The sequence below is a fragment of the Euphorbia lathyris genome, chromosome 8 (genome assembly GCF_963576675.1).
Source record: "Euphorbia lathyris chromosome 8, ddEupLath1.1, whole genome shotgun sequence".
In the NCBI taxonomy this organism is placed as follows: domain Eukaryota; kingdom Viridiplantae; phylum Streptophyta; class Magnoliopsida; order Malpighiales; family Euphorbiaceae; genus Euphorbia; species Euphorbia lathyris.
In genome coordinates, this window is record NC_088917.1 from 22,395,710 (window position 1) to 22,467,798 (window position 72,089).

The 72,089-nt window shown below is 36.1% G+C and overlaps 4 protein-coding genes across 11 annotated transcripts; 2 read left to right on the forward strand and 2 right to left on the reverse strand.

Moving 5' to 3' along the window:
* Positions 1-6,050: 6,050 nt before the first annotated feature.
* Positions 6,051-14,502, forward strand: LOC136204161 (protein phosphatase 2C and cyclic nucleotide-binding/kinase domain-containing protein). The gene is made up of 16 exons (XM_065995358.1): positions 6,051-6,363; positions 6,601-7,747; positions 8,967-9,098; positions 9,191-9,421; positions 9,512-9,637; positions 10,046-10,108; positions 10,201-10,283; positions 10,667-10,898; positions 10,977-11,293; positions 11,489-11,579; positions 11,646-11,712; positions 11,849-12,126; positions 12,233-12,298; positions 12,443-12,564; positions 13,627-13,783; positions 13,882-14,502. The coding sequence occupies exons 2-16, from the start codon at positions 6,668-6,670 to the stop codon at positions 14,125-14,127; spliced, it is 3,291 nt and encodes a 1,096-aa protein (XP_065851430.1). The 5' UTR covers positions 6,051-6,363; positions 6,601-6,667; the 3' UTR covers positions 14,128-14,502.
* An 8,644-nt stretch (positions 14,503-23,146) lies between these two features.
* Positions 23,147-29,408, forward strand: LOC136203204 (polyprotein of EF-Ts, chloroplastic). 3 transcript variants are annotated; one of them, XM_065994301.1, is made up of 5 exons: positions 23,147-23,475; positions 24,390-26,093; positions 26,458-26,709; positions 27,046-27,757; positions 28,514-29,408. In XM_065994301.1, exons 2-5 carry the CDS (start codon positions 24,452-24,454, stop codon positions 29,148-29,150), a joined length of 3,243 nt encoding a protein of 1,080 aa, XP_065850373.1. In that variant the 5' UTR covers positions 23,147-23,475; positions 24,390-24,451; the 3' UTR covers positions 29,151-29,408. The 3 variants fall into 3 exon arrangements, with proteins under 3 accessions (XP_065850373.1, XP_065850372.1, XP_065850371.1); XM_065994300.1 differs by having other exon boundaries at positions 23,148-23,475; positions 24,296-26,132; XM_065994299.1 differs by having other exon boundaries at positions 23,148-23,475; positions 24,390-26,132.
* Positions 29,409-34,555: 5,147 nt separating this feature from the next.
* On the reverse strand, positions 34,556-36,450 carry LOC136202057 (E3 ubiquitin-protein ligase ATL42-like). The gene has a single exon (XM_065992507.1). It carries the CDS (start codon positions 36,137-36,139, stop codon positions 35,090-35,092), a length of 1,050 nt encoding a protein of 349 aa, XP_065848579.1. The 5' UTR covers positions 36,140-36,450; the 3' UTR covers positions 34,556-35,089.
* Positions 36,451-54,979: 18,529 nt separating this feature from the next.
* Positions 54,980-59,475, reverse strand: LOC136202443 (ninja-family protein mc410). Of its 6 annotated transcripts, none has more exons than XM_065993066.1 (4): positions 59,320-59,450; positions 58,254-58,296; positions 57,177-58,187; positions 54,980-55,703 (listed from the first exon to the last, which is right to left on the reverse strand). In XM_065993066.1, exons 3-4 carry the CDS (start codon positions 58,180-58,182, stop codon positions 55,225-55,227), a joined length of 1,485 nt encoding a protein of 494 aa, XP_065849138.1. In that variant the 5' UTR covers positions 58,183-58,187; positions 58,254-58,296; positions 59,320-59,450; the 3' UTR covers positions 54,980-55,224. The 6 variants fall into 6 exon arrangements, with proteins under 6 accessions (XP_065849138.1, XP_065849139.1, XP_065849137.1 ...); XM_065993067.1 differs by having other exon boundaries at positions 58,254-58,321; positions 59,320-59,407; XM_065993065.1 differs by lacking the exon at positions 58,254-58,296 and having other exon boundaries at positions 59,320-59,475.
* Between the last annotated feature and the right edge of the window lie 12,614 nt (positions 59,476-72,089).

Consider the following 72,089-nt stretch of genomic DNA (forward strand, 5'->3'; position numbering starts at 1 on the left):
CCTAAACCCATTAAAAATTAAACCAACCCCATTCAATTTAAGAAGTTAATAACTCACCTGTGAAGAATAATCCAATGCACGCAACTTCTTTTGTCCCACAAACAAACCTGACCAAGAAAAACAAAGGAAACGATGGCTACAATTTACAAATAACAACCTGAATAATTCAAGAGGAGTAATTAATAACAACGTACCAAATTATCCAACTCAGAAAGGATGGTAGTGGAGAGAAAGAAGGGTGAGGGAACGAGAACAGATGAGAGAAAAGAGTGGGTTTTTGTGCAAAGAGAATATAGAAAGTCTACAAAGGGGGGGGATTATTAATTTAACCACCAATGGAATTCCATTGGTGTGTTGTCAGTTGGAAAATATATGTTGAGGTCCTTGGTAAATATTATGATCTTTCTATTTCACGCCTGATGCCGATTGAGGTCGTCTAGGGTCGGGTGTGACATGTGTAAACACATTCACTGGTATTATCTTCAGCGAATTCTAATCCGCTGTTATTCCGCTAGTGTATTTATAAATCACCAACAATATTTAATTTCGCTGCTGTTGCATTGGTGATTACCAACGGATTGGGTTCGGCTACAATTCCACTAGCGATCCGCAACGGAACTTAATTCCGCTGGTAAATCACTGTTTTCTAGTAGTGTAAGTTGTTGTTGTATCCCGACAGATAATAATAGAACTAAACCTGTATGAAATTTTTCGCAGAGAAAGTGAATGAAAATGAAATAAATTTTAGATTAAAGATGAAAAATTATTAATGATTACAACCAATTCAAAAACCTATAAAGAGCTTAAAAATTGACAAGGACAAAAGTAAAAAAGATTCACCTTTAAAGCTTTATCGACTCAAGCAAGCAACCGTCGTCTTGAATTGGATGTTGAACCTTCATCGTCAATGTATCAATGGAGGATGGAAGCTTTTGTATATGGAAATAAAAAATGACAAAGTTTCAAATTGCTCTCAGGGGGAAAGAGAAACTTAACAAATGAATATTGGATGTATTGGAATGACAAATCCAAAGTCTTTAAATAGAAAAATATAGATCCTACTCAATAGCTATAAAATATTCTCAACATCTATAAAATATTTCATAGGATTACATATTGAAAATTTGAAGAAGGGGTCAAATGGGTGATCTTCGACGCTGGCCAAAGGAGCAACCACTGGGAATTTTTAGCCCCCCCAGCTCGGTGAGCAAGAGGCTATGTATTCTTCTCGTCTGTCTTCTTGGCCAGCTCGACGAGCTGACCGACAACGACAACTAAGTGAGTGTGACTTGTCTGGTCTTGGTCAAAATTGTTCCTGATGCTGAATCCCTTAAAAATCTGCCAAGTTAACTCACAAAATCTCATTAAATTATTATACCCATCAGTTAATTAACTTACCAAAATCTCATTAGTAAGTCAAATTCATAAATTGGACATAATAAAAACTCTAATTCAAATATGACAATCTTTTTTTTTATTGAAAATAACACAATAATTAATAGAAATTAAATAAATGCTATAAATGTAATTAAAAACTAAAAGTTGATAAAACAAAGATAATAACGATTTAAATTAAACAAAATGATAATAAATGATACGAAATAATCTCAAAAACCGTAATAAAAGATAGGGATAAAACATCCTTATCACATACCTTTATCTGTTTAAATATATAAATTAAATAACAAAAAAAAAAAAAACAAATCACAAATCACAAATTTAAAAGGACATTGATTCCCCACTCCGTCAAAATTTAGTCCTCATTGGTAGGTGATCTGTAAATTCCACTGTAAACCCTCATCGAGGTCTGTGGTTTGCCCTGACCTTGGGAGTGGGTAGACCTACCCTTACCTAAACTTTATCCTACAAAAAAAAAGGACATTGATAAATTGCCCTGACCTTGGGAGTGGATAGACCTACCCTTACCTAAACTTTTCATTACCAAAAAAAAAGAACATTGATAACGAATTTAACAAAATCATTCGCAAACAAATTTAACAACAACACCAAAAAAAAACCCTCAAATACTTAAAGTGCTAAATAACATAATATATAATTTAATAGCAAATGCAAATCATTAAATAATTAAGATAAAAAGCATCATTAGGCCCCTGATCTTTTATTAAACATTTGATCATTTATTTGGATATATTAAGCTCATGATCATTTATTTTTGGTCTCATTAAGCTCTTTATGACCAAATTAGTAAATTATGAACATCTAATTCCGTTAAAAAATACTTTATTAACTTCATTTGTATTTGAAATTATTAAAAAATATATTTTTTTACAGTTTTTCTATAACTACATTACACATCCAAATTGCTTTCAGACATTGAAAAAAAATATAAATTTCGAATGCAAGTGCACTGAATTACAGTATGTTAACAAATTTTTATGTTCAAAATTACTTTTTTTTTGTCATCAAGGGCTTAATGAGATAAAAAATAAATGATCAGGGACTTAATGTATCCAAATAAAAAATCAAAGGCTTAATAAACCGAAAAATGAAAAATCATGGACCTAATAATGCTTTTTGCCAATAATTAATATCGAAATTCTTTATTTCTTCCCTTTATTTTTGTATGCATGCATTAACCTTCAAAAGAATAATAAAAAAAGAAATTAGTAAATACAGTAAAACCTCTATAAATTAATACTCGATAAATTAATAAACTCTTTAAAATAATAATTTCTTCTGGTCCCGACTTGGGCCAGTTCAAAAAATGATCAATTTTAATAAATTAATAAGATAATAATTTTCTAGAACAACCCCTTACAAATACATTGTATTATTACCTCTATAAATTAATAATTTCTCAAATACATATGCGAAATATATATAGATATACATACTTGGGATAATTTAGCAAAATATAAATCTATAGTATTTTGTTTTTTCTTGAAATTTAAATCTAGTTGAATTTCATCTCTAACTATTCTCAGTGCATTCAAAATTTCCGGTATATCCTTGTCAAATTTTAACAAAAAATTGTAAAGAGTGGATGATGATATAATTGCTTCATTTCTTGTGACTGATTTTAAAGGTACTAAATCATCTTCAGCTTCATCCTCAATTGAATTTTGCATAACGTTTGATACAATTTCTTCTAAAATTTGGACTTGTGAGCATTCATTGTTTTCACCTAGATAATCCAATATTTGATTGACATTCATTTGATTGCGGTAACCAAGCTAGCCAATCATTCTCTCAAGTTCATGAATGTCTTCTTCCGTGATTCCTTCCTCTAAATTCGTTGTGACATATTCATCCCTTGTACGAATTTTACAATGTTTGAAATAATTAATAATTTAAAATTTATTTTTAAAAAATTTAAAATCACTCTATAAATTAATAATTATTAATTTATCGATTAATTAATATCTCTCTAAATTAATAAAATTTCATAGTCCCAACATTATTAATTTATAGAGGTTTTACTGTACGCGGCGGATAACGTGTAACCGATAGATGTATTTCCATTCTCGTCTCATACCCATTACATAATTTTTCTTTTTACTTCTATTCCCGTCCCAAATCCTTTTATACCGTGTTCAGTAATCTTAGATCGAAATCGAATAATACCGAGTACCCACGAAACTCGTACACGTTACCGTCATTATATACAAGTGCTATTATTTTATTATAAAAAAATGAGTGGCTAAAATTAAGAATAATTGGAAGAAGAGTGTAAAAAGAAAACGTGAGCAGCTACATGTAAAATGTGGCAAATGTGAGACCATAGAGCTTAAGAAAGCAGTACAAATGAAATTAAATGAAATAATGCAAAAACCCAAAAAAGGGAATGAATGGAAATTGAAGAAAAGTGTGTGAAGACAAGCGAGTGGACCACTATGCCAGCCAACATGGAGGAGACCTTCTTGCTGGTTCTGCATTCATGGCGCCATTAACTTGAATCATTGTTTAGAGATATAGACTATAGTTTTGGGTCCTTTTCTTATTTTAATTCTCTTTCTAAATTATTTCATACATCATTTAGTTCACTCATAATCATTATTCGCCCGCGGTTTCTGGACATAGGTAAAACAGTGTTGCTCAGAGTTGAAGGATGAAAGGCTAAAAAAATGACATTTTTATAAAAAATTATAAAATTAAATCTCAAACGATACAACGACAATAATCATAAGTCTAAACAATTATAGTACATATTTACAAAAGTATATACATTTTTTATTTTCATATGAAATTGAATATTTTTATTAGACCGCTTATTAATAGTCTGATTGGTTCACATGTTCTAGTTTGCTGTTTGTTGTTCCGCGTTAGTTATTTGTCATTTGGTGTTATTGATAGATAGTAAATGTTGATTGATTTTTCTGTTTTGCATCCCATACCCGTCCCATTTAATTCACGGGTACACGCGGATACCATTATTCGTTAAGAATCAATAAATAAAACAAAAAATATTATACAAATTTAACAAAGTATAAATTTAATAAATCATCCATCTAAAAATTGAACAAATTGAACCTTAATCAATAAAAATAAAATAGCTTAGTGACATCGCTTAATGGTCAAAGAACAATGGTTGGTATTCAAATCGCACATCTTACATCTAAAACACAATAATATTTTTTAATATATAAAAACGTTATGACGGGTAACGGGGTACCGAGTACCCTAGGGGGTCTTCCCATACCCGTCCCATTACCCTAACGGGTAATGGTTTTGATCTCATACCCGTCCGACACCCTTTTATACAAGGTACGGGTAGTCCCATTAGAGTCGGGTAGTGTTGGGTACCGGCGGGTAGAGTACCCGTTGCCATCCCTACTTCTGAGATAGCAACTCCCTTCTCGAGTTTCCATAGATTGGCCATGTGATTCCCCATCGTTGGAAAATTGATGATTTTACCCGTTAGAAATATGCCCACCATATTCTCTTCGGTTTCAGCAAGATCTAATTCATCATGTTGATATTGGCCAAATCGTCCACGAACCTAACCATAAACCCTTAAACCTTTGATATAACAGAAGAAAGATAAAAAAACACGATCATACATGAAATAAAAACCTTCAAGCCCACACAACAATAACAAGAGCAAAAAATAAAGAAACAATTAACAAAGAAACACACTCTCCCATGAAGATGGGGAGACATACACATTAATAAGCGGAGAGACTTTACTTATTATTATAGTATTAATTCATTTGGACTCATGACAAGTGGGCCCACTATAAATTATGATATTCAGATAAACCTCGCCCAGAATAAAGAAGAAAGAGGAACCTTTAAGTAGGGTTCGGGTACATCTTTCGATCGTTCCAATATGCCTGAAGGTGATTAGTCAAAATGTATATTAAAGGACACATGGACCAATCAGAATGATGGACTCCAACATTAGAAGCTGTCATGTGTTTAGGATATCACTTTTTGTTATCTATAAATACTTGAACCACGACAGAGTTGAGGTAACTGATTCTAACCACTTTAAATATTTTCTTTCCAAGTCTTTGGTATTCTCTCAGTTTATCAACTGACTTTACTATCAGAGAGGGTTTGTCGTTCTCCGACCCCTTTTCTGACGGTTCTTGTGTTTATAAGTGACCGGAATCTTGATCGTGAAAGCAAGTTACGAAACGACGGTAACACTATATACATGACACATCTAAAAAAACTACTTTTGAAAATTATTATTAATGTAAATTTTATTTTAAACAAATAATGTAAATTTTAAATGCAAATAAATATTGCCTAAATTTTTTCTTTCAATTTTACCTTTCATAGAAAAACTTAAAATAAAATTTTATCATTTTTTAAGTAAAAATTAATGAGATTTCCCACAAAGCTTAGGATAACATTGACCTTCATCTAACATTAACTATATAATATGATTTTCCATCAACAAAAAAAAAAAAAAAAAAAACTATATACTGTATATGAAAAAACAAAATAACGAAAAAGGTAAGTGTATAAATGTGAATGGGAAAAGTGAGATTAGAAAGGGTCCATAGATAAAGCTGAGTGAGAGATACTGACCTCTCCCTGACCGTCCACACATGCACTGCTACGTTCTATCTTCCATATCCAACTCCTACTTTCCATATAGCCTAATCCCTTCATTCTCTCTATCTTACGCTCTTCGCGCTCTCTCGCGCGCATTACGCACTTTCCTCTTCTGAATTCCACTCCGCTAATTTACGCTGCGTAATCTCAGCTTCTTAACTGTAACCCCCTCCGAGTTTTCAAATTTCAGAAAGGAAAAAAAAAATCACAGACGCACACAGAAGGGAAGAAGAAAGGACACGGAATCGCTGACCTCTCTGATCATGTCTCCTTGCCTGCTTCAAACAAATCAGTTACCTCATCTTTTTTAATCATTTCTTATTTGACTTTTTCAGAGTGAGTGTTCACATCTCTTTTACTACGTTCTTCTTCATTATATTAATGATAGGCATGATCAATAATGGTGAAATGATGATAGTGATAATATTGGATTCTCTTTTGCTTTTGAAATAAATAAATTGGGTTCTTGACCTGTAACGGTTTTTCGTTAATAGTAGATCTTATGTAGGAATCGTTTTGTAATGAATGCGGGGATATTTTTTTCTTAATTACCGAATTTTTTGGTGTTGACAGAGTTTTGAAGCAGGGAAGGAGACTGTGAGTTGAGATTTGAAACAATTATTCCATGAGTTTTCACTAAATGGGGTGTGTATACTCGCGAGCCTGTATTGGCGAGGTGTGTGCGCCGAGGGAACAAAGAATCAAGCAGCAGCATCAACAACAGATCCTGCAACAGACTAGAGGTCATGCCAGAGGAGCTGGGGGTCATGCCAGAGGAGCTGAGTTCCCTGTTTATAGTCCGCAATTGTCTTCTCCGGATTCGGAAGGGCGTGATCAAATTAATCAGTTAAACTCTTCCGCAGAACCGGAATTGGGGATTGCTAGGTTAGCTAGGGTTTCCTCTCAGTTCCTTCCGCCAAGTGGTTCGAGGAACGTTAAGGTTCCAGCGGCTAATTACGAATTGAGATACTCATATCTATCTCAGCGTGGTTTCTATCCGGATGCACTCGATAAGGCGAATCAGGATAGTTTCTGTATCCACACACCGTTTGGGACGAGTGCAAATGATAATTTTTTTGGGGTATTTGATGGGCATGGAGAATTTGGGGCTCAGTGCTCGCAGTTCGTGAAGCGAAAGTTGTGTGAGAATTTGCTGAGAAATAGTAAATTTAATGTGGATGCAGTGGAGGCTTGTCATTCGGCGTTTTTGACTACTAATTCGCAGTTGCATGCCGATAGCTTGGACGATAGCATGAGCGGGACGACAGCGATAACAGTGTTAGTCAGGGGAAAGACACTATACGTGGCTAATACTGGGGATTCGAGAGCGGTTCTAGCAGAGAGGAGAGGGAAGGAGATTGCAGCTATTGATCTATCAAATGATCAGACTCCATTTCGAGCAGATGAAATTGAGAGGGTTAAGCTTTGTGGAGCTAGAGTGCTCACTTTGGATCAGATTGAGGGGTTAAAAAATCCTGATGTGCAGTGTTGGGGAACTGAGGAGCAGGATGATGGCGATCCTCCAAGATTGTGGGTCCCAAATGGGATGTATCCAGGAACTGCTTTTACGAGGAGTATTGGAGATTCTATTGCTGAGACAATTGGAGTGGTTGCAAATCCTGAAATTGCTGTTCTTGAGCTTACCCCTCAGCATCCTTTCTTCGTGATTGCTAGTGATGGGGTTTTTGAGTTCCTCTCAAGCCAAACTGTGGTTGAGATGGTAAGGTATCTTCATTCTCTCTTCTCTGAGCAACATTTTGTCATTGAATGCTTTTCAGTTGAAATTGAAGGTTTATGACTGCTTATTTGCTCTATTACTGAAACATGCTTGCTGTTAGCAACTAAACAACTTATATTAGTAAGTCTGATGGAAAGGATTTCATGCTGTGGGTACTAAAACAGGCTGAATTTTCAGTGAAGTTGAGAAGTTAAAATGCAAAATTAAGTGAGATAAAGACAAATGCTCACAAAGAAAGAATCTTATAATATTCTAGATGTTGAGCAATACCATAATTGGATAGGTGTGAATTTGAAAAGAAAGGACTACACACTAGATATATTTTGTATAAATTGAGTAGATATATGGATGCTGATTTTAGTATTTGGTTAGAATCAACATGAATTATCTATTAAAAATCTGTAGTTAGAACTTTTTAAAAAGTTGTATTAACTCCTATCTGAGCACTCTCTAAAAGTCGTCGTTTTTGTTTTGATTATTATTACTACACTTGGATAAGCGGATATTATGTGACAATGAGAATACGTAATTTTAATTGGAAAAGTACATGGAAATATGTGAATTTATTTCTGTGCCTACTATTTTGTGTAAAATAGTACCTAATACTTTGCTTGCCAGTGGTTATAAACTTATGCATATGGGCCAATTTTGGACTTCCTTGTCAGTTAGCAATAAAATCCAAAGTTGCACTAAATAAGAAATCAATTTACACTCCTTCAATAACGTGGATCATATATCTGCATGCTGGCATTTAAGACATCAACTGAGTTTTGCTTCCTCTGCTCTTTGCAAGGAAAATTTCATGACAAAACTAAATTACTATCTTATACTACGATCAGGCCATACTTGCCTGTTTGATAAAAGTGTCCGATATGTTGTTATATACATCTCTTAAGCAAATCATGTATGCCGTTTTTTTCTCCTTATTCTTTTCAATTCTTAGAGGGCGAGCCTTGGCGCAACGGTAAACGTTGTTGTCGTGTGACCAAGAGGTCACGGGTTCGAGTCTTAGGAGCGGCCTCTTGCCAAATAAATTGGCAGGGGAAGGCTTGCCCCCAGTACACCCTTGTGGTGGGACCCCTCCCCGGACCCTCGCTCAGCGGGGATGCGTAGTGCGACCGGGCCGCCCTTTTTATTCTTTTCAATTCTTCTGTTCTTGTTTGTAATATCAGCTTTACTTATTTTGCTTCAAAATAAACAGGTTGCTAAATATGGAGATCCACGAGATGCTTGTGCTGCAATTGTAGCTGAATCATATAGACTTTGGCTACAGTATGAAACTCGTACTGATGACATCACTGTGATAGTTGTGCATATTGATGGGCTAACCAATGTAAGTGAACTCCCTATTTGTATATAACCTTTGGTTTATCCGGTTTTCTTTACTGAGAGGTTGTTTGAATTCTCGTCTTTCTTCTCTCTCAGGATGTTGTTGGTGAGTCGACAAGTCCGGGGACTGTTCTAACAGCACCTACTCCCCAAGTTGTAGAGGTGACTGGGAAAGAATCTCCTTCAACCTTTAGCTGGAACTCTCAGAACCAGCGTGTAAGGCATGATTTATCTCGGGCACGACTTCGTGCCATTGAGAGTTCACTAGAGAATGGGAAAGTTTGGATTCCTCCATCTCCAGCACATAGGAAAACTTGGGAAGAAGAAGTAAATAATCTATATATTTATGCCTGATTTTCTGTTTGATCTAGTAGGTTGCAGAAATATATACTAAATCGCATACACTTTTGTTGACAGGCACAGATTGAGAGGGCCTTGCAAGACCACTTCCTATTCAAGAAGCTTACTGATTCTCAGTGTCAAGTTCTATTGGACTGTATGCAAAGAGTTGAAGTCCAGCCCGGAGAAGTTGTAGTTAAACAGGTTAATTCTCTCTGTTATTCCTGTTTGGTCAGCTGGGGTACATGGTCTGTTAAGATTTTTTAACTGATCAAAGTTCAGGGGAGGCTCACGAAAAAAGATCATTGACTATGCTCAAGTTTGTTCGGTTCAAGACATGTTTACTTAAAAGAAAGATAATCTAAACCAACCAAGTAGTTGACTAATGTTCTGAAATATATACATGAAGCAGAAGCACTTCAATTAGTCAACCAATGAATTAGAAATTTTCAACTGAAATTGAGAGATGATCGCAAATTTGCAAACTTTGATCCATGTTCATGCATATGCACCTATAGTAGAGAATTGCTGTCAGCAATATATGTAAAGTATGAAGTAAAACTGTGGTTTTAATCATCAAGAATAGAAATGTGATGATAATTCTGAATGCAGGGTGGTGAAGGCGATTGCTTTTATGTTGTTGGTAGTGGAGAGTTTGAGGTGTATGCTACCCAGGTTGCTTTATTATTTTGTTTTCTTTTTAAAGTCATATTTGTCTCTTTCTTTGAGAATTACTGTTTGATTGTGAAGCAATTATCCGACTGCAGGAAGAAGTAAATGGAGAGGTGCCCAAAGTTTTGCAGCGATATACAGCAGATAAGTTATCGTCCTTCGGAGAGCTAGCACTGATGTGGGTTATATTCCAATTCTTTGATATAAATGTGTATTTGTATTTGCTATTAGTTCACACTATCTCTTTGTTTAAAATTCGAATATGATATTACCAATTGTGGAGTAATTGATCATAAACCTAGAAAATAATTCAATAAATGACTGCAAACACCTCCTGATCATAACTCTTCCCATGTTGTTTGTGCAAGTTAAAGATCACATTCTCCTTTGTGCTAATAGTTCCATAATGTCCATGTCTCTAATAGTTTGATAAATGACTTCAAGCACATGTTGACTCCTTCAATGTCCTTGCATATGAAGTTTATTCTAATTATTTGTTTGATTTGAGTTTACCTTTTTTCATTCTGTTAATGATTTTCTTTTGCATGTCTTGCAATGTAGGTACAATAAGCCACTCCAGGCCTCTGTTCGTGCTGTCACTGGTGGAACATTATGGGCTTTAAAGAGAGAAGATTTTCGTGGGATTTTGATGTCAGAATTTTCTAATTTGTTATCCCTGAAGCTGCTACGCAGTGTGGATCTTCTTTCCAGATTGACAATACTGCAGCTGAGTCGCATTGCAGATTCTCTTGCTGAAGTTTCCTTCTTAGATGGGCAGACAATAGTTAATGGGGTAAAGTCATTTCCTCCAAAAACATATGAATCGATTATCTTTCTTCTCTCTTAATATTCCTTCAATATAATCTAGCAGAATGAGGCCCCCCCTGCATTATACATTATTCAGAGGGGACGGGTGAGACTTACTTTTGATGCAGACGTATTCAGCAATACAAATGTTGGAAGTTTGAATATTGAGAACCAGAATGAGGACAATAGTTACTTGAGTGGTAAAAGACTCTCATTGGAAAAGACAGAGGGAGACTATTTTGGTGAATGGGCACTTCTTGGTGAAGATGTTGGTTCACTGAGTGCAGTTGCTGTGGGTGATTGCACATGTTCCATCTTGACAAAGGAAAAATTTGATTCAGTCGTTGGCCCTTTGACAAAGCTTTCACATGATGCAGAAAAGTATGTTGTCATTTCAATTAAGAAATATTTTATTGGATGTTTTTATTTCCCATACTCTGTGGGTGATGTAGGATTTTTATTTATTTACTTATTATTAGTGTTACATATTTTTTGGGGTTAAATTTATTGGATTTGTTAAATCTTTGTTTCAAAAGTATTTTATATTCCTAATATCTTCCGAATAAAATCATATAGGTCAAGGTGTTCTTCTGCAGATTTTTCCAAGGAATCCATTGGAAATGCTGATACTATTTTAGCTCTTCCTAAAGTTCGCCTCTGTGATTTGGTAGGTGGTGTTCTGTCCTGTTGTATCAGATTTTTCTTGCATGATCTAATGCTATTTGTTGTACAGGAGTGGAAGACTTGTTTGTATAGCACCGACTGCAGTGAGATTGGGCTCGTACTTTTGAAGGACTCAGGTTAATCTCCCTTTACACCTAAATTTGTCTTAGTATGCAGATATGTATGTATGAACATGTGCTCTCATATATACTTGTGATATGAAAGTTATGGCAATCACACTAAATATTTTATTGTGAATCTCTTGGCTGTCAGCAAATTTGTATAGTTTGAAAAGATTTTCGAAGGAGAAGATAAAAAAACTGGGAAAGGAGGCTCAAGTTTTGAAAGAGAAGAATCTAATGAAGAGCATGAGCCCTTCAGCTTGTGTGCCCCAGGTTCTTTGTACTTGTGCAGATAGAATGCATGCGGGGATATTGTTGAATGTGTGCTTAGCTTGTCCGTTGGCTTCAATACTTCACACAGCGCTTGATGAACCATCTGCACGGTTTTGCGCTGCTTCTGTTGTTATTGCGTTGGAGGATCTACACCAGGTCTGTTGCATGGAATTGTTTTTTCTTTTTCTCCTTTCAATTTCTCTGTTTTCCTGTTATGATTCTATAATCTTTTTACCATTCATTTTCTTTACTTGATTTTCAGAATGGTATTCTCTACAGAGGTGTGTCTCCTGATGTCTTAATGTTGGACCAAACAGGACATTTACAGGTTGGTTCTATATATTATTTTGCTGTCAGATATCTAAACCACTCTCATGCAGGTCTTGAAGTGTATAACCTGTCCTTTGTACAAAAATAGTGTGGCGTATGCTCAAGTTATTATTTTATTTTTTTCCGTTTTGTTTTATTGTAGCTAGTGGACTTCAGATTTGCGAAAAAGTTGTCAGGTGACAGAACGTTTACGATTTGTGGGATGGCAGATTCTTTGTCTCCAGAGATTGTGCAGGGTAAAGGTCATGGTCTTCCTGCTGATTGGTAAGAGGCTATTATGTTCATTCTATTACTTGAGAAAGTGTTTACTGCTTTGAAAAAAAGTCTCCTTTATTAATTGGTGAATCCTCTTCCTTCCTCGTTTGTTTAACGAAGTTACTTGTTTCGCTGTATAAATTAAAAGTTGTGAAGTAAGAAGGCCATTTAGCAGCAGAGTGCATATTTTAATTTGGGAGGTCTCAGTGCATAACCTGCCTATTTTATTGCCAGTATTTTGGTCCTTTGACGTGATTGCATCCATTTTTGTCCCCACACTTTGCATTAGTCTGCAATTAGTTATTCCACCTATATTTGCAGCATTTTCTCCTTGGTCATCTTGATTTATGGTTTTGAAAATACAAGGAGGGGAGAGAGAGGGAGAGAGAAGTCGAGGGTCTTAGAAATATAGATAGAGATGACCTTAACATAAGTGAAATACGGGGATTAAACTGAGGAGTTTTAATGGTAAGGACAATGTTGTGAATCACTAACTTCATCGGATTGTATTTGGGCAAATGAATTTATATAGATAGAACTGTACGAATTTGAATTTGGTAGTATTTTGGGGAGGAGCATTTGAATTTGAATTTGAATTTGATTTAGAAAATTGATCCTCTTTACCAATATTTCCGAGTTTATTACTGCCAATTGGATATCATCCTTGTTCATTTTGTGATACTGATACTTCATTTACCATGTGATTGACAATTTAAATCGCGTAAAATAAGCACATTATCTTCTGAAATGATGAGGAATGGATATTTGAATTGAGGGCTGTATTGCTTGATTCTTGCAAATTATACATGTACAAATTCAACATTATGCCGAGCCAAGAACTTTTTACAATATATAGAAGACCTATTTCAAATATGATTATGTTCCATTTTAAGAGCGGTTGGGATTTGAGAAAAGAAAATGAAGGAATCATGGCGGTTTTATGACAAACAATTATCCATGACATCAATGTATTCCTCGTAATTAGATTTTATCGTTATTTCCTTGACTGTAGAACTGTTGAAATTTCTAGAACCGCCATAGAAACAAATTTTAATGGTAAAAATTATCTAGGTGGGCATTGGGAGTCTTGATCTACTTCATGTTGAAAGGTGAAATGCCATTTGGTTCGTGGAGACAAAGTGAACTTGACACATACGCGAAGATTGCGAAAGGACAGATAACCATTCCCCCTACATTCAGCCCTGAAGCTGCTGATCTCATCACAAAGGTTTTGTTGAGTTCATTTAGGCCGATTATTTTTCCTGATTTTGAGAAACCTTCTTTTTCCCTTAATAATATATTCTCTTTTATGAGTAACATGTTCAGTTACTTGAAGTGGACGAAGATTTCAGACTTGGAGGCCTGGGTTCTGATTCTGTTAAAAGTCATCGATGGTTTGAAGGTGTTGACTGGAATGGAATCAGAGACGGAAGCTCTCCTGTTCCTCATGAAATAACCAATCGTGTTACCCAAAGTTACGAAATTCATTCCGAGGATTTTAGTGATCGTCTTCCCTCTCCATCCCAAGACACAAATGAACTGGATGCCCCTGAGTGGCTGGACGATTGGTAGAAGAATCGATACGAGGATTTTAACTTTTTTGTTTGGAGTAGAGTTATCTTCTTCCTGGAAGATGATGTCATATTTGCTTGAACATAATCAGAGCGTGGAACCTGAAAAATCTGCGGATAAATGAAGAGGAAGCTGCGGGTTTGAACCTGACCGGGAACCTTTATTTTTACTGTCATAAAGAATATGATTGCATAGGTGGATTACTTGTATGGGTAGCTGTACTAACCAATTCTACAGAGAAAGAGGTCAGTCAATTGATTCTTAATTATATTTTGAATCCTTTTTTTGGGTGTATGTCCCACTTCTGTAAATACGTATATAATATGTAAATGAGTTTCTTCTGCTCTGGAAATGAAATTCTAGCATTCAAAATCGTGTCATATTATTTATACCTTTTATATGATATAAAGGTAAGAAAAATGATAATCATAGCAGTCGTGTCGTGTTAGTTAAGCATTGCCCGTGGTTGAATTTGCTTATGGTAGTGATTGGTCAATTCAATGTGCATTCTTTGCTTTTTACAAGATTAGATTGAATCTATGTTTGGTTCTCTTTTATGGTTCCTTGTTTGTTTTTTTTTTCAATTTATACAATAGAATAGAAGTTTTTGATTAGAATTGAGAAACATTTAGGTGCTGTTTGGTTCGCGGAATGGAATGGAATAGAATAGAATAGAATGAGTATTCCAAAGGAATAGAATAGCAAAGAATGAAATAGAATGGAATAAAATGGAATGGAATAACTATTCCTATGTTTGATTGATGGAATAAAATGGAATGGAATAGATAATTTTTTTATTCAAAAGACAACATTACCCTCAAATGTAATTTATTATTTCTTTCAAATTAAAACCAGAAAAACGTGAAAAAACGCAAAAAAAAAAAAAAAAAAACTTGAAAATTTGAAAATCACTAAAAGTACAAAAAAAAAAGAAAAACATGAAAAACGCGGAACACGAAAAGCGTGCAAAAACGTTAAAAACACGAAAATGTGAAAAATGCGCTTATAACATTTTTTAATATTTTCATGTTTTTGCATGTTTTTTTTATGTTTTTTCGTGTTTTCCAAGTTTTCTTGTTTTTCGCGTTTGTTCATATTTTCTTATTTTTCACATTTTGTCATGTTTTCGTGTTATTCACGTTATTGTGTTTTTTTAAATTTTTTTCGTTTTTTTCGCGTTTTCACGTTTTAGTTTTTCGGTTTTTCCTTTTTTCGTGTTTTTGTATTTTTCACATTTTGTTACTTTTTCGTGTTATTTATGTTTTTCGTATTTTTTTACGGTTTCGTGTTTTGTTTGCGTTTTTCGCGTTTTTCACGTATTGTCATGCATTTGTGTTTTAGCATTTTTCGTATTTTTCAAGCTTTTGTATATTTCGTGTTTTGTCACTTTTTTGCTTATTGTTTTGTGTTTTTCGTGTGTTTGTTTTTTTTGTTGTTTTCATGTTTCATATTTTTTGTATTTTCATTTTTTAACGTTTTCCTCATTTTTCACCTTTTTTTATGATATAAATTAGGGATTCGCCAAAATTTATAGGATTTGAGAAATTGGCTAGAGAGAAGGTTGATGATTTAATGGAGGGTAATTTTATAAATTATAAAAATACAATATTAGGAATATGTTATTCTTTGGATAAATTGAAGAATAGCTATTCCATGAAAACAATGAATAGGGATTCCATGGAATAGCTATTCCATCAAAAGAATTGAACCAAAGGTGGGAGTAGCTATTCCTAAAGAATAACTATTCTATTCCCATTTTATTCCGCGAACTAAACGAGCCCTTAGTGATAGTTATTTGAAAAGAAATTAGTTAAAATCTATCGGTTAACGACTAACAACAATAAGAAGTAAACATAGACAGCTGAAGTAAACATGAACATTTGAACCAAACGATGCGACATGTTGAAGGGAGTAATCTCAGAATTTTGGTGGCTTGAACTCGTAAACCAGAGTTATCTTCTATTTTAGCCCCACAGAATTTTGGTGGCTTGAACTCGTAGTTGTGATTTGCTAAACACTTGCACATTTTCAGTTTCTAAAGATGGAAAGAGAAACATCTCATAAATTATTCTTGTGCGATGTGAAAAAGTGAAAGCAAATTTCCTTTAACAAGGATTTTTTTTTTGTTTTTTTTTTCATTTTATAGTTCCTCAGTGTGTATTGTTATTTTTGGCCATTGTTTGGATGTGATTCATATAGGGATGTAAACGAGGTAGGATTACATTCCCCATTCCCACTCTCTAGCTTATCGGGGATTCCCTGAAACCTTAACGGGGAAATTTTGTACTAGTTTGTTAGAGATTCTGACAGTAGAAGATTAGGGTAGAAACTGATCTTAGAAGAACAAAAGAATAGAAAAAAGAGAGAACATGGAATGAAAAACAAATAATTATAAGAAGAAAACAGATTTTCATTAATAATTATTGTCATGTCAATACACTACTGAGGAAGAGACTAAATAGGGGAAAACTACTTTGCTGACGTGGCATCAGGTGTTTAGCAACATGAATGCGCATTACGTGGTCCTCCCAAGTGGCATTCAGAGCTGACATTCTCTTCCATGGAATTTGTAGTTGGAAAACAATGAACTTAAATGGGCTCTGTAATTGAAACCAACCATCCTTATTGAGCTATTTTTCTCCAAAACCCATAATTTGATTACTAAATTGCCAACATTTTGCGCTCCAAATCATTGCCAAATTGTTGTTGCACGCCTTATGGTGCCAAAATGATCAACTGTAGTTCTAACTAATATCAACTGTTGTTGTAACATTTAGTGGTTGAGTGACACACACTGAAACTTCCCATGTTGTTGTAACATGTTGTTGCCACACATTGAAACTTCCTATGATTGCCCATTGCGTGATCCTCCCAAGTGGCATCCAGAGTTAACATTCTCTTCCATAGAATTTGTAGCTGGAACACAGTGAACTTAAATGGGTTCTGTAACTGAAACCAACCATCCGTATTGAGCCATTTTTTCCCAAAAACCCATAATTTGATTACTAAATTGCCAACATTTTGCGCTCCAAGTCATTATTGCATGTCTTGTGGTGCCAAAATGATCAACTGTTGTTGTAACATCTAGTAGCTGAGTGTCTGGGGAATTTTATTTATCATCATTTGATGTTGAAGAAACCCAAGTTTATCAATTATTCTCAGATGCTGAAAGGTTGCTTGCTTGGCAAATAGGAGAACCAAATGAAGTTTCCCATCCATTACCAATTCATTTTGATGAATTAGAATATAATAGGCTAGAATAGAGTTTCGATTACTTGGATTTAAGCCATTTATAAGGTTGAAACAATTAATTCCTTTCTCTAACTTATCAACCCAATTACTCAAATGATGGGAAGGAAATAAGAGTTTCCATCTATGATTTTGACCCTTGAATAAAACATTGTCAAAACTTTGGATGAACGATTCTGCCCAATTGCATTTAGAACTACTTGAGACATGACACTCCAGGGAAGCCATTGAGAGCATTTTGGAAGCGAACTTTGCCAAATCTCTGACTTTCATGTATTGAAGAACCTTTAGTTGTTCCAGCCAAGCATATCTCATTTCCTATAATATTAATGAGCAATAGTAAGCACTGACCTCTGAATATAGCTTTGGGGATAGTATATTGGTTAGAAGTGACAATAACCCCAAGATTAGGATCCTTAGGAGCTTGTACAATATTGCAAAATACAAGATCAAAATTCATCTTTAACAACTGCCTTGATTGGAATCCAAAAGGAATTTGGGAATGATGGTTTTTAACAAGGAGAACGAAGTAATAAAAGGTTTTAAGTTGGGGGGTATAAACTGAATTGATAGTGTTGCCTTCCCTCAACTGTTTTTTCCTCTAACATAATTTCAGAAGCCCTTCATAATAGCCATAGTATACTAACATTTCATCATAATAGTTATAGGGCACTCACATTCCATCATTAACCAGAAGGTGCCTATTGTTTCAGAATTCAGAATACTAGTCTTCTTTGGCAACTCAACTTTCACCACTTTGCCTTCTATAATTGTTATACTTTCACCCAATGTTGGTTCCGCACCAATTAAAGATAAAATACCGCTACCCACATTAACAACAACACAACTAAAACAACCTACCCAATTATGCAAAACAACAATGTAATAGGCACATGTCCTCACATAATTCTGTAGCATATGCTGATGATGTAACATTTGCCCATAACAATGAACATACATTTTCATATGCCATACCCCACCGGTAATATGATGCACATCTAAAACTGCATCAGATTCATCAAGTCTTTTATCTAGAATCTCTATAAACCTAGCCACCCTAACACGTAGACTACTATCTTTGGACCACTCACTTCCTCCTCCTAATAGTTTCTCCAATGACATTACTTCTCCCTTTAAAACATTCTTGTCCTTAAGATTAAAGAATTCATAGCCAAATTAGGAAGGCAGTGAAAATAGGACAAGATCACAACAAAAATTAGAAAAAGAATTCATAGCCAAATTGCAGCCAATGCTAAGATTAAAAGGTTTGGTTTCTTTCAAAGGAATGAATATAGCCTCATGATTCACAATTTTTTTTAACTTGAGTACCAAACAGATCAATATGATGTTTGTTTCAGGAGTTTTGGGTCTAAGGTGTAACGGTTATTGGGAATATAAAGGTTGGGTTAGGTTTTTGAGTTGTTATAGGTGTTAGGTAGATTTCGGTAAAGGTGTTGGTATGTGAAAGGTGAGCTTGAGAACTAGGGGAGATCTAAATGTAGGATTGAGCTTAGGAGCTTCAATCACATCATTGAGAGGGATGTCCTAAAAGTTAGCTAGCTTAAAAAGATCTATGTATGGGTATGGCCTTTATTCAAATTGATTTTCAGGTTTCAACATGTTAATTAAATAAGAGTCAGTATTTTCTACGTTTACCTTCTCTGTTTGAAGCTCAAGAACCTCCATAGTAGTTGTTTGCTTTTGTTGATGTAGCAGCTCAACGATCTCTATAGTTTTTCCTTACAATTTGAAATCTGCCACCTCCAATTTCTGCTCAGACTTTTCATCGAACACTTAGGGTGCAACTGAAAAAAGATCTGTAACTCTTTGAAACTCTCAAATCGATTGAACTAAGTTTGATAATGATTTGCAGACTTGTTCATCTTTCTCTTGTTGCTTATTGCGAAGCAGTTCCCATTGTTCATCAAACCGTTGCTGCTGCTCGTGAAACTCCCTGCGGCACCGTTCCATTTGCTGTCCAACGTCTTCTATGGTCGGAGGAAAGCTTTCTCTAATACCGATGTCATGATTAGAGATTCCAACAGTAGAAGATTATGGTAGAAACTGATCGTAGAAAAAGAAAAAGAATAGAAAAGACGAGAGAACATGGAATTAGTGAAAAGATAGAAGAGAGAAGAAAAAGAAGAAAGGGGGAAAATAAATTTTCACTAATAATTCTTGTCATGTCGATACATTGCTGAGGAAGAGACTAAACAGGGGGAAACTACCATGCTGACGTGGCAACATGTACAAAACCTATAGCTGTAATATTACAATTGTTTAACTAATCCCCTAACAGAATACGAAAAGCAATAAACAAATAATAAAGCCATAATACAAGCCAAATAACTACTAATTAATCTCTAGTTAATTCTCCTTATAACTCATACTTGGTATCGTGACACCGTCTCCACGGGGATCCCCATTTCCCGTTTAACTATAATTTTTAAATATATAAATTTGTTATTCTCCATCTTCTTGGCATTTTGACATAGTATAACGACAAATAATAACATTAAATTTCAGTTGAATGATGTAAGGAAATAATAAAATTGACCTAATCTAATAACTCTAAAAAGACAAAAAAAAATATATACATATAAAATAATAAATAAATGTTAAACTGGGAATTAATTGGAGAATCCAGGGAAATTCCCTTGGGAACATATTGAGTACGGGTACATGGATCATTGTGGGGCGATAAATCCTATCACTGTCTCCAATTGCGGAGGACAACAATCCTCATCCCATCCTGTAGAGATTCTAATCAGGAATTTTATATCTCCATCCAAGAAAGCAAGAGAAAAACTTTAATGAGTTAAACATTTTCACCTTTTTAACACTCCAATTTGAAGTGTCAACAAACTTAATATCCCTTGGACCTTATTAACCATCGTAAATCTTTTTTCTCAAATATAATATTATCACAAAACCTTATTTTATTAACTCTTCTCAACTCCTCTCTCATTGAAATTGTTAAAATTTTGAATTTAATCCAGTTGGGTTCAAATTTGAGCCCAAAAACATTTAAAGGATGTAAATTCTTCATTCACATAAATTAAACTTTTTATCTAAAGGAGGCAAGGTATTTCTCTCATGAAACAACAATTTTAATATAGAAATAAAAGTAAAATATCTATAACATTGGTAGCTAAAAGCAAATTCATTTCTACTGTGATAAATGATATAATTTAAAGTTAACAAGATGTGTCAATTATAAATATTATTAATAAAAATCTCTCCATAATCATAAATTTTATTACTTTACTATCTATATGCGTCATATCATTATTTATCAGTAATATGTTTTTTGAAATTACAAAAAAAATGTATTTTTTTTGTACCAATTGATATCCAATTATTGTAGAACACGATAACATAATATCTATATTTTTAATGATGCTTGAAATTGCTCTAATTTGCCTACGTTATGAGTATTTTTGTATCTTATCCTTTTAAGGGTAAATTTCATCAATGATGTACAATCTTTGTCACATTTCACACTTTGATTTATAACCTTCAATTTGTCTCACTAATATGTACAAACGTATAGGTGACCTCTCACTTTGATGTATGACTGGCTAAAATGACTAGTCAACCCAAAATAAACGTGTCACCTTATAATTTTTTTTATCTTACCCATTTATAAAAGGGAATCCATCTTTCCATTTCTCTCTCTATCTTCCTTTTTTTCAGCAAATCTTTTGTCAAAGTGCTAGTTGCCACTTTTAAAATTTATAACTTAGGAAGACATTTGGTGAAATCGAGCAAGATAATTATGTAGTGGTTCTATGTTCCACTCGAGGACATTATGTAGATCTGTGCACTTATTTATCCAAGAAACGTATGAAAAGGGTTTCCCAAGATTCGCATGTTGAGGCTTTATACGAGCTACCCTGATGACAAGTATGCTAAAAAATCCTTTTGTGTTTCTTGCGATGATCATCATGCATGTGATGTATGGTATCACCAGTGACACTCTGAACAAGGATCATAGGCTTAAATTTATGCTTTTTATCAACTTGTTCAGGTGATATTGTCTTATCTCTAATCAAGTAAGCACACTTGCTAGTTTTTATGTTGGAATTATACTTGAGTTTCTGCCGTTTGGACTTGTGTTTCACGTAAATTGTGCAACATAGTAATGAGTATTGCATTGTACAGTAGTATTTCGAGTCATGTCAATTCTATCAGATGATGTGACATATTGAAGTAAAAAAATGTGTCTAATATGATCTCAAATGAGTGTTAAAGTGAAAAGAATTTATTTAACATTGTCATACGAATACGTTACAATGACATAAATATAAACAACATCTGTCATCTGATAATTTAAGTACTTATAATTGGTTTAACAACTTATTTAATAAAAACGTGATTTGATATTCTCTCACATGACACATATCACTAAATTTATTATCATCTCAATGTTCATAATTTGACAGAAATAAATAAATAAACTATTGTCGTACCTATATTATAATGACAGATTCAAATACAAAAACTGTCATTTCAGCTATATAAAAGCCAGTTTTTCACTTAACACAGTGACATATTAAATAAAGGAATTGTCATTACAAAATCTATGAAGGGACATGTCGTATTAAATGTCAGTCATTGTATCATAAGACATACGACATAACGCAAATATGCGCGTGTCATGTGAGGCTATTAGGGATGACACACTGCGACCATCATCTGAAGTACCATCATACGGTAGCGAGCTTCGTGACAGTTTTATTTTCTTCGGGACAACAGTTTTAAACAGTCATCTGAAAGGGTTATCGACTTAGTGTAAATTTAATCTCAACGTTTTAAGAGTAGTGCAAATTTAGCCTTAACGTATTTCATACGTGTAAATTTAACCCCTAACGTTTTCAAGCAATTTTAGCCATACGTTACCGAAAATTAAAAAAAATTGGTTTAAAAGGTATTTAATTGACACTTTAGGCATTCCAAATAGCAATTATGTCTAAGATATTTAGTATATTACTAACAAAATTACAAAAATTCTGTTATAATGTTAAAGACTAAGTCTGCTACATATAAGTTAATCAATTTTTTTTTGTCAAACTGTCTAAAATATTTATTGTGTTATTAATATAGTTAAAAAGAATCAACAAAACATGTACGAAACTGCTTCAATTTATCGACAAACTTGTTTGGAAGGTCCGATGTGATAGTTAAATAACAATCAAACTAGTCTTTTTTAATTTTTTTTTTATAATACATGGTTAAAATTGATATTGTTTAGAAATATTAGGATTAAATTTGCGTAATTTCATAGGTTAGGGTTAAATTTGACACTTATCATAATTTACCATTAATGAGTAAAAATAAATTAGTAGTTTAAATAGATTTGTACCATTTGGCTCCCTAAACTAAGGTTTCAAAGTTAATTATGATTTTAAACTATTCAAATCATCAATTACGTCTCTAAACTAATAAAAAATCCTCAATTGAGTCCCATTGAGATCTTATCGAAAATAATTCGGTTGAACAGTTTCAGACCCTCCTCCCCAAACTCATTTTGAACTGACACACTACATTCTATATCAAATAGTTACGGTTTTTGATTTTAGGATACAATGTGGATCCTAATTGATTTTGAAGATTTAGTTTGAGGATAATGCGTATATTAAATAAAAAAAAAAAATAAGAAAGAAAGAAGGAGCAATAAATTATTTATCTTTTTACTATTTTATTTTATCTTATTTTCAAGAGTTTGGAGTGGATTTAGAGATGATATATAACAAAAAATGTCAAGCTCCTACACAAAAACCTTATCGCGAATTTCTTACTTTGAACTGTGCTTTGTCTCTCAAAATTTCAGCTCTAGATAAGAATGGTTATTGCGCAGACTGGCTAGCTCCAAGGGACTCAGGTCTTTGGAAGCTTACCAAGACTTCAATTTCCCTCCATTTACTGCTCTCTGCTGGTTTCAGCAGCACTACCACTGCGTGTATTTATTCTCTTGTTTTTCTGGCCTCTCTGCGACCAAAACACAAACACTTTCATCCTATATTACTCGCAACTTTGGTCTTTCCGGCGCCGACGCCACTGCTCCTTTTAGGCGCTGTTCTTGAAGATCAATTGAAGGTTCGTTTCTCCTTTTATTTTACTGTGTTAAAACGGCGGCATGAATAATCCAAATGAAGGATGAAGTGTTGAAATTCAGCATTTAAGCCATTCTTCGTACTCATGTCCCCAAAAAAATTGGAAAGAAATTATTAACAATTCCTTAATTTTATCTTTTCTTTTAGAATGGATGCACATTTGATTCATGCTGAGCTGAGTTGATATTAGTTTTTTTAGTGGTAGGTAATTGTGTTTAACATGTGATTTACTTAATTTTCAAGGTAGCTAACTTTAATTGTAAAGCCACTCTTCCTAGTGCCTAATGTTGTTCACCTCTAATTTTCAGAGTTTTAATTGCAGATGCTTAGATTAATTATACTAATTAGGGAGAATTGTCTTGGTGCTAATCTGTGTTTTTATTTACAATGAGATGAATTTATGGAATGAATTTGTATTTCTGATTGTGAGAAATTGAATTTCTGCATAAGATTTGAGATGTCATTTGTGAATGTGTATTATTTAGTTGAAGTTAATGTATTTATAGGAGTAAAAATATTTAGGTGTTTTTTGAATCACCAAATACTCGCATTGGATTGCACCAGAACAGAATCTCTGTACTTGATTGTATCAAATTTTGGGAATAATCCAATTCCAGAGATTTAATTCTTCCAATCAATCCAATTCTTGAGAATGAATTTTACAAATTTCCGAATTTTAATCCAATGTTGGAGATTTGTAAATCCCTAAATTGGACCTAACTGTGCCCAACCCTGCAAAAGTATTCCTTCTTCATCTGATTTGCTTATTTATTTCGTAATAACTTTTACGTTTTCTTGACCAGATTTTAGCATAGTGGCTGCCTCCCATTTCATATAATTTGAAAAACTTAAGAGGAAACTTATCTGGTCTACTCATTGTGTCTGTGCTGTGAGCAGGAGAATCTTGGAAGGAAGAGTTTGTCTCAACTGTAGTCTCGGCTTTACAAATCAATTGAAAAATGACAACTATAGTCCCATGTTCTAGTAGCTCTGTGTCTCTGATTCCTGGAACTGCCTTCACAATAAAGAAGAACAGTTATCTCACAAGATGCAGTTTTCCAAAGAAATCTCGGAAACATATATTATCATCACAAAGATTTGTATTACCACTTCCAACTTCCATTGGATTTTTTCCAAAATGCAGAACTGATTGTGCTCGGCATCATAAATCTATAGTGCATACTGTATCGGCCACAGGGACTGAAGTTGATGTAGTGGTAGATGAGTCAGAATCAACTGTTGCAGAAGAAGTATCTTCAGACATTCCAGCAGATGCAGCTGAAACAAGTGAAAGTTCCTCCACAGCATCTAATACTGATCGTGCTGTGCCCCAATCAAAACGTTCAAGACCTAGTAGGAAAAGTGAAATGCCGCCAGTAAAAAATGAGGAACTCATTCCAGGTGCTACATTTACTGGGAAAGTAAGGTCGATCCAGCCATTTGGTGCTTTTGTTGATTTTGGAGCTTTTACAGATGGTCTGGTACATGTTTCCAGGTTAAGTGATAGCTTTGTTAAGGATGTTGGAGATGTTGTATCTCTTGGACAAGAGGTGAAAGTAAGATTGGTCGAAGCCAACACTGAAACAGGGCGTATTTCTCTTACAATGCGTGAAAATGATACCACCAGTAAAGATGCTCCTGCTACTGCAGGTGGTGACAAGCCAAGGCCTGGTCGGAGGAACACACAAAAACCGGGCCAGAGAAGACAAGATATAAAAACCTCAAAGTTTGTTAGAGGGCAGGAACTACAGGGTACAATCAAGAATTTGACCCGGTCTGGCTGTTTCATTTCTCTCCCCGAGGGGGAGGAAGGCTTCCTTCCCCATTCAGAAGAAGCCGACGATGGACTGGGAAGCATGATGGGAGCATCATCTCTAGAGATTGGCCAGGAAGTTAGTGTCCGTGTATTGCGCTTTGCAAGGGGACAGGTAACCTTGACAATGAAGAAAGAAGGAGATAATAATAATTTGGATGAGGAGCTTAGCCAAGGGGTTATCCATGCTGCAACAAATCCCTTTATGCTGGCCTTCCGTAAGAACAAGGAAATATCTGCTTTTCTGGATGAGCGGGAGAAAGTGGTGAAAGAAAGTTTGGAAGCAGAGACCTCAGTTAAAGTGGAAGGACAGGTCAACCCGGTTGAAACGGTGTCTGATATACCAGAAGTTCAGGATCAGCCTGCAAGCAGCGATGAGGTTTCAGCCAGTGTCTCTTCAACAGTGGTTGAAGCAGTAGAGGAGGAGATGTCTTCAGAAGAAGTGGCTGGGGGATCCAGTATTCCTGGTGAGGATGAGAAGTCAGAAAGCACAGAGTCTTACTCATCACAAATTGAAGGTGCAGTTCAAACTGTACAGGAAGAAGCAGCAAAAAGTTCTGAAATTTCAGATCCTGAAAAAGGTGCTTCTGATAAGATAATTGAAGAGGCTCCTTCAGCCGATGAGATAGAAAGTGATGGAAAATCAGACTCATCTGCAGAAATATCCAATCAAGTTTCATCTCCTGTGAGTCCTATTGATGAAGGTGTAGAGAGCAAGCTTGGTGATGCCACACCAGGAGACAAGGAAACAATAACTCCTGAGGAAAATGGCAGTATTACTGGTTCTGGTGAGCAAGCCGATCTTCCTCCTCCCCCGGATACTGAAGGTGACCAGTTGGCCGCAACATAAATTTGTAGGCTAATTTTTATTATTAACAAACATGTTGTTCTTCCAAGTTTCTACAACTTAATAAGAACTAAGATTTGGTCTTCCAGAAAAATTTAAGATAAGTTAAATTTTCTCTCAAGCAAACAACATTTTTTCCTTAGAACAGAATTAGAAAGTCCAGAGCAGTTCAGGCAACAGCAAAACAATTAGCTGTATTTGCAGGTCTTTGATGTTCTCATGTTGTTTAACGTGTTTTTTCTTTATATTATTATTCTTATTATTTAAGTATTATTGTTTTCTTAAAATTTTGATTCTATGAATAGATGGGGAAGAAAGTATTGACAATTCTGATCCATCTGAATCCACTGGTGTGGCTGAAAGTACGTCTCTTGATACTGGTGTAGTTGAGAACCAAGTTGAAAGTGCCGTAAATGAATTACAGATTGAAGCATCTGTTGCTGAGGCCGAAATTCCTTCCGCCTTGCAAGTTGAAAATGAAAAAGTAGAGCCTGTACCTGAGAAAAGTGCCACTTCAAGTGAATCAAGTGGACAAAGCAACGATGCTTCCCCCAAAGGTTTCTATCTACACATTCTCCATTATTCTGTCTTGTTAATAGACTCAGATTTTTCATGAGATTTAAATTGCAGTGCAGAGTGCACCATATATTGTGCTTTCCCTACAAATTTTGTAGATCCTTTTAAACCATTTGTAGTTTCAGATGTGTTCTATAATCTTCATAAGAGTTTGGTTAAGTGAACAGTTCCAGCGAATAAAAAAATGTTGAAAATTCTGATCTATTTGGAGATAAGCATGAACGGATATGAGTCTAGTCCCTGGCTTCAGAAAGTAGATATATGCTGTGAAGTTACATCTTCTAGTTGTTTGCTCCTAATTTTTGAATGGATTGCAGCAACGATTTCACCAGCTGTGGTGAAGCAGCTTCGTGAAGAAACAGGAGCAGGAATGATGAATTGCAAAAAGGCCTTATCCGAGTCTGGAGGTGACATTGTTAAAGCTCAGGAGTTCCTCAGGAAGAAGGGGTTAGCCAGTGCAGAAAAGAAAGCTAGCAGAGCCACAGCTGAAGGAAGAATTAGTTCGTACATTCATGACAGCAGGATTGGTGTCCTGGTAGAAGTGAACTGTGAAACAGATTTTGTCTCCCGGGGCGACATTTTCAAGGAGTTGGTTGATGATTTAGCCATGCAAGTGGCTGCATGCCCTCAAGTACAGTATCTTGCCACAGAAGATGTTCCTGAAGAGATGGTGATCAAGGAAAAGGAAATTGAGATGCAGAAGGAAGATCTCTTGTCAAAACCCGAGCAGATTAGATCAAAGATTGTGGACGGAAGAATTGCAAAAAGACTTGCAGAGCTTGCATTGCTGGAACAGCCATACATTAAGAATGACAAGATTGTGATAAAGGACTGGGTGAAACAGACAATTGCAACTATTGGAGAAAATATAAAAGTGAAAAGGTTTGTTCGCTACAATCTAGGTGAAGGCTTGGAAAAGAAAAGTCAAGATTTTGCTGCTGAGGTGGCTGCTCAAACTGCAGCGAAACCAGCTGCAGCACCAGCAAAGGAGGAGTCCGCTTCTGCAGAAGCCAAGGAAACTTCTCCGAAGTAAGTGACCTCTACATTTTGTCCTTTGCATTTTTCTCTGCATGTGTATATGAAATTCAGGAAGTGATTTGTGTAAAACATGTTATTTACAAAATTAGAGTAAAGAGTGCTAGAGAAAGAGGAGAAGAATAGCATAATGGGGAAAGGTTGATAGAAAAGGGTAGTATGATAAAAATGGGATAAGGTTCAAATTTGCCCCTAACATTGTGGTGAAAGTGCAGATATACCTTTAATGTAATGTAAGAAATGGTAAATTTTATCCTTAACATTTCCAATTTGGTGCAATTTTACCTGGACCCAAATGCGGAGGCAGGAGGCATCGGGGTGCCGGCACACCCTCACCCTTCGTGAATCATCCGTCCCTTATAGGGGTGGTTCAGCCCCTGGGCCCCCCTCCATCTTCATCTATGGGGTGCTGATTGCACCCCCAACCAATAAAAGGTTGTGCCTTTTTTCTCTCAAAGCGGTGTCGATTTGGCTTGGGCAGGGGCAATTATTTTTAAGCCAGCCTCTGTGGACTGAGTTTATTTTATACACTCCAAGTTCTTCCACTTTGAGGATAAAATTTTAGCATTTAATAATTTCTTACATTAAGGGTACATTTGCACTTCCCCCAAAACGTTAGGGGTAAATTGGACCTTATCCCATTAAAAATAGCAGATATCTGATAACTGTTATTTTGGTATTCTGACATTTGCTGTATTCTGTATCTAATGTATCTCAAATTTTTGCACGTTGTCCTACACTCTTTTGCAGACCTGCAGCAGCAACAATTTCTGCTGCACTTGTTAAACAACTCAGAGACGAAACCGGAGCTGGGATGATGGACTGCAAGAAAGCTTTGTCTGAAACTGGAGGGGATCTTGAGAAAGCACAAGAATATCTCAGAAAGAAAGGTCTTTCAGCTGCAGACAAGAAATCCAGTCGCCTAGCAGCAGAAGGCAGAATCGGTTCCTATATTCATGATTCCCGCATTGGAGTTCTGATTGAAGTCAACTGTGAAACAGACTTCGTCGGTAGAAGTGAGAATTTCAAGGAATTGGTTGATGATCTAGCAATGCAAGTTGTCGCTAGCCCACTGGTGCAGTTTGTTTCCGTTGAAGATATTCCGGAGAGCATTGTGAAACAGGAGAAAGAACTTGAGATGCAGAGGGAGGACCTGTTGAGCAAGCCAGAGCACATAAGAGAGAAGATTGTTGATGGTCGGATCTCGAAAAGACTTGGAGAGCTTGCTCTTCTAGAGCAACCATTCATTAAAAATGACAGTATTTTGGTGAAAGATCTTGTGAAGCAAACAGTTGCTGCTCTAGGAGAGAACATAAAAGTCCGCCGGTTTGTTCGGTTCACTCTCGGGGAGTCTATTGAAGATGCGAAATCCGAGACTGAAGCATGAGAGAGTGAGGAGGTAGAAGCTGAAACATCAAAGCGGACTCCCTGATTCACTCTGGGGGAGTCTGCTGGAGATGCGAAATCCGAGACTGAAGCATGAGAGAGAGTGAGAGAGTAAAAACTGAAACATCAAAGCGAAACACTGCTTTTTTTTTGGTATAATTTTGTACTTAATTTTGTAGAATCACTGTTAATTTTCTCTCAGAGTTGTTATAAATTGAATTCACAAAGGCCAATGTGGGAACTTTCAGAATTCCTTATTCATTCAGCAATAAGAAATTTAAGCAATAAAAGATTAGAGTTTCATACAAAGATCCAATGGAGTTTTCTTTCAATCAGTGGGTGCTCGAGTTCTCGATCGGTCCCTAACTACCGTCAGGCTATATGTATCATATGTGCTTGCCTGTTTGATAAAGTGGCTGATACGTTGGGTGGATTGGTATTCAAAATCTTTCTGCATTTTACATGTCTTCTTACCACATTGATAAATTGTTATTGGATTCCATAATTAGCTAATATTTGTATCTTATTAGAGCTCAATCAGGGCGGAGGCAGGGGTCCTGCGATACTCGGGTTCCGTCTAAAAGTAAGGTCGTTTCAGTAATTCCAAACTTCGCCCCTGAGCTCAACAAACCTTTATACTACCGGAGAAGCTCATTTCTAAGGTTTTGTTTGTTTGTCGGAAAATATTTTCTTGATTTTCCGGTGTTTGTTTGCTTAGAAAAATAAATCAACTAAATTTTCTAGGTTATTCAAAAGAACAATGTATGAGAAAATTGAGGAAAATGTTTTACTTAACTTTTGAAACTCTATTACATTTATTCTTACGCTTTTAAAAATAGTAGTCATCTATCATTTTCCCCGTGTTTCGGTGTTGTAGCCAAACATCAGAAAATAAGCACACAATTTTTCTTATCTAATATTTTTCAAAATATAATATTTTCCAACAAACAAAACGGACCGGCGCCTAAATTCTAACTATTAATTGTCATCCTTTTATTTTTAATATATTTATCTTTCAGTTTATTATCATTGGGGAAAAAAAATGATATTTTAAGTTATGGACACACAAATGGAAATTGAATTCTGAATTGTATGACATGGTGTATGAATTCAGGAAGCTCAATATGGTGCAAATAATTGAATTTAGCAATAAATGAAAAAGCAAACTTAATTCTATATGTAACTAACATTTTGTTTGGATACTCAAAATCAACATATTTTTTCTGTCTTGAACTCTCCATTTATTTACACCAATTCTATATTAATGTTGACGAAGGATTTTTTTTCCCCTTGATCAATTTTATTTATATTTAATAAAAAATTTGAACGGGTTGATATACTGTTATTTAACTGATATATCAGACATTCTCCAAACATTATTTTATGGGCTCTAAGCAAAATATGAGATAAGAATCTCTTAATAAAAAAAACGTACTTAATTAAAATAGTAATTGTTAAAATTGATTAGTTAATTAACAATAGTAAATATTGTTGTGTGTTAAATATTTTAATTAATAATATAACATGTAATTAATTTTTTTAATAAATAGTTAATTGGAATGCTAAAATAATTTGTAATGTGGAACATGTAGTAAGTATTACAAATTATTAAATATAATATATATTTCATGTAATTAAAATTATCATATAATATAAACAACATTTATCAATAATATTCCTAGTTTTGTCCATAAGAATGAAGATATTATAATACCAACTTTTTTTTCTTTAAAATCTTATCTCCTTAATTTTAGATAAATTAAATTAATGAGGAATGATGGTCCAAAATACACCTACTCCATCTAATTATAAAGTAATAAAAATGCATGAAATAACTTAGAATTTTATGATAATATATAGTCTTTGTGTTCAAATTCAGAATTTTCAACTTATTCATATATAGTTTAGTTTATATCTATTTGAAAATAAACAAATCAATATAGGCTTCTTATATGTCTTACATATGACTCCACATTATGCTATGCTTAATTAGTACGAAATATAATCTTAATTAATATTTTTTTCAAATTAGGTAATCACGAATTGCACTAAATTTAATTTTTAATTAATTAGCTATAATCTAATAATTTAATGTTGACGTAGTTTATCAATGTTGTTAATTTGGAACATCAATTGAATAGGAAAAAGGTCAAAAGAATATTAACTTACTGAACTTATTTATTTGTAATTTATATTTCTATCAAAATGTTCTCCTTTTCTAATTATTAAAATAAATAAATGAGAAAAAAGTATAGAAAAATATTTATGTTTTTACATTATTATAAATTAAATAATGTGGTATTCTTTTATCGTGAAATAAATTTTAAAGGAGCGTTTGATTACTGCTTTTTATGCTCATGTTTGCATTTTTATTTTAAAAGGGAGAGTTTTAGGTGTTTGGTTAGTGATTTCATATTTGCATTTTACACTTGAAAACTGACATTTTACAAAGGGAATCCCTGCTTTTTGGAAAAACAGTTTTTTCCAACATTTAAACAACAAACCGTAATAGCAAACAATAGGTAAAATAAACGGGTTCCAATAAATTAAGAAAAATATATTAACAATAACAATATTTATTCTCATAAAAAACAATAACAATATTTATTTATATGGTATAATGACTTGATGACATATGTGATTGTCACATAAACAAATTCAATTTTTTTTAAAGAAATAAATTCAATTATTATTATTATTATTTTGATTAAAATAAATTCAATTATTAAAGACTTAACTTATGAGAGTATTTTTTATAATAAAAAATAGGGTAAATTCTAAAAAAAAAGTCACTATAATTACATGAATTATCAAACGCATGTCTGTAGTTTTTTTCGATCAAAAGAGGATCGAGGTTCATCGATTTGCTAAAAACGAGGATTTTTTAGTTTGCTACTCTAAAAATAAGCGTTAATGACCTCAAAATGAATATTTCCAAAAATTAAACGTGATACTAAAAGATCGTTAGTAATGTCAAACTAAAATATCCGCAGTTTTAGCAAAGCAAGAATCCCAATCCCCTCTTGATCGAATAAACAGGCATCATTTCAATCACTAGAGTTTTTTTTTTTTTTTTTTTTTTTTTTTTTTAATTTATGCTAAGAAAATACTATGTTTTTTTTAAGAAAAAAAAATGTTATGTTCTTAAAGAAAACATTAATATAGACATTTTTTTTTGTAATAAATAAATTGGTATGATAGACACAACTTTGTTAAAAAAAACCAGTAATTGATTTGATGAGTAGCATCATCAAGGATGGGAATTGGCAACTTTGTAAATAAAGACAAACAAAGCTAACTCAGCACTTACGTCCATCTCCTCCCTAATGACAAACACTAAAACCACTGCTTTTGGCTGTCCTTTTAATATAATTATATTACATTACTTCATAATTAATTAATTTATTATAATTTGATGCAGTAATAGCACCATTTTGGGGTGTGAATGGTGATAATATTCATCCTATATTCAATATTCTGCAAGATGGGAATGTAGGAAAAAATATTCCTATAAATTTAAATCGATTCTCTTCCGATATGAGTGGAGAATGGAGAATGCACTTCCGTCCATAAGAGTGGAGAAACAAAGGGTTGTGGAAAGTTCATTGACTTCCGATTTTGGAGAAGAAATAAAACAGATTAAAATTATGCGGTCGAGTCGCTAAACATATAATTTCCATTGGTCATTTCACTCTATTCAGAATCTATATGAATTTCGTATTAGTGACTATGGGGATCCTAGCATCAACGCTCAAACTCCTTGCAGATGAGATTGTACTTCTCTTTGTCAATAAGAGCTTCATTATCTTCTTGCTTCTCGGCGCCTCTAAGTTACCGTCGATCCTTCGATTTTGGCTCGGTAACTTTCCTTCAACCTTCATGTTGACCGCGATGATGAGATTCACTAGAAACATACTCATACTCATGTTTCTTCGGATCCTCCATTGTTATGCTCTTTAGAAGATGTTCGGGAATGGTGAGATAGGTGATGTCATAGGCTTGGCTCTCTGCTTCTAGTCTAGATTGACCTCTTGAATTTTCTCGGTGAGAATCTAGAGATACATTTCTCCCACGAGGACAACTTTAGACAATATGATGTCTAGTAGAACAAAATATTTCTTGTTGAGCGTTTGTTGACTTCTCTTGTTTCTTTGAGTTCTTCTTTTACATCCATCATTTCAATTGCATGTTCAACTCTGAGTATGTTCATTGATTCAAACACGAATCCCATATTATAAATGAGTTGCTTGGTGTTCTCATTCATAAACTTCCTTTGTTCGGGATCCAACAAGCCCAAACATGCTTCCACATGTTGATACAATTTAGAGGTAATTTGTAAAAGATGGACCAGATTGTCATTTGCATCCATAAGAGTTTCGAATCTTTGTGGCTGGTTGGATGTTGAACGTATTATGGCACTATTCAGCCGAGTTATAGTTTCATTCGTTCGTTCATCCACGTTCACCGTACTAATTTGATGTGGGATAAACTAAGATGAGCTTCATTGGGTCCTTTTGGTGGTTAAGATAAGAGAGAAAAATGACCAAGGAGGGGTCAATGACGACAATCTCACTTTGATGCTTAAGTCAGTAAAGCTAAATGAGGAAAATGATACTGAAAAGTATGTAGCATGAATGTGCAAAAAGAATATTGCTTTTTGTGTAGTGTATACCTTCCTATTTTATAGAGTGATAAAATTACACGTCCTAAATGAACTGGATTTCATGTGACAACTGCCTAATGGAGGAGGTTTGTTGTCAACTTGAAACGTATACAAGCTATAATAATTGTCCGCAATTGAAGGTGTTAGATTGAGTTTGTATGTGCGTGACTGTATGGTTTTCTTTGATTAGTATACGTGATATCACGTTTACTTTTTTTAAGAGAAATTATTATTGGGCTACATGTAATTTAATTATTATACAACGATATCATTTTGATATTTTAGTTTTCTTGAAATTACATATTTGGTATTAAAACCCTGATATTCAGAAAATCCCAACTTAATTTACATTAGATAGGGTGGGATATCAGTTTCTATTGTTGCTTTAATGTTTTAAATTATTATTTAATTACAAATAGTAAAGAAAATTGATAAGCTCCATCATTGGAACCTTTTCTTTTAATAAAGTTTCAAATCTTCATATTTATTCATGGATTTCACCTTCACCACATACATCAATCACTTTCTCCACTTTCTTTGTAATTTCATACATCAATTTGGCACACATTTATTGCTCCATAAATATAAAATTCAAAAAACAAAATAAAATTTGTGAAAGTGCTCTTATTCAATTTACCTTACAATTACTATCTATATAACATTTTTCACAATATAAAACTATTCCATCTAATTAATTTCTATAAAATCAAATATGATTGTATAAAGATTGCAGACACCAATAAAGATGAAAAACTGAAATAACTATGATTAGAAATGTTGAAAATAGTTTCTAGATATTATTATCAACCAACTCGGATCCGATCGGGGAATCTATAAACGGATTAAAGGAGGTTACACAAGATCTACCGACCCCAACTCCAAAAATGCAGCTTTATAACATCAAATGGATCGAATGAGATAAAAAACTGAAGTAACTATGATTAGAAATGTTAAAACAAACCTTACTTGACTGAATGCCCACCATTCTCAATGGTTCCCTAGATATTATCGATCCAATTGGAGGTCGAGGAGCCTAAAAGCATATCAAGTTAGTTCACGGTAGATTGTCCACCCCAGCCCCAAGAAAAAGTGAAAGCTGCTTTAGTCTAATGAGAGAATCATTTTCGCATTTCAACTCCATCTCTTTTAGGATTCTCTCGTTATTTGTCCCAAACTGACATCTCACAAGCTCCTTCCTCCGCGCCTCTATGTGAAATTGTGCCAAATTGTTTGAAATCATGTGAAATTGTAAAAAAAACTAACAGAAATTCAGATATTTACACATTTAAAGTATGTCTAGTATTATGATCCGGACGAGTTCTTCTTTCTCTATTAGCAAACCAAAGGCTTCGTAGTCTTTCCTGCTTGGTGTTCTTCGAAACCGTCCCCAAATTTCCGAATCTCGAAAAACCAGTAATTTCAGACACCGATCTCCTCTCCCCTGAATTCACAATACTCGATCCATTTCCCCCCGAAACCGCCTCAGAATCCGACGTAGAAGGACACGAATTTCGCGCCCCGAACAATCTCTTCATCTCCATTTCCTCCTTAATCTTCACAATTTGTTCCGAAGACGACGAAGAACAAATGAATCTACTGCTCGTAACATCATTAAGCAATTCAGAGCTCAAGAACATAAGATCAGAAGAACTAACACTGCTCCATCTATCATTAAAAACAACATCCGACACAATAATCCTATGATTATACTTATCAAAAACATCATCATCTTGTTCTTTTTCCTCTTCCATTAACGCTTTTTCATCAGTAGTAGCTTTTTCGAGTTTCCGAAAACTGCTAAATCGGGAAGAACTCGGCCGGCTTTCCTCCCTCTGGATGAACAACTCGAGATTCGAATCGGATTGATTTGCTAAGAATCTCATACTATTCGAATTAGTGAAAATTGCCGGATCATCTGCGCTTACTTTCGATCTACAAAGAGGACAACTCGAATGTTTTTCGAGCCATTTATCGACGCAATTAATGTGAAAAGCATGTTTGCATTTCGGCAACAACCTTAAAACCTCAATATCTTCGAATTTGGAGAGACAGACAGCACATTCGAGGCCTTCTTTCGATCCTTTTAATGAAGAGAATCTGAAAAAAGGAAGTGATTGGATAACAGTTTCGTCGATGCCGGAATATCTTGATCCAGATCGGACAAGTACGAAATTATTAGGCGAATCGCCGTCTGAGCCTCTTCTGTGACAGAATTTAGCGTAGACAAGAAGGATGAAAGTGAAGAAAAACATGATGCAGAGAACTCCTATTACGACAGCGAGACTTGGTTGGAAACTTGAGACAGCATCCTGCGAAGGTCCATCCATTTGGTCTGAATTGAAACAGAGATGTTTGTTGCAGAAGTATATGTTTTTTTTTTTTTTTTTGAAAGGTCAAATGAGGGAGGGAGGGAGGGAGGGAGGGGGTAGTTAAAGATGAGATTTGAATTGCATCATCATCATCACCATCCTTTTAATATTTCATTCTTCTTCAAATCTCTTCTGGTTGGTTTGTGAATTTTTTAATTTTTTTGAAATTTGTTGATAGGGTTTCCTTTAGTGTATAAATGGGAATAAAAAAACTTGATTTGATCATTGTTTTCAAATAAAAAATTTGGAATTTGGTTGAGATGTAAAGGTGGAGACGACATAATTTTTAAACAATTTTGGATTTTGATTAGGTATACGTTTCCTTAAGGATCATTTTTTATTTTTATTTTAATATCTTATTATAAAAATCAATATTGACCGGTAGGAGCAAGTTAAGTTTTAACGTCTAAAATAATATAATTTTATCCATAACATTTGAAGCAACTAGTAAATTTACTTTTAACATAGGCAAATTTGGATCAATTTGAGAAATAATTCATCAAATTGTCATTTCCGTCATGAATTTTATCATTTATATTTCATATGTGTGCCATTTTATCATTTATTAGTAACATCTCACAAACATATAAATAGACGTAAGAAAAATTTAAAAAAATAAAAATTAAACTGGACTTTGTACGAATTGAATAAAAAAATTCAAATATTTATCGAATTTAAAAATATTAATATCAAATTCTATTATTAAATCACAAAAAATACGAAATCTTATTTTAAGAAAAAAATTGGTGTGCAACTGATGCATAACTAAGAACAAAATATCTGTGTTTTATAATAATGTCTGAAATTGATCCAATTTGTCAACGTTATGGATAAAATTGTACAATTTTAGACGCTATGAGTAAACTTACTGACTATTAATGTTAGAGGTATTTTTGTATATTAAGATTTTATAATCAGAAACATAATTTAAAACATAAATTTCAATTAACATAAAGTTATTCATTTAGTAGGTGTTTGAAGTTTGCATTTTTAGTAGTTTAGAAATAGTTTTTTTACATGTGTTATGTGACTATTAGAAAGAATAATAACCATATTTCGAATTGTAAAAAAATGCAATTTCAAATATAAATGAAATGACTAACACTTTTTAATTGAATTAGATATTTACATGTAAATAAGTAATATACTATTTTTTTTATAGAAATTGGGACGAGACAGAACTTGGGTGGGGTGAGCACCAATGGCCCAATAACTGACAAACCCGCAATATATTAATAAAAGAAAAAAGTGAGTGTTTGAACAAGAGAAGAGGAAGGAGAACAAACAAAAGGGGGGGGGGAGGAGAAAAGTTTAGGAAAAGTCAAGAAAAACACAAGTGTGAAATACTACAAATATCATCATTGATAAACCTGTGACAAAAAGCAGGAGTTGAAGGCCAACAATTGATCACTGAGGAAGAGACTCCAAACTTTGCCAATGCATCAGCAACTCTATTTCCTTCCCTAAAGATGTGTGAAAAGAGAATGTTCATCCTAGAGCAAATGCTGAGACAATGCAACCACTCTTGTCGAATACTCCAAGGAACATCCATGAAACGATGTCTAAGCAGATTAACTACGTACATTGAGTCTGACTCAACCCAAAGCTGATGCCAATTTTTCTCCCAAGCAAGTTCAATTGCGAAAATAACGGCTCTCAATTCAGCCATATAAGCAAAAGAATGAGGGGTAGAAAAAGCAAAACAACCTTTGGGAAAAGTCTCGATAGTTGCGAAAAATACCTCCCGCTCCAGCCTCGCCAGGTGTGCCAAAAGCAGAGCCGTCCATATTGACTTTAACCCAGCCCAGAGGAGGTTTAAGCCAATGGACCAGAATAATATTGGGAGCAGGAGGCAGCTTAGGAGAAGCTAGAAGACGACATAAGATAACAGCATCTCTCCGCGAAGAGCAATTACATTTATAAGTGGCAAAGGACTCTCGAATCATTCGAAAGAGGGTGAACTTCGAGTGTTGAATAGAAGGAGAAACTTCCTTAAAGATTGCTTCATTCCTGCAATGCCAGATTAACCAGATGCAAGTGACAGCGGCAACACGCCAGATCATCGACACTTGTGAGCCAAAATGAATGCTATGAAGAGTGCTAAAGAAGTGGATGAATTGGGAATAACGAGGCAAAGAGAAGTCAAAATAAATCTCAAGGGCCCTCCAAAGAGAATCTGTAAAAGAACAGCTAACGAATAAGTGATTAATGGACTCAGCATCCCTACCACATAGAACACAACGAGAGGCAATGGAGAATCCTAGACGCTGCAGGAGGTCGTGAGTCGGAACCCGGCCATGCAAAACTCTCTAGAAAGTGAAGGAACGAGAAGGGGGAATGTGAGCATTCCAAACAAATTTATACCAGTCCATCGAGGAGGAACTAGGACTGATAACCAAATAGTACTCTTTGGCAGTGAAAATACCCTTCGTAGAGGGCTGCCAATAGCAGAAATCAATATCATCTCTATCCCGGTGAATAGACCGAATACTGTCTTGAACAACCGAAGGTAGAGTACCTAAGTCAAGCCACTCCGAATTTACCAAAAAATCATCAACAGAATTATAGCGAGAACGCTTATCCTAATGATCAAGACCCAATCTATCCGCCACCGATGGAATGATCCACCCATCTGTCTAGAAATTGAGCGTTGAACACTGGCCAATCCACCAAAAGATCTGGTCCCAAATGGATGAATAAACAAACTTACAAGAAGACCAAATCGAGGAAGGAGCAATGGTAGCTTTAGGAAAACTAGACACAGCCAGAAATCTAGACTTCATTAGAGAAATAGCTAGACTGGTGCCTTGAATTAATTCCGAACACATCTTACCCAATAGAGCCTGGTTAAAGATCCTAAAGTCCTTAATGCCCAAACCTCCACCCTCTAAACTTTTTTAACAAGTCTGCCAGGGAATCGTGATTAGCTTCCTCTGATCAATACAACCCGTCCAAAGGAAATTCCTAACACTTTTATTGAGCTTATTCAACAATCCCACTGGCCACTTATAGATCAAGAATGAGTAAACCAGAGAACCAGTAATAACATACTTAATTAGAGTTAAACGCCCTGCAAAGAAAAGAGAGCTACCTTTCCACTTGCTAAGTTGAGAGAGAAATTTGTCTGCAAGGCTGCTGAGATGACGAACCCTTGGAGCTCCTTTAAATAGAGGGACTCCTAAGTAACTAAAAGGGAGAGACTCCAAACGGATGCCAAGAGAGTGAGCAAGACGAACCCTCCTCGAAGGACTCACTTGAGAACCAAAAAAGACAGCAGATTTGTCCCAACTAACCTGCTGACCGGAGATCTGTCCATAAAGCAGGAAAAAATCCTTGAGTGCATGCAAGTTGCTCAAGGATGCCACTTCAAAAATGAGCATGTCATTAGCAAAAAGAAGATGAGAGGGAAAAGAATTTCCTCCATAATAATACATAGGAGAATAAGTACCCTCCCTCACCATCTTAGCAAGCTAACGAGAGAAAAAATCCTCAGCAATGTCAAACAGAAGAGGAGAGAGGGGGTCCCCTTGTCTAACCCCTCTAGAACAAGAAAAGTAACCCTTTGGAGAACCATTAATCATCACAGAAATACGAGCAGATGCCAGAATGTTTAGGATCCAATACCTGAAAGTGAGAAAAACCAAAGGAATCCAATACAGCCAAGAGAAAGTTCCAATCTAAAGTATCAAAACCCTTACGAATATCAATTTTAAGGTCATGTGTCCATCAAAACGTTTTCTGTCAAGCATATTAACTCCCTCAGAAGCTAAGGCAATGCACTGATGAATGCTTCTACCTTTAAGGAAACCATACTGGTTGAGAGAGACAATCTTTGCTGCAATAACTGCAAGGCGATCTGCAAGAATTTTTGAGATGATTTTGAAACCAAAGTTACTCATCACAATTGGACGAAAATTCTCTATTCTGTCAGCTTCAGCAACTTTAGGAATTAGAGCCATAATACTAGAGTTTAAACCAGACATGATGCAACCATGATCAAAGAAAGCCTTAACCATATTGCAAATATCATTCCCTACAATATCCCAAAAGAAACGATAAAAAGATCCCCCAAAACCATCAAGGCCAGGGGCACTGTCAGGATCCATGGAAAAGACCGTGTCTTTAATAGTTTCAATGGAAGGTTTAGAAATTAATTCCTCATTTTCTAAAGAAGTTACTAAGTTGAGAATTACCTCATTAATTGGAGAAAGATCAATATACTCCTTAAAACTACGAAAGAGATTAGAGAAATACTCAATTATATGATCAGATAATCTTACCGTATGAGACCTATATATTTGAAATAAAAAAATCAAATGTTAAATCACTAAAATCAAAATGATTATAGTTATCATAATGATTTTTGCCTTTTTGATTTTGAAATTTTGGGTAAGAATATTTATTATGCATGAATGTTACATCATAAAGAAAAAAAACAGAATACCCATATGATAAAATTGGGAGTTTTCTTGTGTATCCTGACACCAATAATTTAGTCATGCCATACAATTATTATGCCACTTGAAATCCACTATTGCATTTGGCTCTTTCAATTACTATCAAATGTTGATATTTCAACACTTTTAATGGTGTTCAAGAGCACCAATTTTTTCATTTTGATGTTGAATTAATTGTGATCCTTGATTTAAATTCTAAACTTGTCATTAACATTTTTGGGAATTATAATTTAAATAGACTGATTAACCATTATTTGACTCGTTATTTAAAGTAAAACAAACATTCTAAATATTAATTATGTCTAAAATATTAATTATGATAGTAATATAATCAATTAATTTGATAAAATTTCAAAAACTAAGTGTGTCTTATATAAATTGATCACGAAAACTCTCTTAAAGTGTTTACTATATTATTATATATAATTACAAAAAAAATATATTTTTCAGTTTGTTAAAAAATTAAATATCACGGTTAAATCACAATCAAATTAGTAAATTTAAATTTGTTGTGAAATAAAAATAAAATTAATGTTATTTGATAATATTAGATAAAATTTTACTATTCAAGTGAATATACATTTCTCACACAATGGTGGGCCAATTTATATATATATAGTCCAAAAAACAATAAAATATATATTCCAAATAAAATAGTCGCATGTTTCACGGCTCGAGAATCACCATAAATCACAAAAAGTTATAAAATGGGTAAAATTACAATTATGGCACTCAACATATGCTTTACTTTCTTTCTTTGTCACATTTCACTTTCAAAACCAATTATAAAAGTTTATTTACCATTTATTTACATAAAAATCCTGTATAAAATAAATGATTTCAAAATAAAAAAAGTTTAAAAATAAAAATCGTTTAGAATCATATTTTTTTTATTAAATTGCATTTTCTATTTTTCAAAATTACTATTTTTTATTTTCAGTCTCAAAACAACCATTTTTCTTATATTATGATTCGAAACTAATTGATCTCAAATGACTCAATGTACGAATTTAATTTGCTTAGACATCGTTTCATGGATGTTCCTTGAAGTATTCAACAAGAGTGGTTGCATTGTCTCAGTATTTGTTTTAGGATGAACATTCTCTTTTCACATCTCTTTAGGGAAGGAAATAGAGTTGTTGATGCATTGGCAAAGTTTAGAGTCTCTTCCTCAGTGATCAATTGGTGGCCTTTAGCTCATGCTTTTTGTCACAGGTTTATCAATGATAACATTTGTATTATTTCATATTTACGTTTTTCTTGACTTTTTCTAACTTTTCTCCTCCCCTTCTTTTTGTTTGTTCTCCTTCATCTTCTCTTGTTCAAACACTCATTTTTTTCTTTTATTAATATATTGCATGTTTGACAGTTCTTAGGCCATGGATACTTACCCGGTCCAAATTCTGTCTCGTCTCAATTTCTATTAAAAGAAACTAATTGATCTCAAACCATTCAAAGGATGACATATCAGTGGTAATGCTGACATGTCACCTCATGACTTGGATACCCCAGCACTGTAAAAAGTCTTCCATAAAAATATAAATAGTGATGAAAAAACCTTATGAAAGGAAAAGTTGTGAGTGTTGAAAGATAAAAGTCAAAGGTAAGTTGCATAAGAAAAACAAAAAAAGTCAAGAAGTTCCAACTCAAGGTGATCTCACTGTGCATGGAATACATCAAACCTGAAAGCTACATTTATTTTATTTTTAACCCAATTCATATGCTATTTTTATATATAAAAAAAAAAACTCTTGAATTAAAATAACAACCAATAATGCATATTGCAACAATAAATAATAAATAAAAAAAATTTAATTCATATTGCATATACAATGCTTTCATCAAATCCTGACCAAAACCAATGGCATGCTCATAATCTTATATATATATATTTTTTTTTTATCTTAGATAGAGGTCATAATCTCCAGTTGAATTTTAATAAATTAATTTTGAAATTTGTTTTAAATTATTCTAATTAATTTTTATTTTACTCACCAGTCAGAACAAACTACCCAAATTAGGACGGTTTAAAAATAAAATAATGGATTTTGTGGCCCTTGATGTCACAAAAATTTACGAGTTAATTAATTTAGCTCAAAAGCACATATACAAAATGGTTGGCAAAAAAAAATGAGATCTTTATTTATCATTTTGATTTGGATTGAATCATTTAACTTTTAGTTTAATTTAAGTATCTTGATATTTTATTTTTGTTCATATCATAAAATTTCTATATTTTATTTACATTTTTTAAAATTTGAAAGCAGTTTTTTAATGTGTAATTGATTAGGGGAGGATTTAGAAATTTTTGAGAGGGAGTCTACATCGACGAGAAAAACACAAACGGTTAAAAGAGAGGAGTAGAAGATTTTTTTTTCTTTTAGAATACAGTTTTAATACATTTTGGAAATGATATTTAATATTTATTTATTTATTTGAAAATCTAAGGATATTGAGTGATGAGGGCATCTTATCCCTAGACCCGAGCCCGGTGCAACGAGGAGTCACCCAAGAGGACCCACTCATGGAGAGCGAGGAGCATACCAAAACAGAAAGCACGCGGGGCGTACCCAGTCGAGCGCCAGGCGTGGGTACGGTCGTCTCTGGAGAAAATCCACAACATTTGGGGGCGCGGGGCGCCTCCCTTACCACGCAGGGCATAGATGGCCCTATCAAGCCAGAAATCGTCTAGGAGGTCAAACACGCGGGGCGCACCCCTTGGGCGCCTCGCGTAGATTCCATTCCGCGGAGCCATCAAGATCAGGAGCCCTATGACGCGGGGCGTAATCCGAGGGGCGCCTCGCGTACTGAGTTCGAGCCAGCATCCTCAAGTTCAGGAGCACATCTACGCGGGGCGTAGATCATAGGCGTGTGGCGTATTTGACCTGGAGAATACTTTCCCTCCAAGTTCTCACCTTGAGGGGACCAATTCTGAGACACTCTATTTACTGTTTTGCCATTGTGCCTTTAATTACTAAACTACCGCTTTTCTATTATACCCTTATGACCATGTGTTAGCCAAAACCCTATTCATAGGCTTTTGGGTCTTTTCCCTTGAAATGTTGGAGAGTATTTAAGCTCTCATGTTTGTAAGGTTCTTAACTTTTGATGAATTAAAATTATAGCCTCCTTTGAGAGCTTGGATTTCATATCCATTGGGTTAACTCAACCTTCAAGTTTAGCTTGAGAAGATCGGATTCTTTGTGGGTTTACGATTAAAATCCTCAGTCGATTTCAATCTACATCAGTTGGTATCAGAGCCGAGTCGTTTTCCTTGACCGGAGACTTCTTCTCGGAGATGGTTCAACCACGTATCACCACCGAAGCCATTGGAACCCATGAACAAAGGTTTGAGGCACTAGAATCAAGCATGAAGGAAATGAATGACAAGATGAGTGAGTTGGAAGAAAAACAAGAAGCGGAACGAAGAGAAAGGCGTCTTGATACGGAGAGGCTTATTCTTGAGTTTCGAAATAGCCACATCCAACCCGCCGGAGAGCCTCACCGGAGACAAGAGGAACAAACCCGCCATCTACTTGAACGGCAACCAACACCACCACCACGGATAACCTATGCACCCCAAGCAATGGACCCTCAGGTTCAAGAGGTAAGGCGGACTAATCCCGTAGTCATTAGAAATGTGGATAGTGATAGTGATGGGGATTTGTTTGATGATTATGACATGCCTAGGATTGCTAGGAATATGGGGATTAGGATTGATGATAATGCCATGAATGATAGGCCTAGGCATGATGTGCATGTGAATGATGTTGTTGGTCCCGCGCATGTGCGTGCCGTGAATATGGATATTGTGCATAATGATGTTGTAGGTGGTTATGAAAGGGGGAATGTGGGTTTGAATGACCCGTATGAGGGCCGAGGTAATGAGAGGGGCGGATATAGAGGCGAACCGAATGTGAGAATGGGGTATGGAGGAAATTTTGATAGAGACGACGCCTTTAAGTTGAAAGTGGACTTACCATAATTCGGGGGAGAACTCGACATAGAGGGTTTCCTCGATTGGTTGCTTGAGGTAGAACAGTTCTTTGATTATGCGGGAATACCGAAAGATCGGAAGGTTCGGTTAGTAGCTTACCGGTTGAAAGGAGGAGCTTCGGTTTGGTGGGATAACATGAAGGAGGGAAGGAGAAGAGGAGGAAGGGAACCGATTAGATCTTGGTTAAGGATGAAATCGATGTTACGGGAGAGGTTTCTACCACCCGACTATGAGCAGTACATCTATAGTTCCTATCGGAATTGTTCTCAAGGTGCTAGAAGTGTGCACGAGTACACCTCGGAGTTCTTGCGGCTTTCGGCAAGGGCTAACTTGTCGGAAACCGAAAGCCAAAAGACTTCAAGGTATCTTGAAGGATTAAGGTACAACATCCAAGATCGGATTGGAACGCAAATGGTGATTCGGGTGCAAGATGCCCGTAATTTAGCATTGAAGGCTGAGGCACAGTTGAGCTTGAGGGGGCGAGAAGGCTATAGGAGGGCCGGGGTCGAGAGTACCTATGGAGGGAGAGGAGCTCCCAAGGGGATTGATAAGGGTAAAGGAATCGCAAGCTCAAGCGATTCCAAGGCGCCAAGTGCGGGAAAGGCACCTAGTGGAGATGTGAGGCCTTTTAAGGCGACACAACCCCCTAGGGGCAACAACCCTTATGCTAAACCGGCTCCATTCAAGTGTTTCCGATGCAACGAGCCGGGCCACCGTTCCAACGAGTGCCCCAAGAGAAGAAGTGCCAACATGGTTGAGCGGTATGAAGACGACGAAGACTATGATGACGAGGGGGATGTTTGTTGTGTTCCCGTTGAGGATGAGTATGGGGAAGAGTATGATGGGGGCCACGCCATACACGTAGTGAGAAGGCTCCTAGTCTCAAGTCGAGTAGATTCGGATCAACGACATCAATTGTTCCGAACCCGATGTCTAGTGCAAGGAGTGAAGTGCAATGTGATCATCGATAGCGGGAGCCAAGAGAACATTATTAGTGATACCGCAACCAAGAGATTTGGGTTAGAGCTTGAGGCGCACCCTAGTCCGTATAGTGTGGGTGGATCAAGAATGTCGGAGCACAGAAAGTCACTCAAAGATGTAAGGTCCCTCTTGAGATAGGGGAGTATCGGGATGAGGTTTATTGTGATGTTGTGGAAATGGATGCTTGCCACCTACTATTGGGACGTCCGTGGCAATTTGATAAGGACGCCACCCATGCCGGGAGAAAGAACACCTATCGTTTTATGAAGGACGGCATTAGGTATTTGCTAACACCTCTATTGGGGAAGCCCAAAGACAAAGGGAAGTCTACCTTGATCGTTTGTCCAACTCACAAGGCGTTTATGAACGAGTGTGAGGAAAGCCAAACGGTCTATGTAGTGATGGTGAAGTCGAGCACACCGAAGGGAAGAGTCGGAAGTGAAACTGAAGAGGTTCCGGAGGAAGTGGGAAGGTTACTCAATGAATTCTGTGATGTCTTCCCGGAAGAATTACCGGAGGGGTTACCACCCCTACGGGACATCCAACACCACATTGATCTAGTGCCGGGAGCTAGCTTGCCTAGTCTTCCCCACTACCGGATGAGTCCCAAGGAGAGTGAGGTAATGAAGGAGAAGGTGGACGAATTGATTAAAATGGGTTATGTTAGGGAAAGCATGAGTCCATGTGCGGTGCCGGCTTTGTTGACACCCAAGAAGGATGGGTCGTGGAGGATGTGTGTGGATAGTCGAGCCATCAACAAGATTACCATTCGGTACAAATTCCCGATTCCCCGACTTGATGATATGCTTGATCAGTTGAGTGGTTCCAAGGTTTTTTCGAAGATCGACTTGAGGAGTGGGTACCACCAAATCCGGATCAAGGCGGGAGATGAGTGGAAGATGGCGTTTAAGACGCGTGACAGACTATATGAGTGGTTAGTGATGCCATTCGGGATGACCAATGCACCGAGTACTTTCATGAGATTGATGAACCAAGTGTTGCGTCCGGTGATAGGGAAGTTTGTGGTGGTCTACTTTGATGATATCCTCATCCATAGTAAGACACTAGAAGAGCATGTGGAGCACTTGAGGACCGTGTTAACTTTGCTCCGGGAAAACCAACTCTTTGCCAACACTAAGAAGTGTGACTTTGTGATGGAGAGCTTGGTGTTCCTTGGGTATGTGGTCAGTGGGAGTGGGATTCGAGTGGATGAAGAGAAAGTGAGAGCTATCCGGGAGTGGCCGACTCCGAAGACAGTTGGGGATATTAGGAGTTTCCATGGGTTGGCTACATTCTATAGGCGGTTCATCCGAAATTTCAGCGCTATCGTGGCTCCTATGACCGAATGCTTGAAGAAGGGTAGAGGCTTCAAGTGGGAAGATGAGCAAGAGAACAGTTTTGCCTTGATTAAGGAAAAGCTAAGTACCGCCCCGGTTTTAGCTTTTCCGGACTTCGAGAAGCTCTTTGAGGTGGAGTGTGATGCGAGTGGAGTTGGAGTTAGGGGAGTGTTAATGCAAGAGAAGAGGCCCATAGCGTATTTCAGCGAGAAGTTATGTGACTCAAGGTAGAAATGGGCCACTTATGATAAGGAGTTCTATGCGGTAGTGCGAGCTCTCAAGACGTGGGAGCACTACCTTATTGGGAAGGAGTTCATGTGACTCTCTTTTCAAAGTCCTTTTCATCTTTCCCTCGCGGTACTTGTTCGCTATCGGTCTCTCGCCCGTATTTAGCCTTGGATGGAATTTACCGCCCGATTTGGGCTGCATTCCCAAACAACCCGACTCGCAGACAGCGCCTCGTGGTGCGACAGGGTCCGGGCACGACCCTCAAGTACTTGGGAAGCCAGAAGCAACTCCGGAGCTCCATGCATGCTAGGTGGTCCGCATTCGTGGACAAATTTCCTTACCAACTTCTCCACAAGGCGGGTCAACAGAATAAGGTGGCGGATGCTCTAAGTCGGAGGGTAACCCTTTTGAAGACCGTGGCCTTGGACTTGACAGATTTTGAACACATCAAGGGAGAATACGAAGATGACCCGGACTTTGGTATTGAGTGGGAGAAGTGTAGAAGGGGCACCGAAGAGGGAGGATATCAGCTTGTGGACGGATTTCTCATGAAGGGTAGCCAGCTGTGCCTTCCAAGCACGTCTATACGAGAAAGAGTGATCCGAGAACTACATGGGGGAGTGTTGGGCGGCCACTTTGGTAGAGATAAGACCTTGGAGGCGGTTAGCTCCCGATACTTTTGGCCTTAGATGCGTAAAGATGTGGTGTATATCATCGAGCGATGTGAGAATTGTCAAACCTCCAAGGGGCATACCACCAATGCCGGACTACGTATGCACTTGCCGATTCCGGAAACTATTTGGGAGGATCTCTCGATGGATTTCGTGTTGGGACTGCCAAGGACTCAACGTGGCATGGATTCTATCTTTGTAGTGGTGGATAGATTCTCAAAGATGGCTCATTTCATCCCATGTCGAAAGACTAATGACGCCACCGCCATTGCTAAGCTTTTCTTCCGTGAGGTAGTGAGATTACATGGGGTTCCAAAGAGTATAGTGTCAGATCGGGACACGAAGTTTGTTAGCCACTTTTGGCGAACTCTTTGGGCTATTTTAGGAACTACCTTGAAGTTTAGCACCACAGCTCACCCCCAAACGGATGGGCAAACCGAAGTAGTGAATCGGACTTTGGGGAATTTGTTACGGAGCAAGTGCCGGGATAAGCCCAAGATGTGGGATTATGTGCTCGCCCAAGCCGAATTTGCCTATAACTCCGCCGTGAGTTCAACGACCGGGAAGTCACCCTTCGACGTTGTGTACACCAAAGCCCCGAACCACTCGCTTGACTTGGGGAAGGTTCCGCAGGGGGAGAAGAAGAGTGTGGCGGCTCAGAATTTAGCCAACGACTACCACCAAATGCACCAAGAGGTGCGGGATAGTATTGAGAAGAAGAACACCAAGGACAAATCCAAGGTTGATGAGCACCGAAGAGATGTGCAGTTTGAGGTGGGGGATGAAGTGATGGTGTACTTGGGAAAAGAGCGGCTTAGTCATGCCCCAAGTAGCAAGTTGAGACCGAGAAAATATGGCCCTTACAGGATCACGAAGAAGATCAGTGCCAACGCTTACCAACTAACTCTCCCCAATTGGCTTGGGAAAATGTCGTCTTCTTTCAACGTGCAGGACTTGAGCTTGTGGAAGCCGGAGGGGTCATTGCCAACCAAAGTCACCAAGACGGGACCCGACTCTTTCGAAGAAGGGGAGAATGATGAGGGCATCTTATCCCTAGACCCGAGTCCGGTGCAACGAGGAGTCACCCAAGAGGACCCACTCATGGAGATCGAGGAGCATACCAAAACAGAAAGCACGCGGGGCGTACCCAGCCGAGCGCCAGGCGTGGGTACGGTCGTCTCTGGAGAAAATCCACAACATTTGGGGGCGCGGGGCGCCTCCCTTTCCACGCAGGGCGTAGATGGCCCTATCAAGCCAGAAATCGTCCAAGAGGTCAAACACGCGGGGCGCACCCCTTGGGCGCCTCGCGTAGATTCCATTCCGCGGAGCCATCAAGATCAGGAGCCCTATGACGCGGGGCGTAATCCACGGGGCGCCTCGCGTACTGAGTTCGAGCCAGCATCCTCAAGTTCAGGAGCACATCTACGCGGGGCGTAGATCATAGGCGTGGGGCGTATTTGACCTGGAGAATACTTCCCCTCCAAGTTCTCACCTTGAGGGGACCAATTCTGAGACACTCTATTTACTGTTTTGCCATTGTGCCTTGTTTTAATTACTAAACTACCACTTTCCTATTATACCCTTATGACCATGTGTTAGCCAAAACCCTATTCATAGGCTTTTGGGTCTTTTCCCTTGAAATGTTGGAGAGTATTTAAGCTCTCATGTTTGTAAGGTTCTTAACTTTTGATGAATTAAAATTATAGCCTCCTTTGAGAGCTTGGATTTCATATCCATTGGGTTAACTCAACCTTCAAGTTTAGCTTGAGAAGATCAGATTCTTTGTGGGTTTACGATTAAAATCCTCAGTCGATTTCAATCTACATCATTGAGAAGCTGTTTGAAATAGAATAATTAAGGGGAAAGGAAAATGAAAATAACCTATTACTCCATAATTTAGGGTTATAGATTAAAACTCAAATGAGATTTTTTTTTTCGTAATTTAGGACAGACATTAGTATATAAATAAAATATTATTTATGATATGCTTAATACATTGGAACCCTTGAAATTGGTCCAAAAAAATAATAGTCCATTTTCGATGTGAAGGAGGGCTCTCAGAGCCGCAGAAAAAGAAAAAAAAAATAAAGAAACATATTGCCACTCGGTTGCTTTCTCTAGATGTGTGGAGAATACCATTGGATAACCAAGCTGATAGTTAACGTCTAATTATATATTTTATATTAATTTCTGACATGCGCAAGCATAAACTCATCCATGATGGAATTTTTGACTGTTTAATTCTAGAAGCTATGATATCATGTCATAGAATCAATTGAACTAAAAACGAATTTAAAACTCAATTATATATTCTATATTAACCTGTGACATAAATCATTTTAACCAAGTTAACGAAATACCGATAAAAGTGGCAAGATGACATTTTAACACTGATTAAACCATAGAAGCATAGCTGAGAGGAGGGATGAAATGAAGTGTGTGAGGGTGGTTTTATACAAAATTGTTTGACAATTTATTCTATAATGAATCTGTGGGCAAAAAGAATACGGGAACAGATTATTGAATTACGCTATTATTCCAGCAGCCTCTACAGAAAAAAACTATACCACAGAAAATAATTATAAATTCACACGTACAGAACAAATATTGTAAATTAAATTGGAAATAATAGAATTTAAGGATACAGGTTGTTCTCTCTTTGTTTTGTTTTGTTGTTTTAATAATTTCAGGTATATGCTTGAGATTGACGTGACAAAGCCACGCAACTATTTAAAATCTTATTAGGAATAAAACATGCTCACCCCTTTCAACTTTTTCGAGTTAGGTCCACCCTCATATTTGGCACTCTCCACCTTACTTGGTGATTGATTGATCCATTGACCCTGTACTACTGCGTGTCAGTGCTCAGCTGGACTCTAAATAACCCGATGAATTTTAACAGTAGTTATCTAGCGTTCAAATGAACACTATTGTGGATGTGGAGTCTTTAGTTGATAACTGAGGGAGAATCTTCCGTACTAGCTTTTAGAATATTTTTGTGAGAAAATGACTTTGATTTGAAGAAAATGGCTTTGATTGGTGTGTGTGTGTATATTTGTCGTTAGTGACTTTACTCTTAGGAGTTCTTTTCCTATCCCGCGTGAAAACTTACCAATGTTTTAAAGGGTATATAAAGGGCCAGGACTTACAAGTCTTTGAATTGTGTTTAGTGGGTTTTGGCAAATATAACACACGCGCACGCTCGTTCGTTCACGTGACCCCCCGACCGAACTAGATCTGAATTTTATTTTTAGTTTTCTTCACAATATCCGTTTTACTCCTTTGAAGTTTTCTTCAACAAATTATTTAGTAAAAAACGGATCCTGATTTGTGACACAGTTTTTTTCTTCTCTTCACAAACTTTCTGGGCAATTAATTACTCTTGTTGTTCCAATACTTTCGACTTTGAGTGCACAAGTTCGAAGGTCTCTGTGTTAACCTTGGGGAGGACCGGATTTCAGATTGCACCTCTTTTTGCCGAAATCGCTTTCAAAGCAGTCGCTCCACCACGGCACAGTTCGATTTCTGTTTCAGATTAGTTTTTCTGTAACTCTAATCTTTTCCTACAGTTTCTACCTTCTAAAAGAGGTTGACAGGGGTGGAAACAATTGAATACTTGAAGGTTCCAAAATATCCTTGGTCTCCGGGAATCACCTGTGGTTTAGCCCCTTGTATCCACAACCTTGTCCCCACAAAAGAATTGGTGTTTAGCCCTAATTGAAAATTAAAAGCTGATTAGAATAAAAAGAGTAGAATGAGAATGGTATATTCCAAAAATAATTGCTTATATTTGAGACATGCATTGCACGGTGGCCCTATAGAGAAGGAGAGATGAATGTTTTATTGAGAGATGTTACAAATTGGGAAATCAACCAACCTGTATCTGTAAGCAACATAAAATCCGGCAGTGTTTCCTCAATCTTCACATGCTTACAAAAACCCTTCTAAAGTCAATTATCACAATACTATTCCTACCTATTTCCAAATTCTGTTCTCATTCTTACACGTTTTTATGCTATTTAATAACAACAAATCTCAACAAAAAATAATATTAAATAAAATCCTTATGTTTGCCCAATTCACAATAATTCCTTGTGGTATTTTTTAATTGCAAGTTCCAATTGCTCTTTATTTAGAAACATTGTACATTGTTATAGTCACAGTCAAGTTTGGATCTTGTAAAGACTCGGTTCTGCAAGGGTGGCGCTGATGTTTGAAAGGGAAGAAGCTGATAATAAGGCAATAATGAACTAAATCTCACAACTAAAATAAATAAAAAATGTGTCAAGACAATATTAGTAAAGTACTATGAAGCACCGACTCTTCTGGAGCCGGAGTGGGGGTGTCAAACTCGCCATTCATGGAGACACGGCCGGACTTGCACCCGACATTACAAAAACATATCCCGTCATGGCCAGTTTTTTAAAAAGAAAACAAGAGACTATTCCCCGAAATAAAGAGCCAAGCATAAATTATCTTCTTCCACAATCATTTACAAAAGCAAAGCAAATAGGATAAGAAATTATCTTCCTCCACCACCAATTAGAGCTTTTTCCACGTATTTCTTATCATAAACCAGAGATAGTTGAAGGAAATTAGGGAGACGCAGCAACCAAAGAGAAATGGAGGAAACCCTAATTGTGAAAAATGACATACTTGCACTTATAAATATTTCTAAAATTAGTCTCCAAATTTGTATACTTTTATCACTTTTAAATGTTATATATATAATTATATAAAAATTTATCGTGTCCCATCTCACCCGTATCTCATATTTTTTTAATGTTGTTTGCCGTATCCGCATTCAAGTCGGTACTTCATAAGTAAAATATGTTTTTTAATATATATGGACACATTTTAAAATCATGAACTAAAAAGTAAAATTTAAAGGGTTAATATACATATTTGCCCATGTATTATCACGGAAAAACAGATATGTCTTTATATTACATAAACGCACAAAATTATCCCTGAATTTTCCACAAACATGCAATTATACCATAATTTAACAGACTAACCTTATTTGATATAAGGGTATATTTGTTTTTCCGTGATAATACAGGGACAAAAATATATATTAACTCAAATTTAAACCAAAAAGATGATATGCACGTAATATTGAATGATAATATTACGGTTATTTTGACAGTTTTTTTATTTTTATTTTCTGTTATATCATAATAACCTGGCATGATGCAGCCTTCACATCTATACATGTTATAGGCTGCTATTACTGCCAGGGTTAGTAGGGCTGTAAACCAAGCAGAATTTTGGCCTATTCGTGTTTAACTCATCAGAAAATTGACGAGCTCAAGCTCAACATTCTGTTCATAAGCTGCTTACGAGCTTATTAACGAGTTTGTTCACAAACTTTGCTCGCGAGCAACTCGTTAATTCATTTTATGAACTTCGTTCTCGAACAACTCATTAATTATATTATACAACAACAACAACAAAGCCTTAGTCCCGAAATGATTCGGGGTCGGCTAACATGAACCATCATATAAAACCGTGAAATCAAGTCGTGTCAGCGACACAAATTCGCTCCCTCCACTCCGTCCTATCCACTACCATATTTTCCTCAATTCCCAGTAAACTCATATCACTCTCGATCACCCTCCTTCAAGTTTGCTTAGGTCTTCCCCTAAGCCTCACCACTACATCCCTTTGCCACTCTTCGGTTCTCCTAACCGGCGCATCAAGCGCTCTACGTCTCACATGGCCAAACCACCTTAGTCGGTTTTCTCTCATTTTATTCTCAATAGATGTGACCCCTACTTTTGTCCTAATTATTTCATTACTCACCCGATCCTTTCTCGTATGACCACACATCCATCTCAACATACGCATCTCCGCCACCGACATCTTATGGATGTGGCAGTGTTTCACTGCCCAACACTCCGTACCATATAACAATGCTGGTCTAATTGCCGTCCGGTAGAATTTTCCCTTCAATCTATTAGGCATGCCGGGGTCACAAAGGAAACCCGTAGCACTCTTCCACTTCGACCAACCAGCTTTAATCCTATGAGCAACATCTCCATCTACTTCTCCATCCGTTTGGATAATAGATCCTAAATACCGGAAGCAATCCGAGGCCTGAACAACTCTCCCATCTAGGGTGATTGTCCCGGCCTCCCTACTCCTATTGCCGCTAAACTTACACTCCAAATATTCTGTCTTACTTCGGCTCAACTCAAAGCCTCTAGATTCTAGAGTTTGTCTCCATAGTTCCAACTTACTCTCCACTCCTTTCGTCTCATCAACCAACACAATATCATCTGCAAACAGCATGCACCATGGTATACCATCTTGAAGTGAACTTGTTAGTTCATCCATAATGGAATACTACATACTTTTAAAATCTACAAAATTCATAGGAATACTAAAAAAAAAAAAAAAGGCGGCCCGGTCGCATTACGCGTCCCCGCTGAGCGAGGGTCCGGGGAGGGGTCCCACCACAAGGGTGTATTGGGGGCAAGCCTTCCCTTGCCAATTTAATTGACAAGAGGCCGCTCCTAAGACTCGAACCCGTGACCTCAGGTCACACGGCAACAACGTTTTACCGTTGCGCCAAGGCTCGCCCTCATTCATAGGAATACTATTATTAAAAAAATAATGGAACCAAATTTGCTCACGAGTGTATTTATAAACATTATAATCGAGCTTGCTGATGAGCTTGTTCATAAACCTATAATTGAATCTGTCACGAGCTTTCGAGCCGAGCTTAATCGTGCTCAAGCTCGACGAGCCGAACATCGAACCGCTCATGAATGGCTCGACTCATTTACAACCCTACTCATTAGACCCTTTATCAAAAATCTATAATAACTACCGATAAATTTTGATCACCACTAATAATGCTGAAGGCAAACTCATCTCTAAACTAGCATTTTGTGCGTAAATGGGATGAGAAATTTAATTGCAAGTTAATCTGATTAATTGGTTCGAGATTGATCAAACACTGTTTTAGTGGTCTCTCTCGCAATTAAAATCTACTAGACATATCAGGATTCGATAACTTAGACGACCTGAGGCCCATACCACTCTAAGTCGACCTCGATTGGTAAAAAACTACAAGTTCAAACATAATCTCATAGTTATCAAATGATAAGAGAAGATTAAAATGAAGATAACCATAGCCGGATCATTAGACACAAATCATACGTCATACGAATTTTACAACATTAATGTGAAACACATATATTATGGCTAAAACATATCATTACATTCACCTGCAACATTTGATTGCAGCTATAAGCAGATAAAAGCAAGCCAAAAAAACAGCAGCAAAATGTAAGGATATAGAGGTCATAACCTGGTTTTGCTTGATTAGTTATGGTCCAAGAGTAAAAAACATTGTAACTTTTAGCTAGCTCTGAGCAGAGGCAGCAGGATTGGTATTTGGAAATGAGGCTAAACAACCTCCATTATCCGGGTCGACGTTTTCGTCACTTGCATGCCTAACGAACTCCTCAGGTGACATGTGGGAACCATGGCAAGCACATACGATTTTGATCTGGTTTGTACTGAATTTGTAAGTGACACCGGAAATTGTTCTGCCATTTGGGCCAGAACCGGTGGTAGAAACCCATGGTAAATTCGGATAGGAACCACAACCTCCGAATTTCATATCTGATGCTATACCCGGCTTTATGGCGGAAAAATCAAATGAGGCAACTTCTGTTGTTGATGCATCTTTTGCCCTTAGGTTCATGCTGCTTCCTTTTACATCATCTTCAGTCTGATTAGAGGATCCTTCTTCTGTAACATGCTGTTTTCCGTCACTCTTCACCCGTTCTAATGTCCTTCCGGGTTCTGATGAATTTCGTGAAATGACTTGCGCGGCTGCTACATAAAAGAAGATACAGAATCAAGCAATTCATGAGCCACTGAACTAAAATTGTACTAAAAATATTAGCATTCAATGCAACAATGAAGTATTGAAGATCTACTCTGAGCAAAGAGAAAACAAGTCAGAAAAGAAAAAAACTTCTGCTAGTCGGTCGAGATCAAAGAATTAAGAGATTTGTCCCCGCACTCAAAGGTCTGTAAAGCAATCGAGTGAAACGAGAAGGAAAAGAAAAGCGGATAAGTGAACACTAGTAGGATCCATTCCAATAGTAAATTTCAGGAGAAAACAAATCATCTTGTTTGCAGTATCATAGATGCAAGTGTCATGTAAAGATGATACCAGCTAAATTAAAACATGTTCCATGGCCTGAGAAAATGATACTACTGGAAGGACCGATTACAAGGGCAAGAGCGAAAAATTCCAAGTAGAACTTCAAACCTTCATGAACATATGATTGATAAGATGACAAAGGGAAAGAGGTTTTGGATAAATGCGGAGCAAACGAGGGAACAACACAAGTTTTTATGTGTTTAGAAGCTGAAGCACATGAGACTGGCAATTTTATTACTACTCCAGAGCCGGATCAGTTATGGCCACTCCAGGGGGTTGGATCAAATTTGGAGATTCATACTGAGTGTTTTGCTTCACTGTGGGTCTTACTCCGGGGTCAAATCAAAGGCCTGATAAAATTTGGAGATTTGTACTAAATGTTTCGCATACTCCGGGATTACCCCGGACCTTACTCATGTGAATCAAAATCGTGCACTATACAAGTTAGTTTCTTTCGGTTATTGTTAATATTAGTTTGGAAAGTTACAGCTTAGCCCTTGGAGTTTTAAGTCTAGTTTTTTTTTTTTTTTTTGACAACGAGTTTTAAGTCTAGTTATTTAATGTTTTGGACTATTTTAGTCTTTTATTTTTACTATTTATTTGAGTATCCAATCTCTAAAACATAAGTTGCAACTAGTCTATGAATTACTGTCAGTCAAAATCGATTTTTCTTGAGTGTTTCTCTACGTGTTCTTTGGAGCACTACAACATGAACAATTTAGAATTTAATTCTTGATTATTGGAGATTGGATCTGAATGTTCGCAAATTCGTTTTGTAATGGTTCTTATATGTTCGACCCTAGTATGTTGGGTTTCTCAGGAATCAAATCTAGTTATGGGAAGGCTTAGTTCCTCGTGGGTTCGCATCACAACCAAACCCAGCATGTCTGAGATCTCCTCATAAGACTCCTCCACTAAACAATTTGCAATCCTCAACTAAGAAAGCATCCAGAAAAAAAAAAAAAAAAGCAACATTAAAGGCATTCTAGTTAGGAGCAGGATATGCCAGGATTCTCAGCAAGATACTAATCGGAGCAGCAGAGAAGTGCGTCAACTTGTGAAAGAAGCATATAGTTTCACCAACAAATATTAGATAACCATGCTTTAAAAGATTGAGATGCAAGATAATAACAACTTACAAGGGGTGATTTTCAACCCATCGTTTTGCTTATCCAAGTTGGGTGCACCTCTGCTGGCATAGGCAGGGTGGAACTGTGGAAGATGAGAAACCATGCCCCACGAGTTATCCTTATCCAATGTTGGGAGCTGGATAGGCGAATAGCCAAACATTACCGGCAAATTCCCAGGATTTGAAGATTGTGTGCCCATTCGCTGCTCGCCATTAGAAGTAGGTATCACCTGCATCATTCCTTGCATATGCCCTGAAGTGGCAGGTGCACCGATAGAGCTGGATTCTTTCATAGGAAATGAGTACGGCATATTCATGATATTTGCTGGTCGGACTGAGAATTGAACTCCGTAGTTCAAGTTCCCGTGGGTAACATCCGTTTCCGATGAACCATTAGTCCTCTTTTGTGCTTGCAAGTCTACAGCACTGGAATCAGAGAACCCGCAGACCTCCTTTTGAACATCAGAAGGACCGCCAACACCAATAAAACCACGTTTGGGGCCATCATCAAGATGAGAGACCAACCGTGAAGTTGAACCCTCTACATCAGACTCTGCCACGTCTTCATTTTCAGCGGTAGAGCCATCTTCTGTTGTTATAGAGATATGTGATGCTTTCTTCTCACGGAAATCAGAATGATGAGCATCTAACAATTTCCGTTTGTTACCAACCTCTGGTCTTTTTTCCTCTTCAATATCAGCAGGTCTACTGCTTGAAACCCACAGGCCCCTACCGGTCAAATTTATTGAAGCATCAACATCAGAATTAGCCCTAGAAAGATCATTAAAGAAGTTCTCCTGAGGTTTCACCGAATCACTCATTTGAGACCCAGCACTTGCATCCGGTTTCGGGGTGCCAGCATGAAGGAAGCTTTTAAAATCATCGACCAATTTAGTGCCTCTATCACCTTCCTCGATCCTATTATCCGATGAGCAGCCGTTTTTACCTTTCGATTTAGCAGATGATCCTCCACAACCAAGACCAAGGCTAAGCTCAAGGCCATTTTCATCCTCCATATCACCTATCACCATCAACAGATGTCAATCTGGTGAACGAGATACTTAAACCTTATTTTTGCATAAACTACCTCTACAAGGTGCCGAAGAAAGAGATACACATCTCCAAATAACCTGGAAAAGGGAAGTGTTGATTTTGCTAAAAGAAGTGAAAAGAAAAAAGAAACAATAAAATCAATCCCAACAAGAATGCCATGTTAAAAAAGGAACAAGACGCAACATTTAAATAATTGATGCTACGACAAGATTCAAATAATCACACACTACATCCACTTATCTAAAGTGACTTTAGCTCACTACAAGAAAACATTCTTTTTTTTATCATGTTATTAAATAGGATTTGACAACTGCAATAACTGATTCAAACAAATAATCCCATAACACGATCTACAAAGACAACTCGCATGACACGGCCCGCTTGGTAAGATTATCAATTTTGTTGGATATATATCATATATAATCATGTAGAATATATAGATCACATAACATGATTATGACACAAAAACCCATTTTGACACCCCTAAATTACTGATTAGGATAGCATCAAACAAGTACTACCCTGTTAAATTAAGACATTTGAAGTTGAGAAAACACAATGTCTCACAGCCATCAGCAAGACATAAGACCCAAATCAAGTGAATCTTCCTTTCCTGAGTAAGTTGTAATAGCAAAAACAGTACCAGAACATACAATTCAAACCCTATGAATCCATAAAAAACAACTCGCCCATATGGATTCTAGGAGCTGAATACTGAATTCAAATGAAGATTAAAGAAAAACGCACAACACAAATTCCACGAATTTCATTTTTACCGTCTTCCTTCAATTTCTCATACATCAACAAAAATTAACCTAGATCTGTTCATCATCAAGCTAAGCATGCCAGACAAAAAGAAAGAAAAAAATTAAAAAAAAATATCCATTAAACTTATGTGTATAAGCAGCACCCGATTGGAACTTAGGTTAGTTCCCCCAAAACAATCACGGAAAATCATCACCAGGCCCCCACAAATTCAATCAACAAACAAAAAACAAATTCTTCTAGTTTTATATATAAAAGAAAGTCTATAAACCATCATAATTCCATGATTGGATGAAGAACATAAGTGAAAGAGAAAGTAGGAACAAAAGAAATACCTGAGAAAAAGAGGGTTCGAAAAGCGATCGATCCTCAACAGAGGAGATGAAATTTGGGAACACAGCAGAGCTAGTGGAAGATGTTCAAATCAAAACCACCAAATTTTTTTAATTTTTTACTGTTTTTATTTATTGCGCATGTGATTTTCATGCTGATAAGATCCTCTTCGTCCATTATGATTTTCATTTTTTTTATATATATTTTTAGTGTTTTTATTTTTAAATATAAATGGGAGATAATATTCTATTTGTTCCAATTTCCAATTACTTTTGCTTATTTGATGGGTTTGTGAGAAACTATCAATTTTATTTAAAGTAAATTTTTAAATTTAATTAATTCTATAATTTATTACAACCTTTTTTTAATCCAAGATTAGCATCTTTGACTTTTATTATATATACTACATTATTAGTATTATTGTGTGATTACTAAATTTTACATTTTTTTTTTTTTTGAAAAGTTAGATTTTACAGTTGTTATTATCTAATTTAGGTGAATGTCATTGTTAACTAATTTAAAATAAAAAGAGATCATTATAGTCAAATTGAAGGGAAATTTATAAATCTAACCCAATTACATTTACACTTATTCAGACATATGCTACCAAACTAGACCATTCTATTATATATTTTTCAAAAATACTTTTCAAGACCCGTTTGGTAAGATGTAATGGGCTTTGTAATGGAATGTCAATTACATTGAAGGGTCATTTTGCATATTAAATTTTTTATTGTAATGAAATTAGAAATCCATAAATTAAATTTTGTTTAACAACTATTATAATCTCCATTACATAAAAAAAAGGGAAAAGTACAAAAATAAACCTTGTGGCTACACCCATTTTCGAACAACACCCATGTGGTTTAAAAGTTTGCAAAGTGGTACCATGTACTTCATTCCGTTAATATGGGGCTAGAAATTGCAGAGGAGCAGGATCCGAGGCGGTGGCTGCTACAAGAATGGAATATTCTAAAGCATTCGCCTCTGAAAGAATTTGAACTAATTGTGCCACAGTTGAGTGTTTCTGTCCAATCGCTACATAGACACAATACAATGTCTCACTCTCAGAGGTGGCCCTTGAGTTCATTTGCTTTTGGTTTAATATGGTATCGATAGCAAGAGCTGTTTTTCCAGTTTGTCAGTCCCCGATCATAAGTTCTCTTTGACCACGGCCTATAGGAACCAAGCTATCTACCGCTTTTAACCCAGTTTGCATAGGCTCGTGCACTGATTTACGCTCAATAATCAGCAAACACATACAAAATTGACTAACGGTGTTAAAAGTCAAAGGGAAAAGAGTTAATTTGGTCCTTATATTTATTTATTTTTATAAATTGACCCCCTTATTATCTAATTATCACAAACAAGCTCCAAAATAAAAAATAAAAATCAACACTAAAATAAAGCTACCACCATCAACACTTTCAAAATAAACCCCACAATCCAAACCTTCTGCTATCCCATTCCCGTCATACCATTGCCTGCATTCCTCCCAAGAACCACAATCCCTCGATTTCCATAGCTGCATTGCATTGCACAACTACATGCACTTCGATTTTTTGATCTAAAACAAAAACTCTTTGCCATGGATTCTGTTCAGCTGGATTTCGCTAATGTCAGCATTTGCATAATAACACTGTCAAAAATTTGAGGTAAGTTCATGTAAATCACATGTCTAGTCTGTCTAGTCTGTCGGTACAGGCAAATGCTGACATTAGCGAAATCCAGCTGAACAGAATCCATGGCAAAGAGTTTTTGTTTTAGATCAAAAAATCGAACTGCATGTAGTTGTGCAATGCAATGCAGCTATGGAAATCGAGGGATTGTGGTTCTTGGGGGGAATGCGGGCAATGGTATGACGGGAATGGGATAGCAGAAGGTTTGGATTGTGGGCTTTATTTTGAAAGTGTTGATGGTGGTAGCTTTATTTTAGTGTTGATTTTTATTTTTTATTTTGGAGCTTGTTTGTGATAATTAAATAATAAGGGGGTCAATTTATAAAAATAAATAAATATAAGGACCAAATTAACTCTTTTCCCTTTGACTTTTAACACCGTTAGTCAATTTTGTATGTGTTTGCTAACGGAATGAAGTATATGGTACCACTTTGCAAACTTTTAAACCACATGGGTGTTGTTCGAAAATGGGTGTAACCACGAAGTTTATTTTTGTACTTTTCCCATAAAAAAATTACTTGAATTCTCATTACATCCAAAGTATATAATCCTAATTTCTATCTTTAAAGTCTCATTTAACCTATCATTTGTCAAATCTCACTTCCCATCATTCTAAAAAACGCAAAAACAAGAAAAACGAAAAAAAAGCAAAAAAGTTTTATGAAAATGAATAATAAGAAAATGAGAAAATAGGGAAAAAACGAGAAAATGTAAAAAAAATACTATGAAAATACAGAAAACTGTATACTAATTTCACGCTTTTCATGTTTTTTTTTGTTGATTTTAATTATGTAAATAAAATTTTGCGATTACATTTAACTAAGCAAACATAAATATTGTAATAGTAATTACATTTCATCATTTTTTTTATTTGTCAACCAACCATGGTAATGGAATCACTATTCCATTCCATTACAACTTTAATTACATTACATTGCATTACGACGCACCAAACGAATCCTTAGTGTATATATAACAAACACTTTTAAGAATCACTTCCATTTCATCTCTAAATCACTTTCAAGTTTCATCATTTATCTCCAAATCACGTTCAATCTTCATCTCTAAACATCATGTGAGTTATTTTTTATTTTAAATGCATAATAATCAATTGCAATGTTAGAAATGCTACATTTAAGGTTTTTACGCATTTATAAATATACTTCGGGTTCGATGTTCGCAAATCGCAAAATGCGAACCTTCAAAAATTGCGAACACTCTTTTCTCATTTGCATTAGTGTAAAATACGATCAAATCGCAAACACCATCTTTTGAAATGTGAATTTATTTCGCATCGCATTGCTACAAATACGATACAGATCATATTATGTGAATCAGATCTCTATATATGCGAACGTACAAGGTAAATGCAAAAATCAATCTCACTCAGTTTCATTCAATTTCAAACTACCTTTTCTATGTTTATTCTTATAGAAATTTGACAATGTATTTTGCTCTTTTCGGTAGAGTATGTCCACATGTATTGTTATTTTCTTGGTCTTTTGGAATGGCCAATGGAAAAAAGTTGCAAGTACCATGACATACGTGGGGGTGAAACGAAGTTGCTCCGTGTTTCAAAAAAAATCAAGTTGGAGAAGTTAAAAAAGAGAATTTAAACTTATGTAGGTGTTGATTCAAATTATAAGATTTACGAATGTCCATGAAAGCAAAACACGGTCCAAACAAAATGTATATTATAAATCGCAATGACGTATGATGCTTTCTAGACTATTGCTCATTGAATCCGACCTATGTGATGCTATTATATGTTGATTTGATTCACCGAATATTAGATCCACCAATTCTGCGAGGTTGCAATGAAGAGAATGTTGAGATGAGTAACTCTCCGTAAGACAGTACACATCCAAACCATGTGTTGAACTTATCAAGTAGTGATCCAATTGTTCATCAAATGACACATGAAGATGTATGGGGTACTTATAACGCGAGCATGGCAATATTGGGGGATATGTGGGGTACTTATAACACCAAGCATAATGATATTGGAGATACATTTGTACCTGAGACACAACCAATTGATAAAGTTGATACTGAAGCAAATGCACGAGCTGACCATGTCCCATCAAGTATCTATAAGGCAGATGAAGAAGGCAGAAAACGAAAGAGGACTGATCCATTTCGGTAGCTTTCAGAAGACTGATTGGTTTAAAGGTGCGTGATATATTCATAAACAAAAGAGAATTGTAAGATGCACTCAGGAGACATGCAATTCAAGAGAAATATGAATGGAAGGTCTATAAATCCAACAAGTCCTTGCTTGAAGTTAAATGTAGACATGATGATTTATGTAAATGGCGGGCTAGAGCTATCTTGATACAAAATTTTGGTATGTTCAGACTTCGAAGAATGTATATGATGGACCAACAAACTTATCCTAGAGATCAAATTTTACCACAACATAGGCAAGCGGGAAAACGTGTTGCAGACACACTACTAGCAAATAAGTTTGATAATGATGATAGAGTTTATCAGCCAAATGACATTATTTTTTATTTTAGAAAAGAACACATAATTAACATCTCTTATATACAAGCTTAGAGAGTAAGAAGGTGGGCATTAGAAGCTCAATATGGTACCCCAAAAGTCATACATGTTGTTGTCAGACTACTGTGAGACATTGAAGAGTACTAATCCAGACACAGTTACTCATATTGAAACCGATGAGGATGATCACTTTAAGTATTTCTTCATGTCTATAGGTCTGTCTTTTAGAGCTTTTAAAGAACATATTGGACCTATTATATATGTTGAAGGAGCATTCTTAAAATGTAAATACTCGGGTACATTATACATTGCGGTTTGCAAAGATGGTAATAATCAGATTTGTCCCATTGCTTTTGGGATTGGACCGAAGGAATCAAACAAAGCATGGACCTGGTTTATAATCAAGCTAAGACAAGTTATTGGTGATGTTGACAATTTTGCCATAATATCAGACAGACATAAGATAATTTATCATGCTGTAAATTTAGTGTTTCCAAATGTGATACATGGATGTTATTATCAACATCTCAAAATGAATGTGAAGACCAAATTCCAGTCTATTAAGAAGATATCAAAGCGATATTGGCGAGCTGCTACAGCTTATCATATCTCCGATTTTCAAGAGGCATTCTCAAAATTACGTGAATTACATGCCTTTTGTGCGACATATTTCATCATTCCCTTTGCTTCAATCAGTTTCTATGAACACTCGAAATAGGTCACCATGAGTTATGGGTTCTACCCCTTTGAAGTACTTCTTCAGTATCTCCCTTTTCGTTATCTTATTAATTCTCTTTACTAAAGCACCAAATCACAAGCCATATATAAGTCTGTACTCCCAATCACTAATTCTCAATTGAACTCTTCCAATAGAAAACCACATTTCTCTAGGGAGGGATACAACGTGCTCAATCTCCCTAGTTAACAACGTATCGATAAAGGCACCGGAGAAGGCAATATTATTCAAATCCATAAGATGTCTGAAACATCTTCTTTTGAAAGCCTTCACCTGTGAAGTAGGGGTGCACGCGATCGGTTAACCAGTCTATTAAGATGATTTCGATCGGTTAATCATTTTATCGGTTTTTTAAATACACTAACCATACACTAGTCCATAAAATTCGGTTAACCAATTATTCAGTTAACTTTTTTATTTCGGTTTTTAGCCATTAGTAAATAAACGTTGAAATAATTAATGATATACACACTGAACATGATGAGTAAAATATTAAAAAACGCTTTAAGAAAAAAGATTGCATAATGAAGGTAACATGTTGGTTTTGAGCTATAAATAATGTTTCAAAATCACTTATAAACATTTATAAATTTAAATACATATATTAATAATAATAATATTATTATTATTATTAATATTAATAACACATAAATCAAAAGTATTGGGTCCGTTTGTTTTACCTACTGTTTGTTGTTACGGTTTACTATTACGGTTTGATGTTGCTGTTATGGTTTGCTGTTTGCTGTTGGAAAACCCTGCTTTTTCAAAAAGCAGAAATTCTCTGCTTTTATAAAATGATATTTTTCGGATGTAAAAGGCAAACAGAAGATCACTAACCAAACAGCTAATACCAATTTTCAGATGTAAAAGGCAAACAGGAGGTGTAACATCCGTGTCTAAAAATTTTATTTTTCGAAATAGATAGCGTTAATTATTTATGAATTTAAATATATTATATGGTTTAATTTAATGTTTTTAGGTGTAAATTTAAAAGTTTTGAGTAAATTTTATAAGAGCTATTAGATTAAAAGGATCAAAATGAATAATTTACAAGTTAAATTTTGATTCAAACAAGTGAACCAAAAAAACGAATAATTAATTAAAAATGATTAATTAAAAACAATTAAATAATTTATGAATTTTATATATAAATGTGCAAAAATGTTAGTCTTAATATGTGTCAAACATATGTCATTAAAGTTATAAAAACAAAACATGTGTCTTATCTATCTAATGACACAAAATGAACAAAACATGTGTCTTATCTATCTAATGACACAAAATGAACATGTGTCTTATTTAAGGAATTAGTAACTTTATTTGTAAGAAATGATACATACTATTTAAATAGAAGAAAAACAATTAATTAGGGGAGGAGGGAACAAATTAAAGAAGGGGGAGGTGATTACAAATAAAAAAGGGAAACAAAAGCTACTCGTTCCATTGTTACGTTTTGAAAGTGTTCGGTTCGACGGTTCGACGTCACATACCAACGAATTTTTGATGACTGGCGATGTTTCACTGACGAATTTTCAGTGATCGATGACGATATTCGGTAACTGTATTTTCGGTGATCGACGACGATATTTCGGTAACGGAATTTTATACCCAAATTATTTTTAAAATATTATTGGTATGGTTTTGAGTATAGTTTCGTTAAATTTTAATAGATTTATGATTAATAATTTAACGTATATGAATTACTAATAAAATATAAATTTTAAACTAGTTGTCTTATAGATTTAAATAATGTGAAATTCGGTATTAATAGACGCTTAGTAGCGTCACGAGTTAAAGATATAATCGGTCAGAATTAACGATACTAGTTTAGTATACACGTTACAATTTTGGTGATAAGCGAGAATAGTGCGATAAATGGTTTACTTTAAAATTTAGTTTTAAGTTATTTTATATAATAATTAAGTTACATCAATTTATCGAATTAAAATAAATTATAAATTAGAAGGACTAATATCGAAATTTGCCAATTAGAGTCGGTATAAAATCGAATATAAAATAATTACTACAAGAGTTTGGAATATAAAATTAATACATATAGACTTCTAATAGTGTCACGAGTCCAACTGAACCCTCGGTCGGAACTAACGATACCGGTTAGTATTATACGTAACTATTCCGGATAAAAATAAGTCTCGTAAAAGTATTTGGTTTAAAATTTAGTTTTAAATTATTTATATATAATCTTTGAGTTATTTTGAATATTTTTGATTAAATTGTTTGAAATATATTGTTTATATATATTTGATTTTGATTGAAGAATAATTATTTATGATTGTGATATTTTGAAAATTGGAAAATGAATTTGACTATTTTATATAAATTGCTTTTGGATTGAGAAAGCTATTGCGGTTGTTGTTGTTGTTATTATTTCTGTGATTTGGATTGAAGTCCAAATATGACTTTTATGTCGTGATATTTTGAAAGAGAGATAAAATGGTTTTGTCCATCTAGGATTTCCCGGGGTAGGAGTTGTAAGTTGTAAGACCATACCTAAGGGCGGTATGGCCAGAGTGCACGGCTGGTAGTCCTAACGTTAGGCAAGGCGAGATATGAATGAGATATCTCGATTATTGATAAGATTGATGTTATGATAAGCTACACGGGTAGAATTTGAGGATGGACACACACGCAAATTTTGTATTACGTTTTGATAATGTTTGATGATTTGAATTATAATGTTTTACGTTTGTTTGATTACGAGTTGATTTGTTAAAACGATTTATTTGATTACGAGTTGGTTTGTAAGCGATTTATTTGATTATGAGTTGGTTTGTTAAAGCGGTTATTTCGATTTAATTCGATTTGATAAAACGTTGTCCGATTTGATTCGTTTTGATAAAACATTGTCTGATTTGATACGTTTTGATAAAACGTTATTCGATTTGATTCGTTTTGATAAAGTGATTTATATATATTAAATTATATAGTAATAAAGTGAAATATATAATTAAGTTATTAGCGAATCAATCAACGTGTCAATAAGTTAAATGAGTTCATAAGTTAAGAGAACTACCTAAAATAGGTAGAACTACGTGGCTTTGATTCCCGATTTAAAGATTAAAAGATGTTCGGGATACGTAGGAAGCTTGATAGAATTATCGAGTCCAAGCCAAATAATTAATAAAACTTTAAGTAGTCCGAATAAATTCTTATCTATTATAATATAGGTTCGGCTTTTAAGCTGATAGGCGTTGGTTCTCCTATTTTCCTTTCATGTCCGATGCCGGTTTGGGTCGGGTGTGACATTTCTATTTGAATATAGGTTCGCCTTTTAGATTCACGAACGCTCGTTATCTTATTTTCCCTTCATACCCGATGTCGTTTAGGATCGGGTGTGATAGGAGGTCACTAACCAAACATATAAAACTCTCCATTTTGAAGTGAAAAGACAAAAAGGAAGTATGAAAAGGAGCAACCAACCACCCCTTAATAATGTTATGGGTTCCAGATTGTCGTAATGCCTTGAATCAGTATATCCCGTTTCCTATTCGAAGTAGGATTTGGGATTCCTAGTTGGATTAGGATCATGGGTTCCTAGTTAGATTGGGATCATGGGTTCCTAGTTGGATTGGGATTGGGATCATGGTTCCTAGTGGGATTAGGATCATGGGTTCCTAGTGGGATTAGGTTAGATTGGGTATTATAAATACCCCATTATGTAACCTAATCATTGTAATCTGATTTTCTCCTCCTAATAATACTATTCTCCTTCTGCCCGTGGACTAGCCAACACAACGTTGGTGAACCACGTAAATCTGTGTTTTTTCGATTGCTTGTTTATTTATCTTTCATTAATTCCGCACAACAAACTGGTATCAGAGCTTTCGGTTTCCGATCGGGGTTTTGTTTTCTGGAGAGAAAGATGTCTGCGATGAACGTGAAAATCAAAAAGTTTACTGGGAGAAATAGTTTCAGTCTATGGCAGATCAAGATGCGGGCTTTGTTAAAACAACAAGGTCTGTACGCCGTTGAAGAAGGCAACGGGAGAAGTCACAGCTGAGATGATGATTCTGGAAGAAAAGGCACATTCAACAATTATGTTATACCTCGCAGATGATGTCATCACTGAGGTCTCAGACGAAGAGACTGCTGCCGGTCTGTGGATGAAGTTAGAGAGCTTATACATGACGAAATCTCTAACGAACAAACTTCTTCTGAAACAACGTCTGTTTGGTCTGCGAATGCAGGAAGGTATGCAACTCAGGGATCATTTAGATCAAATGAACACATTATTATTAGAATTACGTAATATTGATGTGAAAATTAAAGATGAAGATGCTGCTTTGATTCTGTTGGTGTCTTTACCGCTTTCATATGAGAATTTTGTTCAATCATTTATTGTTGGTAAAGATTCTGTGACTTTGGAAGAAGTTAGGTCATCTCTTTATAGCAGGGAGTTGCACCATAAGGCGAGATTATTAGAATTACGTAATATTGATGTGAAAATTGAAGATGAAGATGCTGCTTTGATTCTGTTGGTGTCTTTACCGCTTTCATATGAGAATTTTGTTCAATCATTTATTGTTGGTAAAGATTCTGTGACTTTGGAAGAAGTTAGGTCATCTCTTTATAGCAGGGAGTTGCACCATAAGGCGAGCAATATAGGTGCAGATAATCAGGCCTCTGGACTGGTTGCCAGCGGCAGTAAGGGAAAGGGAAACGGTGGAAAGAAGAAGTCTAAGAAGCCGTTCTCAAAGGGTCCCAAGCCAGACGACACCTGTCATTACTGTAAGGAGAAAGGACATTGGAAAACTGATTGTCCAAAGAAGAAGAAGAAATCAGAAAATCAACCAGGTTCTGCTGCTGTAGCAGATGGCGACAACAGCTCTGAAAATGATATTGCTCTAGTTGCTGATGGACACACTCATCACTCTGATGTGTGGGTTCTTGATTCTGGAGCATCTTACCATATTTGTCCAAGGAGAGAGTGGTTTTCAACTTATAAGCAGGTAGATGGAGGTAGCATTTCAATGGCTAATAGTCATGTCTGCAAAGCAGTTGGAATAGGCTCGATCAAGTTGAGGACACATGATGGTAAGTTCTGCACGTTGAACGAAGTCAGGCATGTTCCATTGATGACGAAGAATCTGATATCTCTGAGTCTGCTAGACAGCAGGGGTCTCAGCTAGTCAGGAAAAGATGGAGTTCTACATGTCTATAAAGGTTCTGATGTGATTCTGAAAGGTGTGAAGCATGGTACTTTGTATTTCTTGCAAGGTTCCACTGTTACAGGTTCAGCTAATGCTGCATTGTCAGAGATTGACCAGGAGGATATGACAAAGATATGGCATATGAGACTTGGTCATATGGGTGAAAGAGGGATGCAGATTCTATCAAAGGATGATCTTCTTGATGGTCATAAGGTCAAGAGTCTGGAGCTTTGTGAACACTGTGTCTTTGGGAAACTACATCGCAGCAAGTTTCCCAAAGCTATTCACATAACAAAAGACACACTTGATTACATCCACTCTGATTGTTGGGGTCCATCTCGAGTTGAGTCTTTGGGAGGTCACAGATATTTTATGTCTCTGATTGATGATTATTCAAGGATGACTTGGGTCATCGTGATGAAGCATAAAAGTGAAGCTTTCAAGAATTTCAAGCAGTGGAAAGCATTGGTGGAAAACCAAACAGGAAAGAAGATAAAGAGGTTGTGAACTGATAATGGTCTGGAATTCTGTTCGTCTGAGTTTGATCACTTCTGTAAGGATGAAGGGATTGCTCGGCATCACACAGTCAGGAATATACCGCAACAGAATGGTGTAGCTGAACGAATGAACCAGACATTACTGGAGAGGGTGAGGTGCATGCTCTCTAACGCTGGGTTAGAAAGAAGATTCTGGGCTGAAGCAGTGAACACAGCATGTTATTTGATTAACCGCGGACCACACACCGGCATACAACTCAAGACGCCTACAGAAATGTGGTCAGGAAAGGTTGCTGATTACTCAAATTTGAAAGCTTTTGGGTGCACAGTTTACTATCATGTTAATGAGGGTAAGCTAGAGCCAAGAGCCAAGAACGGAGTGTTCGTAGGCTATGGAGATGGAGTTAAAGGCTTCAGGATCTGGTCTCCATCAGAGAAAAGGGTCATTTTGAGCAGAAATGTAGTCTTTGACGAAAAATCTGTGCTTAGACCCATTGTGAAGCCTACAACTGCAACAGAAACTGATAGCATTGATAAACAAGTGGAGTGTCAGGTCATACAGAGTGAGAGTGGCTTGAAGGAACAAGAGTTAGAAGCAGAAATAGAGCTACCAGAGTCTACATCATCTGTTTCTCAACCATCTGAAGCTACACATCGTAGCTTAGCTCAAGATCGACCAAGGAGGGTTGGAGTTAGGCCACCTAAGAGGTATGAGGACATGGTGGGCTATGCACTACAGGTTGCTGAAGAGGTGGACACTCGTGAACCATCAACTTACCAAGAAGCTGTTTCAGGCACCGATTCTGAGAAATGGCTTGTTGCTATGGGAGATGAGATGGAATCCCTTCATAAGAATCAAACATGGGATTTAGTCATACCACCTCCAGGGAGAAAGATTATTACTTGCAAGTGGGTTCTCAAGATGAAGGAAGGGATATCACCGGCAGAGGGAGTCAAGTATAAGGCTAGAGTTGTTGCTAGAGGTTTCAATCAAAGAGAGGGAGTGGATTATAATGAGATATTCTCACCAATAGCCAGACACACCTCCATTAGAGTGTTGCTAGCTATAGTTACACATCAGGATTTGGAGCTTGAGCAACTTGATGTAAAGACAGCCTTTCTGCATGGAGATTTGGAGGAAGAGATCTACATGACCCAACCAGATGGTTTCCAGATTCCTGGGAAGGAGAATTATGTTTGCAAGTTGAAGAAGTCCTTGTATGGACTTAAACAGTCTCCCAGGCAGTGGTATAAGAGGTTTGATAGCTACATGATGCAGCTGGGCTACACCAGGAGCCCATATGATTGTTGTGTCTATTACAATAAACTAGAAGATGAGTCTTTTATCTATTTGGTGTTATATGTAGATGACATGTTGATAGCTGCAAGGAAGAAGCACGACATTCAGAAGTTGAAGGGTCTTCTCAGACGCAGAGTTCGAGATGAAGGATTTAGGTGCAGCTCGGAAAATTCTGGGAATAGAGATTTACAGGGACAGAAGCAAAAGGAAACTTTTTCTGTCACAGAAGGGCTATATTCAAAAGATCTTGTCAAGATTTGGCATGTCTACCGCAAAGCCCATAAATACTCCTAGTGCTGCAAGTGCACATCTGTCTATTGCTTTTGCACCTAAGTCTGCTGAAGAGAAGGAGTACATGTCTCGAGTTCCCTATGCTAGTGCAGTAGGAAGCTTGATGTATGCAATGGTCTGCACTAGACCTGATCTTGCACAGTCTGTTAGTGTTGTTAGCAGGTTTATGGATGAACCTGGCAAGGAGCATTGGCAAGCTGTGAAGAGGATCTTTCGGTACCTAAAAGGTACATCTGACGTTGGTCTCATTTATGGAGGTGATACAGAGTGTTTGGTGACAGGTTTTTCAGACTCTGATTATGCTGGAGATGTTGACACTAGAAGATCTATGACTGGTTATGTTTTCACTCTTGGCGGTTCAGTTGTCAGTTGGAAAGCTACTTTGCAGCCTACAGTGACTTTGTCTACTACAGAAGCAGAGTATATGGCACTGACTGAAGCTGCTAAGGAGGGGATTTGGCTTAAAGGACTGGTTAGTGATCTTGGTTTACATCATGATCAGGCTACAGTGTATTATGACAGCTTGAGTGCAATCTGTTTAGCCAAGGATCAGGTTCATCATGAGAGGACCAAGCATATAGACGTGAGGTATC

Excerpts from the sequence above, each read along its gene's own strand:
- LOC136203204 (XM_065994300.1), top strand. The coding sequence starts at position 24,452 with ATGACAACTATAGTCCCATGTTCTAGTAGCTCTGTGTCTCTGATTCCT. Across the intron at positions 26,710-27,045 it reads CAACGATGCTTCCCCCAAAG|CAACGATTTCACCAGCTGTG; the intron begins GTTTCTATCTAC and ends AATGGATTGCAG. Across the intron at positions 27,758-28,513 it reads GCCAAGGAAACTTCTCCGAA|ACCTGCAGCAGCAACAATTT; the intron begins GTAAGTGACCTC and ends ACTCTTTTGCAG.
- LOC136202057 (XM_065992507.1), bottom strand. The coding sequence starts at position 36,139 with ATGGATGGACCTTCGCAGGATGCTGTCTCAAGTTTCCAACCAAGTCTC.
- LOC136204161 (XM_065995358.1), top strand. The coding sequence starts at position 6,668 with ATGGGGTGTGTATACTCGCGAGCCTGTATTGGCGAGGTGTGTGCGCCG. Across the intron at positions 9,638-10,045 it reads GAGAAGTTGTAGTTAAACAG|GGTGGTGAAGGCGATTGCTT; the intron begins GTTAATTCTCTC and ends TTCTGAATGCAG. Across the intron at positions 10,109-10,200 it reads TTGAGGTGTATGCTACCCAG|GAAGAAGTAAATGGAGAGGT; the intron begins GTTGCTTTATTA and ends ATCCGACTGCAG.
- LOC136202443 (XM_065993062.1), bottom strand. The coding sequence starts at position 58,197 with ATGGTGATAGGTGATATGGAGGATGAAAATGGCCTTGAGCTTAGCCTT. Across the intron at positions 55,704-57,176 it reads TGGGTTGAAAATCACCCCTT|CAGCCGCGCAAGTCATTTCA; the intron begins GTAAGTTGTTAT and ends TCTTTTATGTAG.